This window comes from Lacerta agilis, chromosome 2 (assembly GCF_009819535.1).
Source record: "Lacerta agilis isolate rLacAgi1 chromosome 2, rLacAgi1.pri, whole genome shotgun sequence".
Lineage (NCBI taxonomy): Eukaryota > Metazoa > Chordata > Lepidosauria > Squamata > Lacertidae > Lacerta > Lacerta agilis.
Genome location: NC_046313.1, coordinates 588,411 through 659,466, shown reverse-complemented (window position 1 = coordinate 659,466; position 71,056 = coordinate 588,411). Strand labels below are relative to the sequence as shown.

Genomic DNA, 71,056 nt, shown 5'->3' with positions numbered 1-71,056 from the left:
TCCCGTACATTAGATACCCGTGCCACCCATAGATCTTGTCCCAACCTTCTAATTCTAGATCTCATTATTTTTAGATTTATCCATTCTTTTAACCAACTCCAGCCTGCTGCTTCATATAAGTTTTCAGATCTGGGACCCCCCCGCGAACCCTCCTCTCTCTTTAGGCTTATCATCATTTCAAATTTAATTCGAGCTTTTTTCCCTTGCCAGATGAATTTGCAAGGTCTTTTGGATTCCGTCAAGTATTTTGTTCCAATTATGATTGGTGCTGTTTGAAAGAGAAATAAAATTTTGGGAAGAACCATCATTTAATCATTGGATTCTACCTAATAGAGATAATTTTAGTTTATCCCACTTCCTAAATTGTTTGATTTCTCTCCATTCTTGATATAATTGTCTTTAAATAAATTCGTATTTTTGTTCGTTATCCATAGACCTAAATACTTTACCTTATTCTCTATTCTTATTCCCGTGACCTTTGCCAATTCATCTTTCTCTTCCCTCCCATATTTTTATCAATAATTTCGATTTTTTTCTTTATTTAATTTGAAGCCTGAACATTTACCAATTCTTTCATTCTTTCAATGCCTTTGGGGATCTCTTTAATGGGATTCTGGTTGTTATTATCACGTCATCAGCATATGCCCTGACTTATAAGCAATGCCTTCCCACTTTATTCCGTTGATTTCTTTGTCTCCCCTTAATGATGTAAGTAGGGTTTCCAATGCAGTGATGACAATAGTGGTGACATGGGGCAGCCTTGCCTCACCCCTCTCCTCGATGTCAAACTCGTCTGATATTTCATTATTTATATTATTTTCGCCTTTTGTTTTTTATATATTGCTTTTACTCCCTTCAGTATTCTCTCTCCTACTTTCAGATATTCCAGAGTCTTTATCATAAATCTCCATGAGATGCTGTCGAATGCCTTTTCGGCATCGACCGCATCATTGCAATTTTTCTTGCTGGGATTCATTTCAACATGTTCTAATAAATCAATAATTATCCTGGTATTGTCTTTTATTTGCCTTTCTGGCAAGAAACCAGCTTGATCTTTCTCAATGATTCTTTTAAGATGATTTTTTATCCTATTTGCAATACCCCAGTAAAAATTTTGTAATCTATGTTTAGTAAGGAGATTGGTCTATAATTTTTTTTTTAGCTTTAAATCTGACCCTTGTTTCGGGAGGAGCGTTATCAAGGCCTCTCCCCACGAGTCAGGGATTCCCCTTTCGCTAAAATGTCATTCATAATTGATTTAATTTGGGGGCTACTATCTCTTCTTCTCTTATAATAAGAGGACTGAGATACCATCTGGTCCGGGAGATTTTCCGACTTTTTAGATTACTTATACCTGCTCAATTTCTTCTATTTCTATATTGAATTTAACATGCTATATTCCATTTCGTTAATCTCTGGTAATCTGTTCTCCGATAAATAATTCTGTATTTCTCCTCATTTTTCTTTTCTTTCTGTATATAATTTCTTATAGTATTCCACAAATCTCTCTTAATTTGTTCCGGATCTGTAATCTCCTCTTCTCCTTCCACTATTTTATTATCACTCTTTCATTTGTCTTTCTTTAGTCAGCCAAGCCAGCATTCTGCCTGGTTTATTTGCCTGATCAAAGTACTTTGATTAGTCATATAATTTTCTTCTCCACTTCTCTATTTATCATATCCGCTAGATGTAATTGCAAGATCTTTAAACTTTGCAGCGTGTCTTTACATTTGGTATTTTTTACCAGGCTCTTTTTCTTTATCTCTTATTTGTTTATTTATTTCATTATATTATTATCTTTATTTCTCTTAATCTTCCCCATCTGTTGGATTGCAAATCCTCTCATGAATGCTTTGCTTGCATCCCAGACTTATTTTTTTTATCCATATCTGATTTTCATTTAATTCAAAAAATTCTTTCAGAGTTTCTTTTGCTCTATTCACTCTTTGTTCATCTCTCCAGATTTCTTCGTTCATCCTCCACCTGCCTTTTGTATGTCTTTTAAATTTCCAGTGACTTACCACCGGATTATGGTCTGATATAGATCTGTTTAATATTTCAGCTTTAACCAGGTTTAACATCAATTTTTTAGTTGCCCAAATTGAATCAATTCTTCCCCCTGAATTATGAACTTCTGAATAATGAGTTATATCTTTACGTTCGGGTTTTTAGTTCTCCAGGTGTCGTAAAGATTCAAATTTGTAATTAAATTAAAGAAGGAGAGTGGGAGTTTCCCAGAGTTAGATGCTTTATCTCTCTCCGTTCTGTCTAACTCATTAGATATCACCCCATTCATATCTCCCATAAGTAACATGTTTTCACCAACATAGTCCCAGAGTAATTCCTCCAAATTCTTGTAAAATTCATCCTTCTTGTTGTTAGGGGCATAGATTGCCCACTACTATATCTTACCTTCATTCATCTGTATTTCAACCCCCAAAACTCTACCCTCCTCATCATTAAAATCTAATTGTGGATTCAATGAATGGGTTTATATACATCACCACTCCCCTTTTTTTCTCATTACCAGCCGATATAAATTCTTCCCTAGTCTCGCATTTTTCAATATCCTATATGGTTTTTTGATATATGGGTTTCCTGTAAGCACATAATATCCCATTTCTCTTTCTTTAGTAACATTCTATTCGATTCCTCTTTATCTTACTGTTCATCCCATTCACATTCCAAGTAATACATTTTAATGACATTTTACTTTATTAAAAAATAAAAACAAACAAAAAAACTTTTTTTTAAAAAAAGTCTGGAATACGTAATTGCGTGTTATCTTTCAGTCTGGGGATTTTTCTCCTCCTACACTCCTCCCAATATTTTCTCCAGAACAGTTTTGTATCTTCGACTGATCTGAAGAATCTCCTCCTTTCTTTGTATCGTGAAAGATAGTCCTTCGGGGAACTCCCATTTGTACCTGATCTTATTTTTTGTCAACGCTGAAGTCATAAATCTATAATTTTTCTCTCTTTTTGAGTAGCCGTGTTGGTATCTCTTTCATTATTTCTACATGATTCCCTTCTATGTGGAGTGGGTCTGATCTTCCTTAATCAGAAGTTTCTCCCTGAGCAGTCTTGAGTTCAGGAAGATAAGACAGTCCCCCGGGCCTTTTTAGTCTTTGATTTGTTTGTTCTTATCCTAAATACTTTTTTCAATATCTAGCATCAGTTCTTCTTCTTGTACCCCTAGCCATTCAGTTAGGGCTTTGTAACCTTCGTGGTTATATCTTCATCCTGACACTCTCTGATGCCTCTCAAACGAAGAACCATTTCCTTTTGCCTCATCTCAAGAACAGCAAGAGAATCCCAAATCTCCTCTTGTAGTTTTTTCAGCTCATCAATTTCATTTCTGTCTTTTTCTTGGTATCTCCTCATCTCTCTCTGTTCTGCTTGTATCTTTTACCATTTTCCTCTTGCTTCAGGACTTTCCCTTTAATTTCTGAACTGTTATGTCTAGTTCTTTTTGTTAGTTGCCATTGATTACTTGATTGGAAAGTTCTATTATCAGACTTGAGTTTTTTTCAATTTTGTTCCCCATATTCTCCATCTTTCCATCTAGTATTTAATATTTCCATCCAATGTTGTTATTTTTCCACCTATATTCTTCTCCATTCTTTCCATTGCTGCCATCAATTCTTTCAAGTCCATGTTGGTATCACTTTCAATAACAGAAACTCTTCGTTGTTGGTTTGAGGCAGTCGCGTAGCTACTCGTTGCTTGTGTTTTCTTAGATCCCATCGGGCTTTGTTTCTTCCTATTTCTTTCTTCTTCTTCCTCTGTTTCTCTATAGTTTGTAATTTTTGGGAGTTCCCCCTGAAAATATTGATCTTTCACAGGTCCATTCCTATCTCAGGTTTTCTGTCTTTCACTGTTTCTAATTTTCTTTTATTTCTCCTGTAGTTATTATTTTTTATCCTCCAGGTGGTGCTGTTTGGAGGGAAAAAAAAAATCTAAAACCGTTGCGTTTCTCCGCTTGGCCACACGGGGGTCACTGTGTATTCCTAGTCCTCTTCTCTCAGCCGCGTTTCTCTTCCTTTCCAACTCCAAACCACTCCTCGGCTTCTTTTCCTGTTCTTCCCTTACTTTTTTCTCTGGTTAATGGTGGATCCTCGCCTCTGACTCAGCACCTAGCCCACACCAGCACCGCATGCATCCTCCAGTTCCTGGAAAAGCCTTTTCTTTGTTTTTTCTTACTCTGCCGTCCCAGAATACAAGTAAGATGCTTTTATATGTCCTCGTCTCCTTGTATTATCTGCTTCCCCCCCTTTAGCAGATCACTCTATATATCTTTGTATGGCGGTCTTGTACTTCCCCCCGCTGTTTTTCTACTATTGTCTTTGGGGTTTTTTGCTCTTTTTTTGGGGGGGGGGCTTTGATTTCTAAAAGGAAAACTCTTCTTATTGTCTTATGGCAAGTGCTTTCTGTGTTATGCAGCAATCCCCTCTTATTTCGTACTACTCTCTGTTTCAGTACACGTTTTCTTATATGCTGATGCCTCACTCCCTTCCCTCACCACCTCCGCAAGTGGTTAGTTTTCAGTTTAAATTGTCTATTTTGGTTTTATTTCGGGAGTGAGGACTCCTTCTTTTAACCGTTTTAACTATCGGAGAGTTCGGCACTGCCTCGCCAGGAAGCTGGGGCGTTTGCACTGGAGAGAGTTAATCGCCCATTTGCACGGAGGTCCTCCCAGTTTCTTGGTTATTTTAGCTGTTAACTTAACAGTTAACCCAGCTGTTGTTTATTTTCCCGATGTGGGAGACCCCATTTCGTGCCGCCGTGGGCTTTGCCCTCAGAATCCCCCCCTGAGGTCGGGTGACTCACGCCTCGTCGCCCGTTCCACCGCTCTCCAATGCTGGGTCTGCTTGAGAAGTCAGGAACGCAGATCCCCACCCGGCTCTAGGCGTGCCGCTCAGGAAGTCCCTCTGTTTGCCTTCCTGAAGCTTCTGATAACCCTTGATTGAAGCTCTCCTAAGTAAACTGGGGCTTGTGTTGAGCTGAGGACTGGTCATCTTAGGAGAGCTAATCTTGGAAGCAAGCCCTGGGAACGCTTTGCTTCTGTCCTAAGAGCAGAGTTCACACCTTTTCAGGAGAGTGGGATGGAGCTTTCAGTCTTGCTACAACTGTTTTACATCAGTCTGATTTTCAGGGAGTAAACTGTTTAGCCAGCAGGGTCCTTCTTGCTGAACTGCAGTGGGCAGGTGAATCTCAATAGGAAGTGCTTAAAAGTCTTGTTTTATTGCCATCTCATTGCCCCAAGTCTCAAGTTAACTAAAAAACGTTTCCTTCCACTTCTCCTGAGGGAGGTTATTGCTGCCTCCCCCTGACAACTCTTCCTCCCTCCCAGGGGAAGCTTCTGCGTACCATCCTGTTTGGTGTGAAGCGGGTGACAGCCAACAACTTAGAGACCTTCATCTTCATCCTCTTCCTGCTCGTCTTTGCCATTGCAGCTGCAGCGTATGTGTGGGTTGAAGGTGATTTTTTATTTCTGTAACCTAGGTTTCTTACAGATCAGGAAATAGTATCAGTGAGGGCACAGGTTGGAGTTTCATAGAAGGAGCATATATTTGATATGGCTACCCTAGTGTTGAAGGGGATGGAGCCTCGCCTAGATGGTTCTTTCCTTGATGGTGGGCTGCCCTATATACATTGCTCCCTAGAACAGTAAATCCTGTACAGGTGATTTGGCAGCCTTTTCTGTGGGTGGAGATGCTGAGATCACAATAAACGGAACTCTTCTTTAAAAAAATCATTTCTCCTGGCACACTAGCAGTTCTCTTGTGGCCCATAAGCATTCCGCAGCATGTGGTTTGGGAAACATTGTTCTGATTATATTGGTGGACTTGGCAGTAGTAAAATGGCATAAGTAGGTGTCTGCTCCCTTTCCCAAGGCACCAAGGACCCCAGCAGGAACCGTTACAAGCTCTTTCTCGAATGCACTTTAATCCTCACCTCAGTTGTCCCACCTGAACTCCCCATCGAGCTCTCTCTTGCCGTCAACACCTCACTCATTGCTCTCGCCAAATTGTGTAAGTACCAAGCCTCACCAAGAAATGAAGCTGCATGCTTTGAAATTGCAGGGGGTTAAACTGCTGACCTTATTGTATTTCTAGGAAGTGTCCCTGTTTTATTTATTTTACAACTTGTTCTACCCTCAGGGTCCGAGCAGTTTGCTAACTTGATTTTTATTGCAGGATACTGTGTTCTACAATATTTGACTATTGTGGCCTTATAAATAAAGCACAACATAAGAAGTTGCTTATATAATGGTCCTGCACTTATCCCCTCTCAGATTCCCATAGACTTCAGGTCACATGAATAAGGGGCTTAATCTCTCCCCTCCCCACGTCTTGATTTAGAATGCCTACCATCCTGTCTCATGGACTTGAGTGTCCTCCTATGAGATGTCTGGGACCATTGGCCCAAGAGCGGAATCCCTGTTGCCATGGTGAAGCAGCCCAACTCCTCCTAGAAGTATGCATTTGTGAAAACTCATTACTAAAATAAACTCTTTCTCTTCTGTGGCCACTCAATCCATGCCCAAACAGAACTGTTTCATGTTTACCATATGAGAGGTGGATATACCCTTGTATCTTGTAATTGCATATCAAATGAGCACAAGCAAGTTTGTCCTTTTATTAAACCTCCTGGGTAGTAGCCACAAAGACTTGTGCTTGCGCAACAGAATTGCCCATCCCTCTCCCCCCCATATGCCCCCCCCAGAACTGTTCTTGGGGGTTTCCCAAGACTCCAGAACAGATTTGGCAGTGGGCATGCAAGGAGAGAGGAAGTTCTGTTGCACAAGCAGAATGACTTCACTGGGTACAGACCCCCGTGTCGTTTTCCTCACTTGATTGTGTGTGCGTGTGCGTGTGTGCGTGCACACACACACACACACACACACACACATGCCTCCTCCTCTCTTTGGAGAGGGGGCAGTGATGGAGGAGGCCTTTACACAAAAGGGAAGGTATATTTTAAATTTTTGACCACCATGAGTGGGGTCCAGTAGAAAAAAAGGGGGGGGAATAGTGATCACTGACCTCTCCCTCTTTGTTTTCTTGAAGATGTTTACTGCACCGAGCCATTCCGCATCCCCTTTGCAGGGAAGGTCCAGATTTGCTGCTTTGATAAAACGGGCACCCTGACCAGTGACAGCCTAGTGGTGAGAGGTGTGGCTGGGCTCAGGTAGGTCCTTGGTGGGGTGAGCCAAAGGCGTCTGTTCAGAGCTATCATGGGCTCGCTCTCTTCACTTTTTAAATTATTATTATTATTATTATTTATTTAATTCGTGAGTCACTTCATCTTGCCCAGGTTCACCCAAAGAGACTTACAAACAAACAAAAGCCTCACCTGTGTTCTCAGGCAATAATAGAGATATCCAGCCAGGATATCTACCTTCGGCTTAGCTTCCAAGCCCCCTGAGCATCGGTCATTCAGGCTTTGCCTTCCCCATCCCTGGCAGAGAAGATTGTAATGTATGTAGCCGCAAATTCTCATTTCCACATTGGTTATTGGAACTGCTATATGTTCACTGTAATAATAATCTGCATCCTTCTCAAGCCCTTTGTCACACTAATGTCAGTAGTTAAAGAAAATGAAGGTGTCCTTCAGCTGGAGTAATTGATCTCTGTGTAATCTCTGCTGTTGCAGAGATGGGAAAGAGGTGACCCCTGTGTCTGACATTCCTATTGAAACACATCGAGTAATCGCCACATGCCACTCCCTTATGCAGCTGGATGATGGGACTCTGGTGGGTGACCCTCTGGAGAAAGCCATGCTAACGGCTGTGGAATGGACTCTGACCAAAGGTAGGCTTGCTTCGTTTTGAGCTGCATGCCTTTTTCCATAGCTCCCTTACATTTCAGTTCTACTAGAGTGAGCAAAGCTTGCCTGCAACTTTCTTTCACAATATTTGGAGCTAGGTGTGAGTCAGCATCTGACTAGCCAGCCGGTCTGACTCGGAGGCTGCATCAGTGTTTCCAGAAACTCCTTTTATGTTCCATGACTGTGCGCTGGGGGAGCCAGGGCTTCCTTGTTCTGCGAAGGAATGTATCCTGTGGGCTCAGGGCCCCTTTGTCACTCCCAGGAGACCAAGGGGAGGGTTGCTGCTTGTGGTGCTGTTGAACCCTTTCAGGATTTCCCGATCTCTTTGTTTCCAGATGAGAAAGTTTTCTCCCGAAGTATTAAAACTCAGGGACTGAAAATTCACCAGCGCTTTCATTTTGCCAGTGCACTGAAAAGAATGTCGGTCTTGGCTTCCTATGAGAAGGTCGGCTCCACTGATCTGTGTTACATTGCAACTGTGAAGGGGGCCCCGGAGACGCTGCACAAAATGGTGAGCAGAGGGAAATGGGTGTGACTTTATCACTTGGTGTATTGTTACAGCCATGAAATGGGCTGGGCCCGAGGCAGGGAATGCTTAGGAACCTGAGCAGGATTGGACATGGAGAAGAGAGTGCCTTGCAACTCACAGACTGGAAGACCTTCCCAATAGAAGTCCGTGAATCTTCCACGCATTGGCCTAGAGGCAGATGAGCATTTTATGCCCTGGATTGTGGGGAGGCCAAATAACATGCCGAAGATAGGAGGGCGCGACAGCTAAACGGGGTTGGGTTGGGGAATGCCAAATGGCCAAAGCTGAAAACGTGATACCATCACATGATACCATCATTGGATACCCAGAGTGCCTTTGATTTCGTGAAGCACTCTATTGTCAAAACAATGTTTGGCAGCTTGACAATGCTGCTGTTAAACTTTAGACGGGTTTTTTGCTAGAACATAAGAACCCTTCTGGATCAGACAAAAAGCCCATCTAGTCCAGCATTCTGTGTTCACCTTGGCAAACCAGATGCCTCTGGGAGGATGGCAAGCAGGGCAGGATGAGTGCAGCTGTGCTCTTCCCACTTAGGCTGAGCCACCATAACTAGTAGCCTTGCCTACATGTAGCCAAGCCCCTGTTGAAGCTGTCCAAGTTGGCAGCCTCTACTACAACTTGTGGGAATGAATGCAGTGTACTTCCATTTGCCTCTCCTGAACCTGGTAACCTTCAGCTTCACCCTCCAAGGCTGCCAGAGCATCTGCTGTTCTGGTGCTTTGTGGCTCACAAGGAGACATGCTGGGGGGGGGGGGGAGCTTCTTTCCCCTGCCTTCAAATTCTTTTGTGACTGTCCCTCTTTGCCCCTCTTTTTCTCGTGCAGTTCTCTCAGTGCCCCAATAGCTACAACAGTATCCACACAGAGATCTCACGTGAGGGAGCCAGGGTCCTGGCACTCGGCTACAAGGAATTGGGACACCTCACGCATCAGCAGGTAGGCTTTGGCCTGCACAGGCGACACCTTCCACATGCTCTGTTGGGAGCCAGTTGCTGGGGGGGGGGTGCCTCTGTATGTGCCAGATTGTGGCCCCTCTGATGGGTAAAGTTAATTTCGCTAGATATAAAATGAAGGATAAAACCAGCCCACACTGGCCCCTTGCTCGTGTTTGGCCTTGAATGCCTCTTCCTTTCTTTTGCGGAGTAGAGCGGAGCGTTCAGAGTTCTGACAAAGCACAAGAGGGTTGCTTTTCACATGGCAAGGTCAATCTGCAGCCCGGCTAGAAGTCTGCTTCTGAAGTGTGGCAGTGCTGTGCTGAGTGCACAAGTGACCTGGCCAAAGGGTTTACTGTCTAAATTAAATGCACAAGGCAACCTAGAGGGAGAAGTTAGAAAGTGACAGATAAGGATGAGTGGAAGGCAATGTCAACGTGGTTCTTTTTTAGCAAAGACTTTGCCCCCCCCCTTCCAGCCCAGTAACTTCAATATGGAAGGGAAAAGCCTTTATGACTTTAGAGGAAGAGGCATAGCTAGCACCAGGGCAGAAGGCAAGAGAGATGAGAGGGAACTCAGGGAGTTGGTAGACAATGAATGAGTTTCTGGGTGGTGGAGAGAGTTGATGTGAGAGAAGATGGCGATTGGACTAGAGAGTTTGTGGTGAATGCAGAGTGAGAGGGTGGTGAGCAAAAAAGATTTGGGCAGAATAAACTGATCAAAGCCCAATGGAAAAAGAAGTCTGCTGACTGGTTGGCAAGTTGGTTGGAATGGGCTGCCCAGGGCAGGGGGGACTGGATTTTCCACAACGCTCATCTGTGCCAGAGCAGGTGCTATTGAAGTGGGGGAGGATTACTGACTTGGCACAAGCATGGAGAGAACTTAGTCAATGGTCTCCAGCACACCTTCTTCCCAAAGCAGGATTCCAGGTGAGACCTGGATGCTCTTTGACATGTCGGATTGCTGTGTGAGGTATGGACTAGGAAGATTTCCAAGCAATCCCAATGTTGTCCGCAGTCTGAGGGTTGCCACTAGAATCAGGGTGTGAATTTTTATGGGGGATTCTTCATGTGGGGCATCTAAATGTTCAGTTGGACAAAGCACTGACCTTCGTTCTCCCTCTCATCTGAAGGCACGAGAGATGAAACGAGAGTTGCTTGAGTGTGACCTGCGATTCATGGGCTTCATCGTGGTCTCGTGCCCCCTTAAAGTGGACTCCAAGCCCGTCATCCGTGAAATCCTCAATGCCTCGCATCATGTGAGTGAAAAAGCGATGCGTTCTGGCTGAGATGTAGTGGAAGACGGAGACATGGGAGTCCTAGGCAAGCTGAGGAACTGGCCTGCACAGTCCCACCTGCTTTCCTATTTCTGTCCCTGCTGCTGCTGCTCCACTTGTCCAGAGTCTTTGTTTCCCATTTGCTGCAGTTTTGAACAAAAGTCCTCTTGTCTCATTGTGATCAGCCCTTCCCCTCCCTTGCACAGCAAATCCCAAAGCAAAGATTTGAGCATAATCCCAAGGTGTTCAAGAATGGTGTTTCCCTCCTGCACACTCTTTAACAACCCTCTGCTTTGGAGATTGGAGATGTCCTATGCTTGCAGGAAAAAAACTCTTCACACTCATGTTCACATAAGTTGATTAGCTAGGATGGTGCTCCAGAGAGGCACTGCTGCAGAAAAGATAAGAATCTGAAACATCATAAGAGCCCGGGTGGGTTAGATCAAAAGCATGACTAGTCCAGCATCCTGTTTCATCTGGGCCACTTAGATGCCTCTGTCACGCCTGCAGGCTGGCTGGGATGGCAGTAGACACCCCTGCCAGTTGCTCCCCAGCATCTAGTACTGTATTCCGAGACAACCTGGAAGGTTTCATTTAGTGCTTTAGCTAAAGGACCATTCCAGGATGAGAGAGCTCCCCACTGTGTTTCCCGGGGGTGGGGTGGGGTAGGGAGGAGGAGAAGCAGACTGTCCTTCATGCAAAAGAAATATTCCCAACCCCACCCCCATCAGGTGGGAAGGTATACTGCACTTCTGGGAATGGAATAGAGATCATTATTGGGGGTGTGGGGGACAGTGGAGAGGTTTGAAAGATGGAGGGGTGTGTCAAACGGCTCTTATTGTAACGGTTGTTGACCTGGTGGTGGCAAGTTGGCCAAGACAAGGGAATGTGCTCTGATCTTCCCTATGGTACAGAAAGGGAGGTTTGTTTCCTCCAGCGAAAGATGTTTCAGAAACCACACATGCACAAACATACATTTCAGAAGAGAAGCTGCTTTGAGGTACAATGTAACACTAATTTTGTGATATACAAAACACAGGTTTTTTAAAAGCTTTTTCCAGCCCCTCCAATCCAAGTCTGTGTGGCACATGTGCATTGCATCTCCAGTCCCTGCTTAGGAAAATGTCCCCTGATTTACTTCTTCTCAGGTAGTGATGATAACAGGCGACAACCCCTTGACTGCCTGCCACGTGGCCCAGGAGCTGCACTTCACCCAGAAGGAGCAGACGCTCATCCTGCAGCCGCCCTGTGACAAAGGTAGGGAGGCTGAGGGAGGCGGGTGGATGTGGTCTGGATGGAGCAGTTAACCAACCAGAACCCCACAAGGCAGCAGCACATAGTCAGGATTCTGTGACGCTGCAAAAGCATAGGAATAGTACAGAACATAGTACACAGTGCATAATTCAGCTTTCTGAAGATACTGGTGAAGTCTTGCCTGGTTAGCACGAGGTGTGGGTGTGTGTTTCAGTTTACTACTATGAGCTACTGCAGTACGTATGGTGTAGAAATGCAGTGTAAGAAATGTGATGGAGACTCTGGAAGCAGTTGCAAATAATTGATAGCTAATGGAAGGGACATGTGCAGGAGAGGGAGGGCGGGCAAAGGCTTGTTGAGTGTACAGTGAGGAGGGGAAGTTGGGCTGGTGGAGCCCAGGATAGCTCTCTTTCCTGGGCTAGATTTGCAAAGCTCTTGCCTCCCCCTTAATCAAACCCTCTATTCCAGATTGCAGCTGGCAGTGGCAGTCCATCAGCGGCACCGTCACTCTCCCCATCGTCCCAGATTCCCTACAGGAGCTGACCAGGGACCACAACCTGTGTGTCACAGGAGAGGGGCTCTCTCAGCTGCAGGCCACAGATGCCCAGCTGCTGCTTCGGCTCATTCCACATGTGCAGGTCTTTGCACGAGTTGCACCCAAGCAGAAGGTGAGAGGTGCTTCCTCACTGCAACGTTCTTAAGGCCCTTGCAGCCAGCGATCCAGGGGGTGCATGTTTCTCTCATCCACTGTAGTAATAAAAGAGCAGCAGGCTCAGTGGAACAAATTGACAGCCTACAACCTGGCATAGGGCACCATCTTTGAAGAGAGAGTGTTGGGCAGGGAAGTCCAGAGTTTGCATCCTGATTCTGCCATTGTGCTCTTGGAGTGGCCTGGAGCCCAGTCACTGTCTCTTAGTCAAATCTACCTCAGAGGTAGAATGTTGCTGGAGGAGCAGGTGCCTTGGAGTCAAAATCCTGGGCACAGCTGTACAAATAAAAAAATAAAATGGAAATAATAGTATCTTTTTATCAGAGCAACTTCTGCTAGTATAAGAACATGCAGACTTTCACTTGCCTCTTGGGTCTAACTAGAAGTGTGCTGCCTCTTTTACGAAAAGCACCAGGTGTCCCTGTACTTGTTTTTTTATCACTTGACTCTTGCCATCAAATTCATAAGCTTAGTGGAGTCATGGCCTCCATGGAAAGGATTTTGTCTGGCACCAAGTGGGCTCCCTTACCTTCCCCTGTATCCATGCGGTATCCTTTCCATTGTTCTGCATGTCTTGCAAGACAAAGGAGCCCATCTTCCCATTGAATGATGATGCTGACATGTAGCCAACTTACAAGAGTGAGTCTATGTGTTTGGGTGAAGAGAAGCGATCTCTTTGATGGCGTGGATTTGAGCAGAGGGTGGCAGGCCCTCTTCCTCACTCTGTTTTCTCATTGCAGGAGTTTGTTATCACAACACTGAAGGGGCTTGGCTATGTGACGCTGATGTGTGGGGACGGGACCAATGATGTGGGAGCTCTGAAGCACGCTGATGTGGGTGAGTGTTTATTCTGTTCAAAAAGTTCCACTGATTAATTGAATTTCGGATTTTTAAGAATGAGTATTTAATGGACAAGCTTACATAAGCCAGGCATGGATAGCAAACTTCAGTTTATGACAAAATAAATCAATAATTCCTTCCAGTAGCACCTTAGAGACCAACTAAGTTTGTTCTTGGTATGAGCTTTCGTGTGCATGCACACTTCCCACATCTTTTACAAGTTTTTTCTGTACTCTGGCTACCTCTTCATTTTACAGCTTCTGTGTGCTTTGAGCAACATATACTCAGCCTACTGATCAATTCTCTTATTGCAGGTGTCACTAGTAAAACCTTCCTTGCTACCCTCTCCTCTAAAAAGCCTCCTTCCTATCCAGTTGGGATGCGGAACAAGGGAACTGCCTAAGCTTTTCTGTTCCTGAAAGCAGCTCGCCAGACACCTCCCAATATCTTCTGTATCGCCAGTGATCTGACTTGTTCTTGCAGGAGTGGCTCTACTCGCCAATGCACCTGAACGAATTCCTGAGCGCAGAAAGAGGCCACCCCGCGATGGCCCTGCTGATGGGAGACCTGCTTTACCCCCCTCCCTGGTTGGGAGTAACATGAGGCCCACCTCCCGGGCTGCCAAGCACAGGGTTATGTTGCACAGGGAAGAGCAGCTTGCCATGCAGCGGGTAAGTTGTTAGGTTCTCCTTCCTCCCCCCAATATTGGACTCACTTGTGCTTCAGGACTTTTTCCTTTGTGAAATCCCAAGAAGTTACAGGGAGAGACACCCTTTGCTCTACCCCTGTACCCATTGTATGCTGGAAAGAAAAGTCATTAGGTTGAATGGAAGCTGGCCTTGTCGTTAGTCTGACCTAGATTTTAAATTCCAGTGACCATGAACCAAGCAACTCTGTCCTTTTTCCTTTTCCTAGTGATTGGCTTTGTAATGTTGGCATTCATCTGGAATGTATCTCTGAGGATAGCTTTGCTGTGGATTAAATCACATGTCTTCCACCCCACCCCACCCCTTCTTCCTGACAGGAGAGAATTAGCCAGGTGCTGAAGGATCTGGAGGAGGAGCAAGTCCCCATTGTGAAGTTGGGTGATGCCAGCATTGCAGCTCCTTTCACCTCCAAGCTGTCCTCAATTCAGTGCAGTAAGTAGGGAGGGGAGAGAGCTTGTTTTGGGCAAGGCTGGCGCTGTGAGTACTGAAGGATGGAGACACCTCCGGGCATGTTTTGCATGTAAATGCAACCATTGAGCCTCTTTTTTTTGCACTGTTTGTGTGCATGTGACTAACTTGGAATCTTTAAACTATGCAGGTTTTATGTTTGCACTGTAAGAGGTGAAGTGGAATATTAGTCTGGCACTGTGTATGGGAAGGGGCTGGGAAAACATGAAACAACTCTTCTGAGTCCTTCCCCACCCAGTTTTTTAAATTTGATTTCCAGTTTGTGGCCTCCAGAGCAACCCAGGCCAATCCACTAGAGAAGGTTTCATTGAATGAGTGGCCAGAGCAGGGCTGGAACTGGCCTTCTGCCAGCCTTTCTAGGCTTTTCCTTCACAGATACTCCAGCCGTGTAGATCTAAAGAGGGAAGAGCAACTAGTACATCTCATGCAAGCAAAGTGTTATTTCCTTCTCCAGTCTGCCATGTGATCAAGCAGGGCCGCTGCACACTGGTCACCACGCTCCAGATGTTCAAGATCTTGGCTCTGAACGCACTAATCTTGGCCTACAGCCAGAGTGTCCTTTACTTGGAAGGGGTCAAGTTCAGTGATTTCCAGGCTACATTGCAGGGGCTGCTGCTGGCTGGCTGCTTCCTTTTCATCTCCCGGTCAAAGGTAAGAAAGGTGGTGAGAAGGGAGGTGAATTTGGTCTGCCTTGCCATATTGACACTTTTTTCTTCCTCTGAGACCACTTTCCAAAGCAGTTGGTGTGTGCAGGGTACAACTTGGACTGCTTCCCAAATATTTGCAAGGGAATGCAGCTGGCCCACAAACCCAGGACAGCTGCTGCTGCTGCTGCTAATAACACAATATTATTTGTACCCCGCCCATCTGATTGGGTTGCCCCAGCCATTCTGGGCGGCTTGTGGCTGCCTGGTCCTGACACCTTTTCTTATTATTTCCAGCCTCTGAAGACCCTCTCCCGGGAGCGTCCACTCCCTAATATCTTCAACCTCTACACAGTTCTTACAGTGCTGCTGCAGTTCATGGTTCACTTTGTCAGCTTGGTTTATCTGTATCGAGGTGCACAGGCCCGCAGTGACCCCAAGTGAGTGCTGCTTGGATTTAAGCTTGAAACTATGAAAATGTGAAAGGATATTGCTCAGTGGAATTGGTAGCGGCAGGCTGGAATATATGGGCCAGAAGGAATGTTGCTCCCTTAACATGAACACTCTTCCCAGGGCAGGTGTGAATACAAGAGATATCCATGAAACTGTGGGTTAACACGATCACTGTCCTAGGACAGGCAGAGCTGTCTCCCTGCATCCATCCATGCTCCTTCCTCCTCAGAGAAGCCCTGGAAAGGGGTCCTGTAAAGGAGAGATGGCCTCAGTCCTTCCACCTTGCCCAACTGGCCCCTGGGAGTACACGAGGGTTAGGGGAGTCCTCCTGAGGAGTGGCCAGTTAGCTCTGGGACTTGTGGCATTCTTGTAGGTGTCTTACTACATAAAGCAGGTTTTTGTTTTCCTTGTGTTTTTTTTAGGGGGGTGGGGGGTGAGATGCCAACTCATGAGCTTATTTACCCCTCTGGTCTGAGTGGACAGACGCAGGGCTGAAGTCAGGTGTCAGGGAACTGCCTTCCGCTGCCGGTGGGTACCGGCAGCCCAAGCCCCTTCTCTCCAGTGAGTCTTCCTTCGCCTAGCGAGTCTTCCAGCAGCTCCTCTGGGGAGGAGGAGTTACGCTCGGGCAGCCAGGTGGAGGGAGGGCTCCAGGAGGCAGCTCAAAGACCCAGCACCGCCCGGCAAAGCAGATCTGAGGGGGAGATGCCACTTCCGTCGCCTGAGCTGCACGGAGGGGTGGGAAGGCGGCATCTCAGGATGCCGCGATTCCTATGTTGCGGTCGCAGCCGGAAAAAGGCACTTCCGGATTCTTCAAGCGACTAGGCAGTCATGTTTTTGGATAGCTCCGCTTGTACATAGCTTTGGCACAATAAATTAGTTTGTAGACAAGACAGACTTTGTCATTACTCGTGAGCAACTGCTACACGGATCTGACATCAACCAAAACTCCTTGATGAAGATAAAATGGGCACCTAACTGTGTGCCAGTAAGGACGACGGATGGGAGCAGTGGGGCTGCATTGTTGTGTGAACAGCTGTCAGGCTTAGGAACAGCCTTCAAGGTCTTGGCCCAGCTGTTGCCCAACTCTTGAGCACTCTTGGAGGTGGGCCGCAGCTGCACCCTCTGGTGGCAGGGGGTGCCAGTAAATAGTTCATCCACGATGGAGGCGTGTATTGTTGGCACACAAAAAATGGTTACAGAATAGCTGCTCCCTCTCCTGACTTGCCACAAACCTTCTCTCTGAGGGGTACCAAGTGGTGACCGGAGTGGCGCTCCCCTTCCCCAACAGAGTCAGTGCCATAGCCACTGTCAGACAGGACATGTTTTAAAAATGGGGATATGCTGCATGCCCATGAGTGCTCAGGGGGCAAAGGGCAAAGTCACCTGTTCTGCTGGGGAATTGGTGATGGAGACTGCTGAGAAAGGCCTGGGAGCTGGTCTCTGTTTTATTTCTAACAATGCTGGTCCTCTTCTCCCACAAGTCTTTCCCATGAACAGCATCCAACACACCAGAGGGAGAAAGGACAGAATAGTTCTGTTTGGAGACTAAAACGGAATAGCAAGAAACCAAGAGCTGACAAAATAAGAATGAAAAGCCGAGGAAATGAGAAGCAGGAACATAGAAATACTGTGTCCTAAGTCAAGGCAGGGGAGGTGGAGGCTCAGGAGCCAGCTGGTGCTGCTGTTTGGTTACCATGTGACCCCACACTTCCTAGGGCAATAACTTGAATTTTAAGGAGTCAAATTGTCAAGGGCCTTTCTCTGTTTCTTTTAAGGAAAGATGATTTTGTAGATCTCTATAAAGAGTTTGAACCCAGTTTGGTGAACAGCACGGTTTACATCATGTCCATGGCCATGCAGATGGCAACATTTGCCATCAATTATAAGGTGAGGTGTGCTCCGTTTTTTAAGCTCTCTAGGGTGTGCTGTAATTTATTTCCTGCTTCACTTGGGTACCTGTCATGCTGGAGCCTGATGCTGCATTTGCAAGATGCTGGTGGCCAGGGGTCTCAAAGGGAGTGTGAAGCCATGTGGAACAAGGAGTGCTAGAAAGTTTTGCCAGGCCAGGAATCCAAGTAATGAAACTCTTTGTCTGTGCAGAATGGTTGAATAGTCTGCATGTTGCAAGTGGATTAGATGATCTGATGCTCTACTTTGAGTTCTTCAGGGTGCCCTACTATGAGAAGTACTAAATATTTTCATTTTATTGGTGGGGGCAGAAGAGAGGTTCAAAGAGAGCCAGGCCTTTTTTTTTTGCAGTTGCTCATGGCTGGGATAAGCTTGAGTACAAAGGAAACTACTTAAGCCACAAATTTGCATTTAAGGCTTGTGAAATCCATTACTTACCAGGACTGCTTTCTGACATACACACATTTCCTGTAACCCTCTTGTCCCTGGAAATAAAAGTAGATGTACCAGGGGGATGCAATGAATCCAAAGGATCTAGTGCCTTCCCAGTTTTCCAACATGCCCCTGGACCAAGGAATAAACTCAGCCCAGGAGCTGGCATTATTACCATTCATTTTCCTCCCTAATGGGAGGGAAATAGTTGAAGAACAGGGTGTGCAAGTGCTCTTCTACCCGCCATCAGCAAGAGTGTGGCAGGGCACTGGATTGAGCAGACCATGTCTTTGGTTTCAATCCCACCACCACCCAGCCTAAAAGAGATTAAAATCAATTTCAACCTCACAAAAATCTTGCTAATGAAATAAATGCCTAGCCAATAGACTGATATTTTGGCCTGCATCATGCAACCAGTCTCCAGGTACATGTCTGTTGAAGACATAAAATGACCATTTGGGGTGGTAGTATTTGGGTTTGGTGATAACTGCAATCTGGTTCTTGACTGCCCTTTCCATCCTTGTCTGTTGCTCAAGGGCCATCCATTCATGGAAAGCCTGCGGGAAAACAAACCTCTGCTGTGGAGCATCATTCTCTCTGGGCTGGCCATTGTAGCCCTTTTGACAGGTTCCTCTCCTGAGTTTAATGAACAGTTTGGACTGGTAGACATCCCAACAGAGGTGAGTAGGCAGGATCCTTCCAAGTCTTTACTTGGGGAATGTGTTTGTGTTTAGGGGGGGTTTCCACTTGGAGAGCTTCAGAAATGTGTGTTCAACTGGCAGGTAGCTAGCAGTGTGCATCTTAACCAGGGAGAGCCTAGATCAGCCTTCTCTGACCTGGTGCCCTCCAGATGTTTTGGGCTGCAACTCCCATCATCCCTGAGTGACTCAAGGAAATGCATGTAACTGTACTCAAAAGGAATAACTAGAACTGAACATGTACCTTTTTGTGTCCCCCATCCCCCCCCCAAAATAGTGATGTTGGCTGTGTTGTAGTTCAGCAAAAGCTGAAGAACCAGTGTCCCTAGTGTGAGCTATCAAGTGGCAAGCATGTACTTTGTTTCAATGCAATATATTTTCAACCAGTCATGAAAATGTTCACAAATCCAGCTTATTTTTGGCAAGCCACCAAAAAGTGTTGTGGAATAAATGTTGCTATTGGGGAACATTCATGTTTTTTTATCCTTCTATTGCAGTTCAAGATGGTGATCACTCAAGTTCTTCTGGCAAACTTTGTCACTGCCCTACTTGTAGACAGAATCCTACAGTTTCTTCTTGGCAGCACAAAGCTCAGAGTGCCTTCTTGAGATGAACGAATCCCTGGCCAAAAAAGGAACAGCCACTGTACAGTTTTGCAAGAAGAATATTTATTCTTTGGACAGCCCTCTCTTACTCCAGTTTGGTACTGGCAGGCGACTTCCCCATTGTGCTGTTTTGGAAACCACAACAAAGGCAATGCCCCGGGGGCTACACCAAGCTCCACCTGTTTCCCAGACATGACAGCACCTGCTGACTTTTATACTGCCCCTACACTCCTCAAAAGGTGGTCATGGGATTTGGTAATTAAATGGCAATCAATGCATTTTGAAATATGGCTGGAGTTTTCTTTGTGGTAAAATCCTTTCCTATTGTGCCCAATTCAACAGTTTTTAGAGGGATAGCACAAAAATCTTATCCTGGAGTTTGGGGCTGGAAGTCTTCTCATTTCACTTTCGGTTAAAATTAGTGTTGCATTTCTATGGAAGTCATACTTTCATTGTATACGAGGCAGCCTATTCAGAAAAGCCATTAACATTTTTAAAGTAAAGCTAAAATCTGCTAAAGTAATGCACCTGATAGTTACTTATTTTTGAAGAACACCTATGTGGTGAATGGACTGTCCCCTTGAGATATGAGTCCCAATAGCAAAAAGGCACACTGTCAAACAAATTACTGATGCTAGGAGATGCTGGGGGGGAGTCTAGCAGCAGCAGTTCTTTCGACGACAAAGCCATAGTTGTACTGAAAGCAAAACAAAACAGCCTTTATAAATCACACCACACAACTCTTATCTAGAGTAGACAACACAGGACTGATAGTCCCAAAAATTCTCTACGGACAGATGAATAAGTACATTGAAAAGCCTTAACTGCTGCTTACCTCTTTCTCAATATCGGCAAGAGATTTGATATGCAAGCTTTTAAACAGAGAATAGGCCTAGAAAATAAAGAGCAAACAAAGCAATTATTTTTGCCTCGCCATACCTTAATTTCCCAAGACCTCACCTCAAAACCAGTATTGCCACAACTAAAAACTTTCTTACCACCGTTCCCTCTAGAAAACAAGTTCTGATTAGCAACACCTCCACCCAATTGAACTAGACAACCCCCCCCCATCTTCCCTTAAAGGCAGATCTACAGTACTGACAACACACTTGGAATTGAGACTAATTCTTACATTCGTGCCCTTGGAGATGCTGCTCTCAAACTTGGGGTGCAGGGTGAAGGGCACCCCATCCATGGCTAAGAGGGAGAAAAAGAGTTAGGTTATTCAGGTGACAGTGTAAAGGACAAGGAGACATTTGCCACCCCTCATCCACAGGGCGAAATGCTCCACTCAATCTCAACGCTGTTTTGCCATTTTCCTATGAAAGCAAGAGCAGCCCAAGAGTCTGTGCAAAACAGGTTCTGAAAAAGTAGCAATCTGCTCCTAAACAAAGTAGTGAGATTGCTCTCAAGGAAAAAGCAACTCACACAAAGCCTCAGCCCCTAGAATTCTGGATACCTACCTGAGATGCCATAGACGTTTGAAGTGTCATATATAGACTCATGCCGCTTCAGGGTAGGTTGCCTTTTGGGACCGGGTGGAACCACGGGCTTTTCTGATGGAGGGACTACACTGCAGGGTTAGATTGGAAAGTTGTTCACAGCAATCTTATAAAGAATCCTGATCAATTACAAGCCAGACTCTCAAGAGTGCTCCACAGTGGATTTCTCATCTTCTGTGCTAGCTTTCTCTGTAGTATTTTTCCAATTTGGGCTTGCATGTTCTGAACAAATGCAGACAGCAAATAATTTACTTTATTTTGGCAAGATTCACTCACACTGAGCCTTGCAGTGACTCAGTACGATAGGATGTGCCCCCATCCACAGCTAATGAGACCATGGGTTTGTTCTTAGTTGTGCTGATCCTTGCAGACGCCTGCAGCTTCTTCAAAGCACATGTCATAATCCAGACTCTGCCCCTCACTATCCGGAAAAAGGGGTGGTGTCATCAGCTCTGACAGGCTAATACAACAAAAGGCTAAGGGTTGTAGCAAACTAACTTAAAAACTCAGCGTAAACCCAGTGAAATTAATGGACCTGATTTTTTGAGCTGAAGTAGCAATGGATGTAACCATATACCTACAGAGGGCTCCAGGGAATGAGAAACAACTTCTTTGCCTTAACTTGGGGGTGCCAATGCAGTCAGCTTCCACCTAATCATTAAAATTTTCTGATTGGCACTACCATTGTTCCTTTATATATATAAAAAACCCATCAATATATTGAAATATTCAAATACAGTTAAAATGCATTATGGCAATCAGAGGAAATTATTACACAGTAATAATGCAAACCTGCAAAAATTCAATTTGGAAATGAAACAGAGGGAATTGGTTCTTGGGCTGAGAGGTGTCCCAGAAGAAGTCAAACAGGATTTAAGAGAATATTTAACTGAGGTGTTAGCCAAATGGCTACAAATTGAACAAGAATTCTTGGGTGGTTCAATTGACAGGTGAATTCCAATTTTGTAGATTAAAAAATTGCCATGAGATTGTCTGGTGACCTTTAACTCAAGATCTATTAAGGATAGAATAATACAAACCAATTATATGAACAGATTGCAAATTGGAGGTAAAAATATTATGCTCAAGGAAATTCCTGCACACCTTTAAAAAACACATTAATTATAAATTTCTGACAGATGCCCTGAGAAACCACAAAAAGATAGGAATTTCCAAAAGGGATTTCCTTCACATACAAAAACAACATAGATTCACTGACATAGAGGCGGCCCAGAAATTTTCGAGGACATAGGAGTTAGGAGAGACTAAACTGTTGACAGAACCAGAGGGAGTGGTAGGAGGTGAGGAAGAAAAGGATAGTATAGATAAGCAAGAAGAAAGAAAAGAAAAAAACAAGGCGTTAATAAGTGACAATTAAAATGGCTGATAGGAAGATATATGATAGGGAGACAGGAAGTAAAAAGGAATAAAATTGAACACATAATACTGAAACAAAATCTAGATATAGTTTGTTTACAAGAAACTCATGTGGCCAAGAGACATAGAAGGGTCCTGTCAGGGAACTGTCCCCGGCGCAGTGCAAGGTGGTGGAAGGGCTCTTGGGATGCTACAGAGAGCCCCGGCCCCACCTGACCAGCAGCACCTCCTCTGGCAGCAGAGGGAGCAGTGAGGCTTCCAGCGGGGAGGGGCATGGGACTCAGGGGATGGAGGGCAAAGGCTCTGAGGATGCTGGAGAGACCCAGCACTCCCCTCGCTCAAGGGGCGATGAAGGAGACACGCAACTTCCGTCGCCCCAAAGGCGTCGCGTGAAACAAAAGGATTGGGGGGGGGGGTTCTGTATACCGAAACTCTTGTTGGGGTCAGAACCGGAAGGGGCAGAAGCTAAGTGCACCCAACTATTTTTAGTCAATGAGCTAAAGTGGGATGAAAAGCCAATGTTGAGAAACCCAGCCAGATGCAACTTTCCTCCAAAGAAAACCCCCAACAACTAGGGACTCTTACAAGTTACTAAAAATGTTAAAAAAGGGGTCTCTACAATATTTGGGGTGAGCAAAACCTGGGAGACAGCAGCCATACATTCTACAGGTGAAACTCGAAAAATTAGAATATCGTGGAAATGTTCATTTCTTTCAGTAATTCAACTTAAAAGGTGAAACTAATATATGAGATATACTCATGACATGCAAAGCGAGATATGTCAAGCCTTTATTTGTTATAATTGTGATGATTATGGCGTACAGCTGGTGAGAACCCCAAATTAACAATTTCAGCTTTGGGATTTTCATTAGCTGTACAAGCCCCTGTGGCGACAAATAAACAAAGACCTAAAGAGATGGAACAACACAAATTTCACTCTCTCATACAAAATAGCCATGATCAAAATGATCACCCTCCCAAAACTAACCTACCTGTCAGGTAACTGTCCCCAGCCCAGCACAGGGTGGTGGAAGGGCTCTCAGGATGCTACAGAGAGCCTCAGCCCCACCTGACCAGTAGCACCTCCTCGTCCAGCGGAGGGAGCAGCGAGGTCTCCAGTGGGGAGGGGCAGGCAGCTCAGGAGCTGGAGAGCTGAGGCTCTGGGGATGTTGGAGAGACCCTGCACTCCTCTCGCTCAGCGGGCGAGGAGGGAGACACGCTATTTCCGTCACCCCAAGTACGCAGAGGAGTGAAACAAAAAGAGGGGAGGCACAGATTTCGTATACCGAAACTCTTATGTTGGGGTCAGAACCGGAAGGGGCCACTCCCAGATTCTGCAGACGGTTGATACAGACATGAACTTTTAAGCTCTGCACTGTACACAGTATGCACAATAAAACTACTAAATAAATGGCTGGAGTTTTGCCTGGTTACTCATGAGCAACCATCCAACAATCTTACACTACCTATTCCAAACCCTCCCAATCTGGATTCCCCAAGCCCAACTCTGCAGATGGCAGAGAAAACTACATTCCTTTATCTTCTCTCACACAAAACCAAGAATAAGCCCCAAATACCTGCATCTCCCCATCTCAGAAGGATGGGGAATCCCCAACATAGAAACATATTACATTGCCAACCAAATACACCATATAATCCCATATATACTAGAAGATGAGACAAAAAAGTGGATGCACCTAGAGAAGGACACAATTGAAAATACCTGCACCACAGCATACCCTCTCCTCCCAAACAAACTAAGGAAAATTCCCACAACACTTAACAGGTACACACAGACCATGCTCAAAGCATGGAAAACAGTAATAGGCAAACTATCCCCAACCCCATCCCCACTAATTCCCCTGGCATACCACCCATTATTCCACCACGCAGCACAAAACCTCCAGATTAAAACCTGGCAAACCAAAGGCTTATATCGCCTAATAGACTTCTATTAAAATAACAAACCTTTGTCAACACAAGAAATACAAGACAAACTAGAAGACACCCAAATGCCCTGGTTAACACATCACCAATTACATGCCCTCTTAAACAATCCAGCAGTAAAATCAGCAGCAACTAGGCCCCTGACAACCTTCCAAAACCTCATCCTAACAACAAAGGGACAAGGCAGAGGAACAAACTTAGTTGGTCTCTAAGGTGCTACTGGAAGGAATTTTTTTATTTTTTATTTTGTTTTGGCAGAGGGATGGTATCTGCAATATACAAAATACTACTCAAGAATCCCATGAACTCCCTAGACGCAATCAAAAAACAATGGGAGGATGACATAGGCTATGAGATTAACCCCACTCAATGGACCAGAATGTGGTTTAAACCCCCCCCCCTTTAAATCCATGTCAACGAAAAGAAAAGAACGCACTCTGAAACTCACCTACAGGTGGTACCTAACACCAAGAAAATTAGCGCTAATATGCCCAGGAACCTCACCAAAATGCTGGAGAGGGTGCACCTCCACAGGCACATACCTCCACATGTGGTGGAAGTGCTCCTAAATCCAATTATTCTGGACAACAACCACACGAGAAATATGTAAAATAACCAAGCAAGTATTAGAAATCACCCCAAAATTGGCCTTACTAAACATCTTCCAAGACAATAATGCCCACTTACATCACAAAGAACTCATAACCCAGCAGCCAGAAACATCATAACCAGACACTGGAAAGAACTGTCAGGAGTAAGCATGGACCAATGGAACCAAATAGTATGGGAAATAGCCTTACTAGAAATATTAACCAATAAACTGAAACTGACATGGGGACAAATAGAAGAAAACGCCTTCACCCCGGGTATGGCTCCCCTTTAAACAAGACAATGACAAAAATCCATCAACAGCATACAAATCAATATGGCTAACCTGATCCAAAACACCCACCCACCCCACTCACACATGAAAACAAATACCACCACAGCCAACTACAAATGAACAGTAACACCCTAGGCCAACCCCAACCTCTTTCACTACCAAAGGAACACAAGTGAACAGCAGAGAACCTGCAAAAGCAATGCTGACACCAAACCCTATATATATATATATATATATAATCAAGTAAAATAGAAACATTGTCACCCGACCCCACCCCCACCCATCTTCCCTCCCCCTCCACCTCTTTCCCCCTTTTCTTCCTAATGTCTCAACAAATGAAACTGGTTTGTAAAAATGTTACATGGAAAAAAGTATGAGAGAGAGACATTGCACATACTTTTGTAAATCAATAAAATCTTTAATAAATACATTAAAAATATAAACTAAATAGCACTGGTCACTGGTCTGCCTCACTAATTCAGAGGTACAATGTACTCATTGGCAAAGATTCAGGACAGCTGTAATGGTAAGATGTGTAAATGAGAGGTTTCACAGTGCAGTTTCAATTCAGTTAACACATAAAACTACATTAACAGCTACACCTCTCCTTCCAGAGATTATTTTTTGAAAAGCAGCCATACATACAGTTTTAGAAACATTAAGACAGTTGTTATGGAGCTGGTGAAGTTTCAATCTGCTGCCCACCCTATGCAAATAAGAGGGACAGAGGTAACAGGCTCTCTGCCCCACAGTTCATGCTTATCCTCACCAGCAATTTGCCTCCCACAAAAGCCTGGAAGCTGGAACTGGAATGCATGTGCAGAAAGCTCAAGCACCCTGAACCAACAGGTGGCAATCTGGTCTAGCAATTTAGCTGATCTCTTTTTGTGAATGAACGTTTATAAACTGAGAAAAGCAGGTGAGAACAATTGGCATTTGGATGGTTCAAGAATCTGGCCTAGCATTTTACTTTCTACAGGATAGAGCCTATGCCAGTGAAGATGGAAAATCATGGTGGGTCAAGAATGATGTGCTTGTGACAAAAGTTGGACAGAATCTACAACAAGTCCAAAACCTACCCATCTGGTTCTAATGAAAGTCGCTTCATTTCTAGGCTCACTTTCCGTGGCTTGGGAAGGGGCTTGGGCTTGAGAATGTGCTCCTTTTTACACCAAAGTGCAAATCCACTCATTTCCCTAGATGAGAGGAATATGGTTAGAACAAAAGCATGTCTCCCAGGAGCTACAACATGAGAACAATGAATATAGATTGAGTGCCTCACCCTATCCGCATGTAGTTTGGGATCACTTTATTTTTGCTACTCAGCAAAATGTCAAACACAGCTGTTTCAGCTGCAGTCAATGGAATCAGCTTGACACACAGTCTCTTCTTCTTGGAGAGGGAGGTTTCTGCAGCAGGGATGCAGGAAGAGATTACACCCAAATGACATCAGAATAACACCAACATCTTGCCTTCCTTAGATGGGCTTATGCATCCAAAGGTGGAGGGGAAGGTAAAAGAATATGCTCAGCCTCGTATTTGGGCTTCCCTGACCTGCACACAGTTCCATGCACTATCAGAATAGAGTGAACATGGTCACCAGCTTCATAGAGAAAACCCAGAACAGCCAGGTTAGTCCACCTAATCTACACCCATGTCAGCTCCAACTAAATACATCTATGTGGACCTGAAACTCTTGAAAGAGACAAGCTACATTGAAGGAGTTTGTTTACACCTGGGAGGCTCTTACTAAAATCCTGGGGATCCTAGCATTCATTTTTAATGTACATTTCTAAACATCACAAGTTGGAAGGTGTGAACAGACTTCTTGACACTGCTGCCTTAGTGTCAAATAATTTCCTGCTCCAAGCTATTTTACATAACTAGTCAAATTTGTACATGGTGTAAAAAAGACCATAGATCCAGCCAACATGTGATGTTTACAGCACAAGTAATTTCATAAGGCAACACAGGTTCTAGCCTATTTAAGAGAACAGCTATTGAAAGTGTAGCCCTTTATAAACAAACGCAAATGGCATATAGAAGTCCTTCCCCACAGAGAGAGATTCAATTACGACTCGATTTTATTTGAACACTGTTCTTATTTGGAGCAGGTGTTTTTCCATATTTTCTCTCACGGTTAAGACAAGAACCAAAGATTCCAGCATCAGAAAATCAGGCTCCATTTGCTTTCTCGCAGAACAGTGCTTGGCTAGTTTTATGCCGCCTGAAATACCTGCTCATGGGTAAACATGCTGTAGTAATTTAATCTGCTGGAAATCGGTTATTTTCAATAATTGCAAAATAAACTTAGAACAGTTTCAGTCCTCAGACCTAACTTTTGTTATATCTCAATTATGAGTTCAACATTCTTCCTTCCTTTTCCTGTGTGTCTTCTTTTAGATTCTTTAAAATAAATACATTTTTATTAGGGTTTATAAAGAAATATACAAATATTAGGATCAAATATATTTATAGCGTCTTCTGCCTCAGCAGAAAGGGATACTTCAGGTATAGGAGCCACTTAGCCTAAGTAAACAGTATTGAAATGAGCCCCCACCACCACTTTCTGGACATGGCCCAGGAGGAAGGAGCGGAACCACTGTATAACAGTGCCCCCAGCTCCTCCACACGGTCCAGAAGGATGTCATGGTTGATGGTATCAAAGGCCACTGAGAGAACCAGAAGAACTAGGAAACAGCTTTCACCTTTGTCCCTAGCCTGCCAGAGATCATCAACCAGTGTGACAAAGGCAGTTTCAGTCCCATGATGAGGCCTGAATCCTGACTGGAAGGGATCCAAATGGTCCACATCCTGCAGGAATGCCTGGAGTTTTTCAGCAACCACCTTGCCCAAGAATGGAAGATTTGAGACTGGGCAATAGTTGGCCATATTGGCCGGGTCCAAATATGTTTTTTTAAGTTTAAATAACCGCCTTTCAGCAGGTCTGGGAAGGCTTCTTCAGAGGGAAGCAACAAAGGTTGTGTTCTACACTGTTATAACAGCAACACACGCTTATGTAATAGGTCAACGGGATACAAGCTAACCCTACAGGATAGCTGTTGTAGTCCAAGACCACTAAGTATCCTAGGTACATACATGGAAATAGAAGCTATTCTTGGTTAGTTTCTGCTGAAGAAACAAGTATCCAATGAATAGGCAGACTTACTGGGATCCAAAAATTCCTTAGCGTAAGTGTATCCGTAAGGCAGTGGGGTTTTCTCACTCAGGATTATGACATCATAAAGTACATCTCCTGTGGGGTTCTGAAAAGCAGAATTCATAAAGTCCAGCATCACTGAGTTACTGGCACCCAGGTTCTCTCAGCAACCCTGGCATCCTCCTTACCTCACTGTTTATGGCTGATGTAGAGCATAGGAAGTAACCAGATTTCTGTGCAAATCCCTTTCCAAAGTTTGCAGATGCTCCTTCTACAGTGGATGTGATCTAGAGACAGCAGAAGAGATCAGAATATCTATGAAGCGACAGGGAAAAGCACTGTCTTGATTTGCTTGATAAGGGGTCACAGAAAGAAAATAGATTTTGCATGTTAATATTCAAGATCCACAGAGCCTTAAAAAGCCACGTTTTAAAGAAATTGTGCCACAGGAACTCTCCTGCAGAACAGGTGCTGCTTATTAAATAGCACAATGACACAAGCAGGAGTGAAGTGTGGAAACAGTGGGGTGGGTGGGGCAGAAAGCAAACCAGTCTATGGTTTTGTAACCTTTGGACTACAGCTGAGTACACCAGGAAGCAAGAAGTTACTGAATGAAACAAGTCAGGCCACACTGTAGCCAAACCAGTTTAAAGTGTGTGGAGTGAAACGTCAACAGTGCAACAATGCTGAAAGGCACATACATGTTGCTGACTAACTGAAACCAAGTCAGGAATCTGTTGCCAAACTGTCAGATGACATTTAATTATCATCTGCTTAGCTTGGTTGACAGCTGAGCTATGTTCACCTGGTCTTTGTATTCAGGGCTGCAAGATAGCCAGCAGAGATGCAGAAGAGAACTATACTCAAGAAATATGCTAGAAAGAGGGGCTATATTGTCCGATACTGGAGCCCCAGGTTCTTATTCAGTCTAAAAATACCAGAGGACCTAGTACTGTACTTCATTGGTATAAAATACTATAGCAGCACTGTCATGTCTAAGTACGGCCTCTAGCCGCTGCCCACTCCAAAGCTCCATTCAGCCCTGGGCTCCTCAAGATCCTCCCAGCAGAACAATAATATTTTGAATTCCTGTTCAAAAGCACTTTGTATAGAATTATATTATAAATGGTCCTCACAACAGCCCTGCAAAGCAGGCCACTATTATCTCTCACAAGCAAATCACTAAAGATGCAGAGCTTAATCTAAAAAACAAAGAGGGGTTTGGGGTCTCCAGCTCTTCCCCGCCCCTCAACGCCCAAGCAGACGGACGGCTCTCAATCTTATGCAAGCTCCTTCTGCATATGCTCGGAGGCGCTTTCCCTTGTAGCTCACCTGGTACTGAACATTTGGGCAGGTCTCTATTTAGAATTAACTAACCTCAAGCCAGTTAGGATCGTTGTCTATCCCCCCCCCCCCAGCTCCCGACTTCTGCTCAGACGTCCTTTAAACACACGCAGGGAAGGTGAAGGGCGGCGAGCGAAGGGGATCTTTCTCTCGGGGCGGCCTTTCTGAGGAACCAGCGGAGACGAGCCCCGAGGAACCCAAACCCTCGGAGAAAGAGCGAGAGAGAGAGAGAGATGTGACGGGGTCTCGTCCCTCACCGGAGTCCATCCCGCGGGGGCTCCGTGGGCGGCGGCGGCGGAGCTCCACCCCAGGCCGGTGAGCGGAAGGCTCATGGCGCCCGCGGCCTCGGGACACTCTTCCGCTCCGGAGAGCGAGGCGGCGGCGGCAAGAAAGAGTAAACTGCAACGCGTGCGTCCGCGAGAGAGAGCGCGAAGGGGCGTCTGTCTGTCTGTCCGTCCCGGGAGGCGCCTCTCGCTCTGCCCCCCCCCCTCTCCTCAGGATTCAAAAGAAAAAGCCGTTGGCTCGTCCGCCTGTTCGCTCACAGCGGGCCTCTTCCGATTGGCCGCCTTAGCGCAGCCAATGAAAAGTTCGCTCTCCTCCGGACATTTCGGGAAAGGCGGAAGAAGCGCGCAGGCGCCCTACCTCGTCTTCCTCGAGGGCAGGGTGGGGCTTCGCGTCGCTTTTCAACTCCTTTCCTCCGTTCCGGGAAGGCGGGGCAAGGAGAGAGGCGGAGTCCACGGTTAGCCAATGAAAGGCGACTCCGTCGATCCCTCGCGGAGATCTTTCGCTTGTTTTCAAAGAACGGCGTGGAACTTTTTTGCAGTTCCTCCCTTTATCGTTTTGTTAACCGCTTGGAAGTAAGTTTGTCAGCTACAATCAATCCTGGGAAGTTACTGAATGAAACAAGCCAGGCCACACTGTAGCCAAACCAGTTCAAGGTTTGGCTGGGATTCAAGGCAGACTACCGGGTACAACATTTTAAAACAAAACAAAATAAAAAATTCTTTCTAGTAGTGTTGCATTGGGCAAAAGGCCCTTCTTCTGAGCTACGCCAATAAGGAATCATCAGTTTCCTTAAAGCAACAGGTTACCATAGCATTTCTATTATAGCATATTCAATGATTTATTGGGGTTCATATTATATTCATTGTGGCCCCTTTGGGCCACTGCTACAGTAGCACCTTAGAGACCAACTAAGGTAACAAACTTAGTTGGTCTCTAAGGTGCTACTGGAAAGAATTTTTTATTTTATTTTGTTTTGACTATGGCAGACCAACACGGCTACCCACCTGTAACATTTTAAAAGTTTGTCAGTTACAATCAATCATAGATCGATAGATAGGTTTATTGCGGCTATAAGCCCATATAAACATATAAATGTTTTATGAAATAACTAAATGAGCAAACTCCAAAAGCCAGAACTGGGCAGTGCCTTCACTGAGGACCAGCTGTGGAGTTGGGGAATTTGATATTTTCACATGCACGTGACTCGTTTTCATTTTTCAATCTATTGAATAGTCATTTTTCAAACTATTTAAGAGAGTGGGTTACCTTTTTAAACAGCTGTACTTTAAAATACAGTGTTGTCGTTTCAACTTAGTTTAACCCAGATAAAGTTACGCCATTCAAACTGTTAAGAATTCTTTTTAAAAGTCCAGGGTACTCAATTGCAGCCTGGCTCATATACATATAGTTGTAGGGTGGCCACTTGCACATGAACAATAAAAAGAAAAAACTGCATATGCTAACTGATATGTATAAATGCATTTAGAAATTATGGCTGTAATCAGTGCTTTTTTTCAGGGGGTACTCGAGCGCATGCAGCACCAACAAACCACCACCACCCCCTGCAAAAGAAAAGCACACACCTCTTTTTCTAGAAAAGCACTGGCTGGGGGGGGGGTTGACCCGTGTGCTTGCTCATTCTTCAAGTGCCAACTATGCTCAAGCCAATCAAGCTGGGATTCAAGGCAGACTACAACATTTTAAAAGCATCATTCTAAAATACAAAGCAATAAAAACAAACTAGTTAAGAACAGTTAAAACACATTTAGAACCAGCAGTAAAATACTGATTGTTCCACATTGATTGCACATAGTTTTCAAAGGCCTATCTGAATAGGAAGGTCTTGGCCTCCTAGAGGAAAGACAGAAAGGAGGGAATTCCACAATATGGGAGCAGCCACCAAGAAAGCTCTCTTCTGTCACCACCAACCATGCCTCTGATGTTAAGACTAGGTCTGGACAACCCTTTAAACATAGGACATGGCCATCCTAGATTACTGGTGCATACCCAAGTCAGGCTGTGCAAGTCTATCAATTAAGCCACAGGTTAGCAAACTAAGGCCCAGGGGCTAGATCAGGCCCAATTGCCTTCTGGATCTGGCCCACAGACAGTCCAGGAATCGCCACGTGGATCACCCGCACGCGTGTTCTTTCCCTCTCCCTCATACAGTGGCAGCGGCAGTGCCTCCTCCCTCCCTCCTGGCTTCTCCCTGCCCTGCCTAGAGGAGGAAGGGGGCTGGACTTTGTTGGTGCCAGAAGCAGCAGCAGCAGCAGCGCTCGAGCGGCCACCATTTTAAGCAGCCCCTCTCCGGAGCCCTGTGTTTTCCAATTTAGCAAACAAGGCTGTTTCTCTAGCACTTTAACAAAGGCCAGGATGCAACCCAGCTGAAAGCTTAACATCATCTGCAAGTAAAAAAAAAAAAGTTAAATCTTCTTTCTTCTTTGACGATCACTTGTAGCCAAGTAAGATTTGTCTTCGATGAACATGGTCTCAACAGTGAGTCCATGAGTGACTGGAGGCTAATTCTGGATCCACACATCCTTCCACAGTGGGGAAATAGGTTTCCGGGCGGGAGTTGATCCTGCTGAGAGTTCGCCAAGTGTGCCTTCCTCTTAACACGTTTCTCTTTTTCGTCCTGTGTTTGAGCGTCTTCAATGTTCATGACACCTTTGGTAAAGGCTATTCTCCAATTGGAGCACCCACAGGCCAGTGTTTCCCAGTTGGTATTTATACTGCATTTTTAAAGATTTGCCTTGAGTCTTTAAACCTCTTTTGTTGACCACCAGTTCAGAATAGAGTAGTTGCTTTGGAAGGCAATAATCAGGCACCCACACATGACCTGGGGACTCCTGCACCTCCCCCCACCCCAAGTGCCAGTGAGAGCTAGCATTCATTCCTGTAAAGCACAGATCCCCCTGGGGTCCAGGAATGGCAGATCTCATTACTATAGGGTCCTGTCCTGTTAAGCATTCTGTGTCAACAAGAGCCCAATAACATGCCAAAAGCTGCCTCTCAAATGGAGAGCTCTGTTATGCAGACGCACTCTTTTCCCTGTAGGTCCCTTTTGCCACAAAAGCAACACCTTCCTCATCTGCAGACACTTGTAACTCAAATGGCTGTTCTTTGATGTAAGGTCCAAAAGACATAGCTGCAGCTACAACAGATTTAACCTCAGATAACGCTTTTGGTTGCTGCTCCCCCCACACAAACTGTGTTTTCTTTCGGATAACCTGATAGATTGGTCCTGGGATCTGGGCTAGATGGGTTATGTGCTGCTTCCAAAAGCCCATTGGCACCACTAACCACTGAGCTCCTCCTTAGAGGAGGGGGCTTGCAGCGTCACAATTACATTCAACACTCCATGAATTAGACACTTCAGGTTCCTTATCTAGAAAATTCAAAACCCTCTGAACATTTCCATGCAAAATAGTGACAGATGCAGGCACTGGTCTACAGGGATAGCTGTCTTCAGTAGCCTCACCTCTGGAGCTATGCCTCCCCCTCCCATCTGTTTGCTGGGGAATTTTCCAATCACTCACCTACCCACCTCCCCGAGTCGCAATACAGTGATGTGATGGGGGGCTGCCCCCCTCCTCCTTTTTGCTGTTAGCACACTTCTTTTTCCAAAGCTTAAACACCTCTTCAGTGGAAATGCCTTCTATCTCTGCTTTCGGTACCCCCACCCCTAGCAATTCATTCATCTGCCTCCTGTTCACCTTCTGCTCTAAATCCCAAGAGCTTGCTTGCTCTCTTTCCCCCTTCGCAGCACCAAGTTAGTTCTTGGTATGAGCTTTCGTGTGCATACACACTTCTTCAGATACACTGAAACAGAAGTCACCAGACCTTAATACAGGTGAAACTCAAAAAATTAGAATATCGTGGAAAAGCCCATGGAGAAGTCAACGGAGACATGTACCACATGTGGTGGACCTGTAAAAAGATCAAGGAGTTCTGGAACCTAATATATGAAGAACTTAAAATTTTTTTAGGAGTATCTTTCCTTAAAAAACCAGAGGCATTCCTCCTAAGTATCATTGAGAATGACATCCCAGAGAGCTCAAAAGAAATTTTTCTGTATGGAGCGGCAGCTGCAAGAACGCTGATAGCATTAAACTGGAAAGGGGAGTGCGTACCAAAAGTAAAAGAGTGGCAATATAAATTTCAAGAGTATGTCGAGATGGCCCAGCTAACCAGTAGCTTGAGAGGAAATAATAGACAGGCATTTGTGAAAAAATGGGAGAGATATACAAAATACCTGCAAGGCATCCAAAATGGTATAAAGTCTGTGGTGGCCTTTGAATGATCCTGGAGGAAAATACACTAAGTCAGAAAAAGAAGCTGTGTTTGGTTTTGTAGAAGGTTTTGGAATTAAATAAAGGACAAATGAAAATGTTATGTACTTTCAAGAGCAGAAAAGGAATGCTTATCAGGAAAGACAGGAAGTCTGTATGTGTACATATGTGTGTTTTTTTATGTATGAAATTAAAGTTTAGTTAAGGTTAATAACTTATGTTTAAGTTAAGAATTAAAGAAGAATTGTAATGTTGGTGGGTGTGGGTGTGGTGGTGGGGGTGGGTGTGTGTATAAAATAATAGAATAGTCGTTTTATATAATTCTTTATATGTTGTTATGCGTTAACGCTGTTATTGGTGCTATTCATGGCTGGTATCTTATGTTATATCATTATTGTTGTGTTGTTTGTGTTTTTGTTTTTTCTGCTTTTTGATTTTGTATCTATATTTTTTATACCCAGTATGATGAGTGTATGATCAGGTATTGTAAAAATAAATAAATAACAACAAAAAAAGAAAAAAAGAAAAGCCCATTTATGTAAGCAATTGTTTTCATTCACTACTGGAGTTTAATATATGAGATGCAAAGCGAGATATGTCAAGCCTTCATTTGTTATAATTGTGATGATTATGGCATATAGCTGATGAAAATCCCAAAGCTGAAATTGTTAATTTGGGGTTCTCATCAGCTGTATACCATAATCATCACAATTATAACAAATAAAGGCTTGACATATCTCGCTTTGCATGTCATGAGTCTATCTCATATATTAGTTTCACCTTTTAAGTTGAATTACTGAAAGAAACGAACCTTTCCATGATATTCTAATTTTTCGAGTTTCACCTGAAAGGGTGGGGAGGGTGGTGGGAATGAGGTGTGGTAAACCTGTTGACAACTGTTAACAACTGCAATTGGTCTTACAGGAAAAAAGCAAGGGATGAGATAGCCAAAAATAGCTTTATCATGTATAATGAGATAAGAATCCAAGTCTCTCCATGGTTTTAAGTTTGGTAATAAGTTGTAATTCAGCAACTTCTCTTTCCAGTCTATTTCTGAAATTCTTTTGTAATATGGCAGCTACTTTGAGATCTTTTATAAAATGTCCTGGGAGACTGAAGTGTTCTCCTACTGGTTTCTCTGTCTTGTGATTCCTGATGTCAGATTTATGTCCATTTATCCTTGATGTAGGGTTTGGCCTGTTTGTCCAATATAGAGAGCTGAAGGGCACTGTTGGTATTTGATAGCATACACAATGTTAGAAGATGAGCAATTAAATAGTTCTGAGATGATATGTTTGATGTTGTTGGGTCCAACGGTGGTGTTTTTACAATGGACAGAGAAAGTAATAAAACATAGATAAGCAGAGCAAGCCCACTCACCATGACAAGGTGATGATCCAGTGAGTGAGGATTTTTAAATAGCAACTGGAACACAAAACAAAACGCTTGAGACAAAAGAGCAACATTATAAAAGCATAGCTTCTAAGAGCTATGGCTAGATCTGCAAAATATTTAATATTATCTTTGCACCAAAGGATTTTGCTCCATTTTTAATTGCTATTGAGAAAACTGTTTGTTTGTTTGTTTGTCAGTCAGTTTCATTCCTTTAAAAATAAACAAATAAAAGGAAATCATACTCTGCATGACAAGCCACTGGCAATGCTAGCAATTCAAGGATATACAGTTGGCTGTTTACTTAAGTTCTCGAATAACTGGACACGGCTGTAAAAGACCAGCTACCAGGCAACAGTAAAACAATACCTTAAGAGAGTGGAATTAGACAAAGGTGCAAAAATGTTTACAAAGCATGGGAGCCAACTTGAGCCCCAAATGCAGAGAAAATAAAGGTTCTGTTGCTGCTGTTTGTTCTTCTCTTCTTTCCTTTCACCAGTATACATGGGAGGAGAAATTTTCCTGCAGTCCTCAGCAACTTATGATTTAGGACAAATTTTTAAGTGCAAAGCTCCCTCTGGCGCGCGCCGACCTGGTTTCCCTGGAGGAGGCTGGCAGCGGCTGGAGGGTGGCTCCTCTGGCAGGTAAGAGGCAGAGGCTGGCCACAGCAGCTCCTGGCTCAGCTAGCCACTTCGTGCTGCGGTGGCCACGGCAGACGGAGGCTCTGGGCGCAGCGCTGCTTTGGCATGGCGGAGGTGGGCAAGGGCAGTGAGCTGATGCCGGGTAGTGCCGCATCCAGCCTCCGCCTCTTCCCTGGCACCCTCCAGAACTTGGCACCCCGTACCACTAGCCTCTATGGGTAAGATGCCCCTACTGGTTATGGACTACATACATACTTTCACCTGTGGGTATAAAAAGTTGAATGAAAAGCATTGGACAGTTTTATCTGATTTTAGCTCTGTGGATAAAACCTTGGCATCATATTTTACACACACACACACACACACACACACACACACAGCTGTGATCTGCAGCCATTACCAAGTGTTTCAAGTTGGACTCCTATTACCTATCAGGTCAAACCTGTGAGTTAGAAAAGAGAAAATAAAAGCCAGTACCATTTTACAGCTGCAGTCAGGATTGTGACTGGAAAATCCATTGTCATCTTCTTTTAAGTTCCACAAAGGATGAGTGTACTGTGCTTCACTCAAATTGGGGGAGGGTAAGCATTTTCTTATTTGGTTGGAAGAATGGAAGTACTCCTGTCCAGCAAGGATCTGTCCAATAGGATAGAACATTATTTTCATCTGCCCCATCCTTTCGCGCTGCAGGGCAAGAATGCCACCGTCCCTGAAGTGCAGATCAAATAAGATAGAACAGAAAACCCAAAACAGGCCATAGTGCTGAGAAGTGGACAGCTGCCGAGTTGCATCCCAAGCTTGCAAATGGAAGAACAATGCAACTCTACCCCTCTGGGGGCTGGATCACAGATGGGGTTGTCAGGGGGAGTCTGAGCAGTTTCCGGGCTGGTGAATTTTCTAAGTTCTGGAAAGTCCCTGATGCTGAAATTGAAACAAGAATCCTTAGTTGCCTCCAGAAGTTTCTTATGGTTAGAATACAGCAAAAACAAAGACCACCAGATTGCACATTTATGGCAAATTATTTATTTGCAAGGCTTCATGTTTGTAAGAGGAATAGCTAGCTTTTTGATTAGATTAAGTTGTGGAATTGCCACATCGTCTCTGTGGACTAAGCCAAAGTCCTCTCTCTCCATGTATTTTTTTTATTAAAGATTTTCAAAAGTGTGTGCAATGTCTCTCTCGTATTTTTTTCATGTAGCATTTTTACAAATCAGTTTTGGTTGTTGAGACATTAGGGAGAGAAGAGGGAAAGAAAGTGAGTGGGATGGGTGAGGTGGGGTGACGATGTTTCTATTATCCTTAATATATGTAGGGTTTGGTGTCAGCGTTGATTGTGTAGGTTCTCTGTTGTGTTTCTTTGGCGGTGAGAGAGGTTGGGATTGGTGTAGGGTGTGATTGTTCATTTGTGGTTGGCTGTAGTGAGCTTTTGCTTCCTGTGTGAGTGGGGTTGGTGGGTGTTTTGGATCAGGTTAGCCATATTGATTTGTATGCTGTCGATAGATTTTTTGTCATTGTCTTGTTGGGCTGTGTGTGTGATGAAGGGGAAGCATACCGGGGTGAAGGTGTCTTCCCTCTGTTTGTCCCCGTGTCAGTTTCAGGTTACTGGTTAGTTTTTCCAGTAGGGCTGTTTCCCGTACTACTTGGTACCATTGGTCCATGTTTACTCCTGAAACGTCTTTCCAGTGTCTGGTTATGATGTTTCTGGCTGCTGAGAGTAAATGGATTGTGAGTTCTTTGTGTTGTAAGTAGGCATTACTGTCTTGGAAGATGTTTAGTAAGACCAATTCAGGGGTGGTTTCTAACACTTGTTTGGTTATCTTACCTATTTCTCGTGTGGTTGTTGTCCAGAATGTTTGGATTTTGGGGCACTCCCACCACATGTGGAAGTATGTGCCTGTGGAGGTGCACCCTCTCCAATATTTTGGTGAGGTTCCTGGGTGTATTAGCACTAATTTTCTTGGCGTTAGATACCATCTGTAGGTTAGTTTTAGGGTGAGTTCTCTTCTTTTTGTTGATATGGATTTAAAGGGGTTTAGACCACATTCTGGTCCATTGGGTGGGGTTGATTTCGTATTCTATGTCATCCTCCCATTGTTTATTGATTGTGTCTAGGGAGCTCGTGGGATTTTTGAGTAGAATTTTGTATATTGCGGATACCAGCCCTCTGCCGCGTCCCTTTGTCATTAGAATGAGGTTTTCGAAGGTTGTCAGGGGTCTAGTTGCTGCTGATTTTACTGCTGGATTAAGAGGGCATGTAACTGGTGTTGTGTTAACCAGGGCACTTGGGTGTCTTCTAATTTGTCCTGTATTTCTTGTGTTGACAGAGGTTTGTTATTTTTCTAAAAGTCTATTAGGTGATATAGGCCTTTGGATTGCCAGGTTTTGGTTTGGAGGTTTTGTGCTGCATGGTGAAATAGAGCAGTGTTTTTCAACCACTGTTCCGCGGCACACTAGTGTGCCGCGAGATGTTGCCTGGTGTGCCGTGGGAAAAATGGAAAAATTACTTTATATATAGTCAATATAGGCACAGAGTTATTTTTTTTTTAACATTTTCTAATGGTGGTGTGCCTCGTGATTTTTTTCATGAAACAAGTGTGCCTTTGCCCAAAAAAGGTTGAAAAACACTGGAATAGAGGATGGTAGGCCAGGGGAATTAGTGGGGAAGGGGTTGGGGATATTTTGCCTGTTTCTGCCTTCCAAACTTTGAACATGGTTTGTGTGTACCTGTTAAGTGTTGTGGGGATTTTTCTTAGTTTGTTTGGGAGGAGTGGGTATGCTGTGGTGCAGATATTTTCAATTGTGTCCCTTTCCAGTTGTATCCATTGTTTTGTCTCGTCTTCTAGTATATATGGGATTATATGACGTATTTGGTTGGCACTGTAGTATGCTTCTATATTGGGGATTCCCCATCCTCCTTCTGAGGTGGGGAGGTGTAGGTATTTGGTGCTTATTCTTGGTTTTTTGTGTGAGAGGATTTTTATGTAGTTTTCCCTGCCATTTGCGGAGTTGGGTTGGGGGAATCTGGAGAGTGAGGTGACCAAATTATAGTTTTTGTGTTTTTGCAAATATTTAGCTGAAGCCTGCTTTGGTATAAGTTTATATCTTTTGTATAATTCTTATTGTGAGCTGGTCAGTGCTGCTAAAAAGGCTCCCTTTTATAAGAGGGATTTTAGCATCCCAAAAACTAAATGCAGTTAAGTGAGAGGCTTGCCATTCCACCTTCACCTAAAGACCTGAAAACCCATTAGTGCTCTGCTAAGCATTTCAGATAATAAGGAAGGTCTAAAGTCACCAAAACACAGGAAGGTAAAGCAGGATAGATAGCCTGCTAGAAAGAAAGACGACCCTGAAAGAGAATCCTTTATCACAAAATGATGTATTAAAGCATAGACAAAATATAGGGGTTGGAGAGGCCTCTCAAAGATTCTAAAACATTGTATTAGGGTAGGAGGTTACCCGTGTCAGTGAGGTATAGACAATGCATGTAATGATGGGCTGCAGACCAAGGTCTCTAAACAGCGTAACTCTGATGAACATCAGATCAAGGTCCCCCTCTATTCCTGTATACAATAACCCCTGACCCCACTTGCGTGCACCCACTTTTAGGTGGAGATTCCGAAGGTGGGGAGAATGAGTTGGAAAACTGTATAAGAACTGCTGGTAAACTGACTAACTTTTGTACTTGCTTGGATGTCTGAACACCGCAAGTGCCTTCTGCATGCAGAATAAATCTTTCTCCCTTTGAAGCCAGAAGCCTCGTGTCTTTTGACTGCTCCCATGTTTTCTCACCGGGCGCAACCATGGGAACCCGTAGGGGTAAATAAGGCTACAAATCCAGAGTGGGAGGGTTTGGAACAGGTAGGTTAGTTTTGGGAGGGTGATCATTTTGATCATGGTTATTTTGTCTGAGAGAGTGAAATTCATGTTGTTCCAGCTCTTTAAGTATTTGTTTATTTGTTGCCATTGGGGTTTATAGTTCTGGAGGTATAATTTGTTGAGGTTTTTTTTGTTATTTGTACCCCTAGGTATCTGAACTTGGTGTGAGAGAATTTTATCTTGGTGATGTTAGTGAGTTCTCTTTGGATGTGAGGGGGGGGGTGTTGTAGACCCGACACAGTTGCAAATGTGTTGAGTTCTCTGATTAGGGAGGATGCTGTGTTTGAGGGATCTGGTGTTGTGACCATTAGGTCGTCTGCAAAAAGTCCTAATTTATAGGTTCTGCTTTTTCTTTCCACCCCTTGGTGTCTGTGGTTGCTCGGATTCGGATTGCTACGGGTTCCAGCACCAGGATAAATATGAGGGGAGATAGTGGGCATCCTTGTTTTGTGCCTCTTTCGATTGTTATGGTATTTGAGTCCATATTATTAATTCTGCATTTTGCTGAGGCTTGGGAGTATATTTGTTTGATGGTTTGTAGGAAGTTGGGGCCAAATTTCATGCTAGTTAGTACTGCTGATAGGTATTTCTATTCTAGGCAATCAAAAGCTTTGAGGATGTCTAGGGACCTAATCTCCTTCATGGATCACTGCCTTGTTGTGGCAAAGGGGCTTGAATAACTCAGAGAAGCTATGAGCTATGCCATGTAGGGCCACCCAGGATGGACAGGTCATAGCGGAGAATTTAGACTAAATGTGATCCACCTGGAGAAGGAACTGGCAAGCCACTCCAGTATCCCTGCCAAGAAAACTCCATGGACAAAGACAACAGGCATAGAAAAGTTATGACGCTGGAAGATGAGCCCCTCATGTTGGAAGGCATCCAACATGCTACTGAGGAAGAGCGGAGGACAAGTACAAGTAGATCCAGAGCTGATGAAGCGGCTGGGCCAAAGCCGAAAGGTCGCTCAGTTGCGGATATGCCTGGAAGCGAAAGGAAAGTCCGATGCTGTAAAGAAAAATATAGCATAGGAACCTGGAATGTAAGAACCATGTACCTTGGTAAGCTGGATATGGTCAAAAATGAGATGGCGCGAATAAACATTGACATCCTAGGCATCAGTGAACTAAAATGGACGGGCATGGGCGAATTCAGTTCGGATGACTATCATATCTACTACTGTGGGTAAGAATCCTGTAAAAGAAATGGAGTGGCCCTCATAGTCAACAAAAGAGTGGCGAAAGCTATACTTGGATGCAATCTCAAAAATGATAGAATGATCTCAATACGAATCCAAGGCAGACCTTTTAACATCACAGTAATCCAAGTTTATGCACCAACTACCGGTGCTGAAGAAACTGAAATTGACCAATTCTATGAAGACTTACAACACCTTCTAGAAATGACACCAAAGAAGGATGTTCTTCTCATTATAGGGGATTGGAATGCTAAAGTAGGGAGTCAAGAGCTAAAAGGAACAACTGGTAAGTTTGGCCTTGGAGATCAAAACGAAGCAGGGCAAAGACTAATAGAGTTCCGTCAAGAGAACAAGCTGCTCATCACAAACACTCTTTTCCAACAACACAAGAGACGACTCTACACATGGACATCACCAGATGGGCAGCATCGATATCAGATTGATTATATTCTCTGCAGCCAAAGATGGAGAAGCTCTATACAGTCAGCAAAGACAAGACCTGGAGCTGACTGTGGCTCATACCATCAGCTTCTTATAGCAAAATTCCAGCTTAAACTGAAGAAAGTAGGAAAAACCACTGAGCCAATAAGATACAATCTAAATCAAATCCCTTATGAATACACAGTGGAAGTGAGGAACAGGTTTAAGGATTTAGATTTGGTGGATAGAGTGCCTGAAGAATTATGGATGGAGGCTCGTAACATTATACAGGAGGCAGCAACGAAAACCATCCCAATGAAAAGGAAATGCAAGAAAGCAAAGTGGCTGTCCAATGAGGCCTTACAAATAGCGGGGGAGAGAAGGCAAGCAAAATGCGAGGGAGATAGTGAAAGATACAGGAAACTGAATGCAGATTTCCAAAAAATAGCAAGGAGAGACAAGAGGGCCTTCTTAAACGAGCAATGCAAAGAAATAGAGGAAAACAACAGAATGGGAAAAACCAGAGATCTGTTCAAGAAAATTGGAGATATGAAAGGAACATTTTGTCCAAAGATTACCATAATAAAGGACAAAAGTGGGAAGGACCTAACAGAAGCAGAAGACATCAAGAAGAGGTGGCAAGAATACACAGAGGAATTATAACAGAAAGATATGGAGGTCTTATACACCCCGGGTAATGTGGTTGCTGACCTGGAGCCAAACATCCTGGAGAGTGAAGTCAAACAGGCCTTAGAAAGCACTGCTAATAACAAGGCCAGTGGAAGTGATGATATTCCAGCTGAATTAATTAAAATTTTAAAGGATGATGCTGTTAAGGTGCTACATTCAATATGCCAGCAAGTTTGGACTGGAGAAGATCAGTCTACATCCCAATCCCAAAAAAGGGCAGTGCCAAAGAATGCTCCAACTACCACACAATTGCGCTCATTTCACACACTAGCAAGGTTATGCTTAAAATTCTACAAGGTAGGCTTAAGCAGTATGTGGACTGAGAACTCCCAGAAGTGCAAGCTGGATTTCGAAGGGGCAGAGGAACCAGAGACCAAATTGCAAACATGCGCTGGATTATGGAGAAAGCTAGCGAGTTCCAGAAAAAACATCTACTTCTGCTTCATTGACTACGCAAAAGCATTTAACTATGTCGACCACAGCAAACTATGGCAAGTTCTTAAAGAAATGGGAGTGCCGGATCACCTCATTTGTCTCCTGAGAAATCTCTATGTGGGACAAGAAGCTACAGTTAGAACTGGATATGGAACAACTGATTGGTTCAAAATTGGGAAAGGAGTACGACAAGGCTGTATACTGTCTCCCTGCTTATTTAACTTATATGCAGAATTCATCATGCGAAAGGCTGGACTGGATGAATCCCAAACCGGAATTAAGATTGCCGGAAGAAACATCAACAACCTCAGATATGCTGATGACACAACCTTGATGGCAGAAAGTGAGGAGGAATTAAAGAACCTTTTAATGAGCGTGAAAGAGGAGAGCACAAAATATGGTCTGAAGTTCAACATCAAAAAAACTAAGATCATGGCCACTGGTCCCATCACCTCCTGGCAAATAGAAGGGGAAGAAATGGAGGTAGTGAGCTCCATTATCTTTCTTGGGCTCCATTATCACTGCAGATGGCGACAGCAGTCACAAAATTAAAACATACCTGCTTCTTGGGAGGAAAGCAATGACAAACCTAGACAGCATCTTAAAAAGCAGAGACATCACCTTGCCGATAAAGGTCCGTATAGTTAAAGCTATGGTTTTCCCAGTAGTAATGTATGGAAGTGAGAGCTGGACCATAAAGCAGACTGATTGCCGAAGAATTGATGCTTTTGAATTATTGTGCTGGAGGAGACTCTTGAGAGTCACATGGACTGCAAAAAGATCCTTAAAGAAATCAGCCCCGAGTGCTCACTGGAAGGGCAGATCCTGAAGTTGAGGCTCCAGTACTTTGGCCACCTCATGAGAAGAGAAGACTCCCTGGAAAAGACCCTGATGTTGGGAAAGATGGAGGGCACAAGGAGAAGGGGACGACAGAGGATGAGATGGTTGGACAGTGTTCTCGAAGCGACTGGCATAAGTTTGGCCAAACTGCAGGAGGCAGTGGAGGATAGGGGTGCCTGGCGTGCTCTGGTCCATGGGCTCACAAAGAGTCGGACACGACTGAACGACTGAACAACAACAAGGGACATAATTCTCAATGGGAGTTGCCTTGTTGTGTTCAATTAGGTTCAGTAGTTTCCTGATGGGGTCTGTAATATTGCGACCAGGGACAAAGCCAGTCTGGTCTGGGGCTATTAACTTGGATAAGAATTTTTTCAGGCGGTTGGCCAAGATTGATGTGAATATTTTGTAGTCTTGGTTTATCAATGAGGTTGGGCGGTATGATTCTACTTTGAGGCTGTCCTTCAATGGTTTTGGATGGAGACTATTTTGGAAAGGGTCCAGGTTTTGGGGATGGGCCCTCCTTTCATGATATCATTAAACAGGCGTGTCATGTAGGGCATCGGGGGTTCTTTGAGTTTCTTATAGAATTCTGCTGTGAAGCCATCTGGGCCTGGGGCTTTGTGTGGTTTTATGTTTTTGAGGATTGTGTCTATTTCCTCTGGGGTGATGGAACTGTCCATGAATTCTTGTTCCTCGTTAGTTAGAGTGGGTATGTTCATCTCTGTTAGGAATTCTCTGGTTTCCTTCTCAGGTGGGTTATGGGAGGTGTATAGGTTGGAGTAGAATTTTGCAAATTCTGCAGTTATTTCTTTGGGGGGAAATGTCGTGTTGCCATCTTTTTTGGTAATGCAGTATATTCTTGCCTTGAGTGTTTTTTTCCTACATATATTTGCTAACAGTCTGGAGTTTTTCCCTCCATATTCGTAGAAACACTGTTTTGAGTATAAAATATTGATCATTGTTTTGTTAATTTCTAGGGAGTCTATTTCTCTTCTTTTTTGTTCTATAAGTTGAAGGAGTTTTTTAGATCCTGTTTGTTTGTAGTGTGCTGAAAGAGTGGTGATGTGTTGTTCTAAATGGTTGATTTTAGAGGAGGTTTGTTTTTTAAGGAGTGCTTTCTCTTTTATGCAAGCTCCTCTGGTAACCGCTTTCATTGCGTCCCATAAGAGGGGTTTTTTATATTGTCTACATCGTTTTACTTGAAGTAGTTTTGGAGTTTTCTCTCTCCATGTATTCTGTCTCTCCCAAATATAATTTGCCTTCTAGACTTCTATTTAACAGAGTCTGTAAACCACCTAATCATAAAAACTGCTAAACAGGTTATATAAAATATACTTTAAAATATCAATAAAAGTCAGAAGTTAAAATCCAGCTTACCTAAAAATTAAAAATAAAATAGCAATTAAAATATACATTAAAAAATAATGGTCAAGGAGCATTACATCATTCCATGTATAAGACAAATAGCTATGAGCATTGAAAATTAGGGGATGTAAGCACATGGAAATTCGCAGTATAGGAAAGATCAGCCCAGGACTCTGCATGAGAGACCTTTATTACATAGATCCAACAATCCTGGCAACTTCAAAAATATTAATTAGAGCAGACCTACAAGCCAGGGATATTTTTTTTAAAAAACCCAATATAAACAACTACAGGTAGGGCTGAAAAGATCAAATCTGAATTGAATTTGTAAGATCTGAGAACAAATGATCACTTTCAGTTTTCTACTCATCAAGGAATTGAGATGAAGTTCACGCAGGATATGCAGCGTATTCCAAATGCTGCAGATGTAGCAAAATACACCCTTGCAGAACTCTCTAATGCAGGGGGCACCCCCAGGCATCAGAAAAATGTCAAGTGAACATGCTTTTAATGTGGAGAAGAGGGGGTATTAAAGGCACTATTTTACATTTGCTGGTTAAGCAGCCATAATCACTGCATGGCTAAAAAGAAATGCTTACCAAGTTGCACCGATAGCTTCTGAAGATACCGTGTAACGTCTTCCATATAACTTTGACAAACCTTCACCATCTGATGGACTTCATCCAGCTGAGGAAACAAACATTTTAAAGGTCAGAACCCAACAATGGGATCCCAAGAAAGGACAGACTTCCCCTCCAGTTTAATCTGGATATTCCTAGGATTTGCCTTTCAGAAGAGCATTCAGATCTATTAAGCAATAGAAATAAGAAGCCACCTTTCCATGGCAAGTGGACCCTGTCACCTTCTGCTCCATTTAAACCTTAATTCTATCGGACTATGTTTTTAGCAGTTTTTACCTTTAAGGGAAAAAGGTGGGGTATAAATAAATAAATGAATGAAATATATACATATATAACTACTACAACAACACAGCAATTGTGGCTAGGAGCCACGGATAGCCTCATCCTCTGTGAATTCTGCTAATCCTCTTTGTGGCCATCACTACAGCTTGTGGTGATATTTTCATGATTTAACTGTGAATAAGGTCTTCCTTTTGTTTGCCCTGGATCTTCAAACATTCAGCTTTATTGCTTGACTCACCACTAGCTCCATGTAGTCAAAGATCTCTCCTTGAGAATCCAGTATTTTCTGGTAGTCTGGCTTGGCTTGAAGTACATGGGCCTGGGATGCCCCAGTATAGCTATAAGGCTCCTCTGGAACTTGCTTCAACTTGTACTCCTGTAGCTGCCTAAAAGTCAAGTTTCAGTGCTTAATAGCTGATGCCATCCAGCATACTAACATCAGGAAGCAAGTTTCTCATAGCATACTAACATCAGGAAGCAAGGCTCATTTCTGGGGGCAAGGCCACAATACAGCTCAAAGACTGATCTAGCATACACATTTGTATTAGCACTGTGAGCATGCATACGTAAGTGTGTAACTGCCAAGCATGATGAGTCTGCTATCATCGTGGTAAGAATAGTCCATGCAGTTGCATGATAATCCCTGCCCCTTTCCCGGCTTCACAGCTGAATTGCTTGGTCAGCGTGTTGCTGAGGCACTATAATTGTCCTGTCCCTCCCCTGCCTCCCCACCACCTTTTTCTAGCTACAAACTTGGAACTAGGAAATGAAGCAAGGAAATGCCCGACCTTCAGGGAGGCATAAGGTCAGGAACGACTAGACAGCCAGGGCCCTGGCAACGACAAATTTTGTCTTGGGTACCAAAGTCAGGCAAATATTGTGGACTTCTGTCTGTATTTAGTTCTTTTGCACACACACACCCCTTAAGCTTCTCAAGTTTCTTTTCACTGAGTTAATTTTACAACCTCTGGGTTACTGGTGCTCTGCTCAAAGTTCAGTTTTGTGACCACCTCCAGTTGCCTTGTCAAAGGAAAGATGGTCGCTCTAACCTGGATATATCCTCTGCATTTTTCTGGTAAGACAAAAGCAGTTCCTCCCAGGCTTGATCCTCTGCAGAGAACCTGGAGAATGAAGAGAAAGGACAACAGGCTGTTTCCTTTAGTGCCAAGGCCTGAGCACAAGAGCCCTCCCCTTCTGTGGTTTCCAGCAACTAATATTCAGAAGCACACTTCTTCCGACCGTGGAGGAAGAACATTGCCTCCAGTCTGTGAAGGCAGAACACAACCTCTTTCACAGATCTAATCCTCTTTCAAAGCCCTCTGAATGAGTGGCCATCACTGCCTCCAGGGGAAGAGAGTTGCATATTTTAACTATGTGTCCCGTGAAGGACTTTCTTTTATTCAGCTTCTAGTACGCCCTACAAGCAGGGCAGGACTGAGTAGCTTTCTTCTGATGGGACAAGATTGCACATAATTTATACTCCTCTGCAAGTTATCGAGAAGTTCCAAGATATATGAATAAAATGTTCAAAATAAAATCATAGATGCCAGCCTAGATAGGTCTTACCTGACTGTAGTCTCCTTTAAGGCAGCCACCATGGAATTCAGCGCTGGATCTGCTAAGCCCCTAAAATAGAAAGACTTAAATGGTTATGAAGTATGACAAAGAGACTCCTTGTAACTTCAGTGTAATTCTGCGATGTTGTACTGTGGGCCCGCAACTAACATGAGGGTTATGTTCCGGGGATCGCACCTAAAGTCAAAATCATGTTTAGTCAAACCCACTGGGTTCAACGAAGGGTGGGATTGCCAAAGTCATTTTTCCCGGAAGCCTGCTCTCTTTCTATTTGTTGTTGTTTTTAATTACCATGTGCATATTTTATTCACATTTTTATCTTATGCTGGTCTGCGACCTTCATAAAGTTTGATGATTACCATGTGTGTAAAGCTGAATGCGCACAAATTAAATGTGTGCAAATTGTGGGTTTACTGTATCTTGCTCTCCTGTTTAAAAAGGCAGTTTCTGGTGCTGCTCCCAGGCCATTGCCTGAAGCTTAGCTGAGATTTTACTAGCCTGAGTGACAGCTTCATGTGAAGAAGTGAAAACCAAGAAGGCAATCAACCCAGGATTGTGTTAAGTACAAAGTAGGATCGCTCAACACGATTGGGACAAAGGGCTAGTAGCCATTACCCCTGGGAGTCCTCAAGGCATTTTTGCAGAGTTCCATCTAGTTTGAGTTTCTTTGTACAGTGGTTCAGATCTTCCGAAAGCAGGTTCACTGAAGGTAGAGATAAAGAGAAATCATAGCAAACAAAAATTCCATGTGATGTGCCAACTTAATATGGGCTGAAACAGTTGTTTTCCATCTCTGTTCCAGGGAGCAAGTCAGCTTGCCAAACATTTCTAACCTTGCTTTGCAATGCAACTACCAGAATGTGTTATGTGTGCTCTTGGGTGTATTCTATGTTCACATAATGTGACAGCAGGGTCAATAGCTCAATTCTGCACGCAGTTAAGGTTAAGCGTTAGAGTGCAGCCTTGGACAGCAGACCAGGAGTAGGGAATCTCTGGCTCTCTCTCCTTGTAGGACTACAATTCCTATCGGCTTATATGGCCCTGCTGGGTGAGGCTGACAGGTGTTGTAGTTCAGCAACATACAGAGTGCTGAAGGCTCCCCACCCCTGGAGTAGACAGTACCAGGCAAACGGAACCATGGTCACCTAGAGTAAGTTCATTTCATATTCCTAGCTAAAGCACTGCACGAACCAGATATGCACCCCACAATACACCTCAGAATTCTCTGCAATGAACAGAGGTTCCAAGGCACACAGGAATACAGAAGGTTTCTGACATCTTTCCCAGTTGGGGATTGAGCCTCAGACCTTCTGCATGCCAAGCAGGGCCTCTCCATCAGGGTCAAGGCCTTTCTTTTGAGGCTTTTCTCCACAAAGAAGTCAACATGGAAAAGTGTTCACAGAAGACCAAGAGTAAGATAGCCAGTGCATTCTAAAGACAGACATGGGAGTACAGTAAGCCTGCAACTTACATGGGGCTAGGTTCCAGGGATCGCACCTGAAGTCAAAATCGTGTATAGTCAAAACTCAGTGGGTTCAATGGCAGGTGGGGTTGCCAAAAGTCATTCTTCCCAGAACCCTGCCCCCTTTCTTCTTTTTTTTGCCACAGAACTAAAGCTGAATGCACACAAGCTAAACACACAAGTTGTGGACTTGCTGTATTGCACAGGATTTCCTATGCACCTATGGTAGATCATTAACAGATGTCCTAGCTTTCTCAATTACTTCACCAGAATTGAAGCTCAACAATTTAAAGCAATGGGGTTATAGGGAAAGCAAAGGTGTATAACAGCAGCAATGTACTACTGGCCTGCGTCTTTTGCAAAGCTACTTCAGTTCCGAGGCAGTCATGAATAACTTTTAGGCCCCCAATAAAACTGACTTCCATGCATCCTTCAGCTATGCCACACTTCTTCTTTGTTTAAGTCAACTGATGTTAAGACCCACCTTTCTGTTCAAAAGTTTCAGGATCAAAACCATCAGTCTGCTTTAATGAGCACTCAAGTTTCCGGGCAGAGTACTAGGAGGGAGGGGAAAGAAAAATATTTGTAAGTGGGGGCATTTGCTTCCATAGTGTTCATAGCATTCAGATAGAGAACAGTGTATTACCAGAACTACTAAAAGGGAACAAGGCAGATATCAAACAACACAAGAAAAGAAGAGCCACAAGCAAAAAACCAATGCAGGCTTTTCAGTATTGTGGCCGAGGCAGCGTCTGTGCTCACAAATGCCCTTTTATTCTCTATACCAGGAATGAGCAACCTGTGATCCTCCAGGTGTTGTTGCATGCTTATACTGTTGCAAACTGCTTAGAGTGTTTTTTTTTGTTAAAGATAAAAAGTCAGTTGGGGCCATGAGGGGCCACATAAAATAGATTTGGAGGCCCTCAAGCAAGTTAGCCAACTTAGTCAATGCTAGGTAACAGCTTCTGTGTCTGGCACATCTCTCTCTCTGGGGCTCTGGCCCTGCCTATACCTGCCACTGGATTTCCACCAAGCCTCAGATGAAGACTGCTAGCTGAAGCACCACACTCAGCACATTACTGGGCAATTTTTAAAAAAAATATGAGACAGCAGACAAAAAGCTTTCAGATGAAAGGAATGCCAAGCTGTAAAGAGTTGGCAGTGCCCAAGTTTGGGTGGAGAAACTAAGAAATAGTCAAGTGAAGTTGGGATCTGAGCCAGAGCTCCATAGGCATATGAAGTGATAGGGCAAAGAACTAGAAGAGGGCAGTTGGAGCCTCCACCAACTGCTGAGACAGAGGTTCTAAAGCTAATTTGAATACACTTCACCAGCAAGTTGGAAGAGGAAATGCACTCCAATGATGTGGGGAAAGCATGACAGAAATGGATACCGTATTTTTCGCTCCATGTGACACACTTTTTCCCTCCTAAAAGGTAAAATGTCTGTGCGTCCTGTGAAGCGAAGGCTCCCTGTGGAGCGAAGCAGAGCGCGTGCATTTACAGGGAGCCGGGAAGGAGGGGCGGGTGGGAGCCGCTCCCTGTCAAGCATCTCCTCCGCTGCCCCAGGCTGCTCTTCCTCCTCCGAAGCCACCGCCCACGCGCTCCACTTTTCGAGCGGCGGGCGGTCAGGGGCGAGAGGAAAGAGCATCCCACCCGTGTTAGCAGCCGGGAGCTCCGTCGCTGCCAGGCAGGAGCCGTGCCTGATGTGAGGGGAGCCTTTGTCTCAGAGGGGAAAGGCGGGAAGAAAGTCGCTTCCCTCAGCTGCTCTTTGTTGAATGCAGTGTCGGCAAGGGGCAGAGGGCTGCCCCAACCCCAACACACACACACACACGCAGAGCCCTTCAGCTTCTCTTCAACACCCCTTTACTGGCCCACACACAAAAACACACACCCTCTGGCTTGATTCAACACACACACAGAGCCCTTGAATTTATTCAACACCCCCACCCCTTTATTTGATTCAACACCCCCCTACAAACATACACACAACCCTGACTTGATTCAACACACACACACACAGCCCTTTAGTTTTTTCAACATCCCCCACCCCTTTATTTGATTCAACACCCCCCTACACACACACACCTTGACTTGATTCAACACACATACACAGCCCTTGAGTTTATTCAACACCCCCTTTATTTTATTCAAAACAAACACACACATGCAACCTTGACTTGATTCAACACCCAGGAGAGCAAGCCCAACCTTGCTCTGAATGTGAGAGGGTTTTGTATGAGGGGCATCAAAAACAGCAAAGGATACATGCATTTGGGACCATATGGGGTGCATCTCTTCCCCCCCCCCGCCCCATTAGAGAATAATAACTGGGACTAGCTGTCAAAAGTCACAGATCAGAGATGCTCAAATTTTTCATTGGTATAGCAGCTAAAGGTCAGAGATGTTACTGATGTTAAAGGTGATCTGTAAAACCCAGTGACACAGCATCCTCACAGAAAGTAAGAAGCTGGAAGTAGGTTCTTCACTGTGGCTTTTCTGAGGCACGTAGCGCTAGTCACCATGATGTCAGTGACAGAGCTTCCTAAATCCTGACTCTAGCACTGATGAGTTCTTGGGGTTCACAGAAGACTAGAAGACGACTCGAGCCTTAAAGTCTCTCTTCATTTTTTAATGACAGTGAGGATGGTTCTTAATGCCACTATTGACTGCTGTTCACTTTACAGTGGTGCCTCGCAAGACGAAATTAATTCGTTCCGCAAGACTCTTCGTCTTGCGGAAATTTCGTCTTGCGAGGCACCTTTTCCCATAGGAACGCATTAAAATGTAATTAATGCGTTCCTATGGGGAAAAAGTCCGGGGGGGCCTCCATCCCTCCCGGAGCCTCGCGGTGCCGCGTTTTAAGCTGCTGTTCGCTCGCTGCAGTATTAAAACGCGGCGCCGCGAGGCTCCGGGAGGGAGGGAGGGGGCCGTAGGATCGTGCCCGCCATCGGGCGCGATCCCATGGCCCCCTCCCGACCGGCAACGAAGCTCCGCGGCGCCGCGTTTTAAGACTGCAGCGATCATTGCAGTCTTAAAACGCGGCGCCGCAGCTCCGGGAGGGAGGGAGGGGGCCGTGGGATCGTGCCTGCCATCTTCCGGTGCCGGCTTACAGTGGTACCTCGCCAGACGAATTCGTCTAGCGAAAAATAGGCATAGACGAATTCGTCTCGCGAGTCAACTAAAAACTCGCAAAACCCTTTCGTTTTGCGAGTTTTTCGTTGTGCGAGGCATTCGTCTTGCAGGGTACCACTGTACATGGTTGAAATATTATGCTGATATTAAATTAAATAACAGTTTAGTACAACATTTGATTCAGAATATCATCATCATCATCAATTCTGTTGGGTGCCACCCAGAGTGGCTGGAGAAGCCCAGCGAGATGGACGGGGTACAAATAATAAATTATTATTATTACTTCCAACAAATATAAAGGCATAATACACATTACACGTTAAAAGGCTTCCCTATACAGGGCTGCCTTCAGGGTGGGTGCCACTACCGAGAAGGCCCTCTGCCTGGTTCTCTGTAACTTCGCTTCTCGCAGTGAGGGAACCACCAGAAGGCCCTCAGGAGATGTACCCGGGTGTCCGGGATGGAGACACTCCTTCAGGTACACAAGGCTGAGGCTGTTTAGGGCTTTAAAGGTCAGCAGCAACCACTATTAAAGAGTAGAAAGGAGAGGCTAGAATGGAGAGCCTTCTTGTGAGACAGACAGTCTTACCCGGAAGCTGGAGTGGAGAAGTTCCACCATTCTGTCTGTCTCTGGCAAATCCAGGCTGATTGCTTTACTCAGTTCTGAAAGTTAAGCACAATACCACTTAAAGTCCAATAACACTAGCCAGATAATTCAATTGTGGATTTTTAACATCTTTTCATTACTGTACAGTACATTAAATAGTTGTGTAATCAAAGCATACCTGATTGCTAAGCTGTAACCATTTGCCATCCACCACAATTTTATCAGACGTGGAGACAGATTGTTTCTTCACATCAATAACACTATGGATATCCCATCTGGTTCCCCATTATGCCCAGCATTTGTGACTGACCTGGCTTGCAATCCTACACACACTTGCCTGGGAGTAAAACACACTAATCACACTGATACTTACTTCCAGACATGTATAATAGCATTGCACCATTAAGAGTAACACATATGCCTTTCCTTAACACAAATTAGAGAAATTGAATCATCTTCTGGACCCATGAGGAGGAGGCCTGAAAGACGTTTCCCACAATGGATTTCATCCTGCCATTAACACAAGTCTCTACTAGTCCATGCAGGAAGTGCACTTTTTGGATATCAAAGTACAGTCATAACCACCACCTTATTGAGAAACAAGCCACTTCCAGCTACCATCCAGAACACACTACAAGTGATGACCGGTTAATGCCTGTCCAAAAGACTCACAATCAAGTGCAGCACTGAACCCGGAAGCGACCGTAAACATCACCAAAAATGTCACTAAAAGGGCGTAATGGGGCAGGGTAGGATGTACTTATGTGCGTTCTGCCAACGTGTGAGGTGACAGGGAACAGAACCCTCACGTGAAATGTTCATTGACTGCACACAATCCACTATCTTCAGTCAAAACCTACAAAATATAATTATTTTTTCTCCTGATTTTCAGGGGGGGCACACCTCCACAATATCATGGATTTTTAAGGAAAAACTACAATACCCATCTAGGAAATAAATAAAGATCAACAATGGGCAGTGTGTCCCTATGAGTCACCTACAACAGAAGCCCAAGTGCACCACTGCAAGCCAGTTTTTCCTGAGATCGAATGAAACCATCATTTGAAGTGGTTGTGCCTTTTGGGGACCTGATTTGTTAGGTATTGTTTGCAACAGCACACATGTAACATAAAAGCATTATAAACACCAAGGAAGAGGAAGGGAAATCATTCCACAGAGGTCTGTGCTTCTGAGGTTGATTCCCAAATTGAAAATCATGGTTTACAGAGAACAAGTGTTACATCTGTAGCAGACCTGTGAGGGGTCTATATGTAGCTGAGCACATTAATTTTATCCAGAGAACAGAAAGGCCCTTTTTATGGAGGTACCGAGTCCAGTAATGCAGGGCCGCATCTGTTCTGGGATAATACATTTAGCTGCTGCTGTAAGTAATGAATATTTCTTCTATAGTTCCAACTGCCTTGGTCTCGCTGGTTGATAATCTCCGGCGGGCTAGGGACAAAGGTGAAAGCTGTTTCCTAGTTCTGCTGGATCTCTCAGTGGCTTTTGATACAATTGATCATAACATCATTCTGGACCATCCAGGGGAGCTGGGAGCACTATTATACAGTGGTTCCGCTCCTTCCTCCTGGGCCGTGTCCAGAAAATGGTGGGCGGGGGATGAGTGTTCAGACCCCTGGGCTCTCACTTGTGGGGTGTCTCAGGGGTCCGTCCTCTCCCCCATGCATTTCAACATCTACATGAAGCCGCTAGGAAATATCATCAGGGGTTTTGGGCTGGGTGTCCATCAATATGCAGATGATACCCAGCTCCACCTTTCTTTTAAATTGGAACCAGTGAAGGCAGTGAAGGTCCTGTGTGAGTGCCTGGAGGCGGTTGGAGGATGGATGGCAGCTAATGGATTGAGGTTGAATCCTGACAAGACAGAAGTACTGTTCTTGGGGGACAGAAGGCGGGCAGGTATGGAGACTCCCTGGTCCGGAATGGGGTAACTGTGCCCCTGAAGGACCAGTTGCGCAGCCTGGGAGTCATTTTGGATTCACATCTGTCCATGCAGGGGCAGGTCAATTCTATATGCAGGGCAGCTGTCCACCAGCTCCATCTGGTACGCAGGCTGAGACCCTACCTGCCTGCGGACTGTCTCGCCAGAGTGGTGCATGCTCTGGTTATCTCCCGCTTGGACTACTGCAATGCACTCTATGTGGGGCTACCTTTGAAGGGGACCCAGAAACTACAACTAATCCAGAATGCGGCAGCTAGACTCATGACTGGGAGCGGCTGCTGAGACCATATAACACCGGTCCTGAAAGACCTACATTGGCTCCCAGTACGTTTCTGAGCACAATTCAAAGACGGCCTTCTGGCAGTTCCCTCACTGCGAGAAGCAAAGCTACAGGGAACCAGGCAGGGGGCCTTCTCGGTTAGTGGCGCCCACCCTGTGGAACGCCCTCCCATCAGGGGTCAGAGAGATAAACAACTAGACATTTAGAAGACATCTGAAGACAGCCCTGTTTAGGGAAGTTTTTAATGTGTGACATTTTAATGTATTTTTAATCTTTGTTGGAAGCCACCCAGAGTGGCTGGGGAAGCCCAGCCAGATGGGCGGGGTACAAATAATAAATTATTATTATTATTATTAACCTAGCCCCAGCTTAGTTGTGACATTATGCTGAAAGCATACCAGAAACATCCATGTGAAGAGGAGGCAGAGACTTCCGAGTGCCCAGCTTCAAACTGTAGCGATTCAAGGAACGACGCACGACTCGTGGGTTAGGGAGATGGCCAAAGGATTGGTTAAATGAAGTAGAAGCCTGTCCCGATCCAGGACCAAGATTCTGCAGAGATGCTTTCTTAGGGCTGGGGCTATGAGCACCCCCTTTGTTTGGACTGGGGCTTAGATTGCCTTTTCTCTTGCCAGTTTCTGCTAACACCTTAGTGTCACTGGCTCCTGGGTCACTCTGGATACCACAGCTGAATCTAATGTCATCTGGCTCAGAAGCACATCCAGCCTCCATTTTCTCCTGACTGCACACGTTTTCTAAAAAAAAAGGGAAAAGAGGAAACACTAAACAAAAAACTTGAAATACTATGAAGTGCAGATCAAAGTATACACAATGGCAACAAAGATTAGTACCATGCAGTTGACATTTAAATTAGTGCATGAATTTAATAAATGGGTGAATTTATTTTGCATAACAAAGGGCTTGAAGGTGCCATAGGAATACACTGTGGATCCACCAGTTTGAATGATCAAGAGGGTGAAGAGGAGAACTTCAGCTACCTGAGAACAGCTTCTAAGCCAATCAGTGCCAAAGTTCATGCTGAAACACCATGGCATGAAATGTGTAGGCACACTAGTTCTAGTTCCTTTTTCCACAGGCACATCAAATTTATTACTGCAAATATAACATGCCTTTCAACCTACCAGGGGCAGTGAAGGCAGCTCACAAGATAATACAATGCAAAGGCAACCCAATCAAAACTATGTATCAGATTTTAAAAGCCAAAACAACTTTTTCTAAAAACAGAATTACAGGATCAGCAGCAGCAATGGCCATGTAAAATGAACCTCCAGTTGTAAGTGTCAGGGAGTACAAAAAAGGGTTTGCAAAAGGACTCTATGGAATGGCCAGGTGGGCCTCCCCAGGAAGATGGGAGGTTGGAAAATAAAAATTGCTAAATGGTAGTATCCCTGCTTGCTTAGTCCACACCTATCAGCTGATCACCCATTCCCACCACCCTTCTGAGTAATACCCCTCCCCACTCCCTCACTATTTTTAAGGGTCTGGTGACTTCTGTTTCAGTGTATCTGAAGAAGTGTGCATGCACACGAAAGCTCATACCAAGAACAAACTCAGTTGGTCTCTAAGGTGCTACTGGAAAGAATTTTCTATTTTGTTTGGAAATGAACTGTTCAGTTTCTCCTGCCTCAGCAACAGAGTATCCATGCATACAGTAACCATGTGAAACAATTCAAAATCTATCAATTCCTTTACCTAATGCTGCAACATTTTTTCTATCTTCAAAGCCAGGCTGATTTTCTTTAGAAGAGTTCTAAACAAAAAATAAATATTTCTCATTACACAATTATTATCAGACATTTTTTTCCTCCTCACAGGATTCTACGGGTTTTGCAATGATGTAATCTTGCAAGGTTTATTATTTTCTTCCTAAGTTTCAGCCCAACCTTCAATGCTCAATGTAATAACTTTTTACATGGAAGCAGTCCCATCAAATTCAGCGTGTTGTATCCAATGACGTTGTCCCATTAGTGCAAGGACCTCCATCCCTCTAAGCCAGTGTTTTTCAACCATTGTTCCACGGCACACTAGTGTGCCGCGCGATGTTGCCTGGTGTGCCGTGGGGAAAATTGAAAAATTACTTTATATATAGTCAATATAGGCACAGAGTTAATTTTTTTAACATTTTCTAATGGTGGTGTGCCTCATGATTTTTTTTATGAAACAAGTGTCCCTTTGCCCAAAAAAGGTTGAAAAACACTGCTCTAAGCAACATGACTTCCTTTCCTTGCATGCCCACAGCTCCCAAATCTCCTCCAGACAGTTGGACGGGGCAGGGGCAAAACAGAATGGGAGGGTGGGGAGAGGAGAGGAGGACAAGTCCCATTGCATAAAATGAAGTCCTTATGGGACAAATTCACTGGATGCAACCCAGTAAAATTTGCACAGGATTAAAACCTCAGTGGCTTACAAACCCAAAAGCAACAATGATCCATCCATTGAGACACAAGCAAAAACCAGTAACACAAAGAGCAGCTGTAATAATCCGTACATATGGGGGGGGGGGATAACCGATGCCTGGAGATTTAGGCAGACATTGTGACAAGAAACTAGAAAAGAAACACTGTTTATATTCCAGTATTGTTATAAATGCATCACATTCCCATTAAACTACATTCCGTATGTGATCCACATCTGGAGCAAAAAGTGAGCATTTTAAAATTACCTCAAATAATAGGAATTACCCACTATAAGTTAAAAAAGAAAAGTAAGGCTACCCTTGAAGAAGATTAGAAATGCCTTCCTGCAACACTGTCCAAAATCAGGCATGACCTCAAACATGATTAGTGCCCCAATTTCACATAATACACACATGTACCCAACTGCTCTAGAAGGTATTCGGACATGCTTTTTTTTTTCCAAAAAAAGGGAAATGCAAAGCCAGACCTGTCACTTTGTTACAGATACACTTCACACTAAACACCCCACTTTTCTGCTACAAAGAAAGGGCCCGGTATTGCCTTTTTGTCATGTACAGATACTTATTTTATTAACTGGCTCACACACATTGGCCTATTACTACAGTAGAAATTGGATTGCCACCATGTATGTTTTTAGCATAGCTTAATGTCTTTTAACAGCTGCAGCAATTGAACAGATGCAGCATTCTCAAAAATGCTGTGCCTGTTGGGTTTCCAATTTTCTTGCAACTATTTAAATGAAGAATTCATCAGGAAAGCAAGGTAGCAACCCTAAGTATTGATTGCTTGGAATTTGTTACTGCGGCATTAAGTTTTATGCACTTTATAGATGGTAAAGAACACTTGTATTACCTGTTGGGTGATGCCCTTTGGAAGACTGTCTTCTGTACTGAAAAGTTCAACAACAACAAAAATTAAGCCTTGGGCTTCTACCCCATTGCTCCAATACCCCATGCACTGCATCTTGCATTTCTCCCACACCGCATTCTGCTCCCACAACTAGGACCAATTCACCTTCCACTTAACTTTTGCAAAACACCTACATGTTACACATCTGTGTTATCATTAGCATTTTCTGTAGTGAAATTTATTTATTTTTAAATATTCAACCCCATTCTTCCCCTCCAAAAGGTTAGTCAAAACACCTTCTGAAGCCAAGGAAACAAAAAACAGCAACAATGCAACCCCTGATGTTGGTTGGTCTCCAGGAGAGTGACCCTTTCCTGCGGCAATCCCTGTTTTTTTTAATCCAATCAGTATTTATTGATGCTTTTAAGGCTATTGCCGTTGTCTTTATTATTTATGTTGTAGCCCATCTTGCTATACAGTATATCTATGAAATGTAAGTTTTTGTTGTTGTTGTTCAGTCGTTTAGTCGTGTCTGACTCTTCGTGACCCCAAGGTCCAGAGCACGCCAGGCACGCCTATCCTCTACTGCCTCCCACAATTTGGTCAGACTCATGTTGGTAGCTTCGAGAACAATTTCCAACCATGTCATCCTCTGTCGTCCCCTTCTCCTTGTGCCCTCCATCTTTCCCAACATCAAGGTCTTTTCCAGGGTGTCTTCTCTTCTCATGAGGTGGCCAAAGTATTGGAGCCTCAACTTCAGGATCAGTCCTTCCAGTCAGCACTCAGGGCTGATTTCCTTCAGAATGGATAAATCTGATCTTTGAAATCCAGCTTGGACTTCTGGGAGTTCTTGGTCCACAAAGTGCTTAAGCCTGCCTTGTAGAATTTTAACCTTGCTAGCGTGTGAAATGAGCACAATTGTGCGGTAGTTGGAGCATTCTTTAGCACTGCCCTTCTTTGGGATTGGGATGTACACTGATCTTCTCCAATCCTCTGGCCACTACCAAGTTTTCCAATCTTGCTGGCATATTGAGTGTAGCACCTTAACACCATAATCCTTTAAAATTTTAAATTGTTCAGCTGGAATATCATCACTTCCACTGGCCTTGTTATTAGCAGTGCTTTCTAAGGCCCATTTGACTTCACTCTCCAGGATGTCTGGCTGAAGGTCAGCAACCACACTACCAAGGGTGCAGGAGACCTCCATATCTTTCTGGTATAATTCCTCTGTGTATTCTTGTCACCTCTTCTTAATGTCTTCTGCTTCTGTTACTACATGAAAGTGTACTTTACACATTTGTAAATAAAATAACACAGACTTAAAAACAGCATCCAGAAAGGCAAGCACACCAAGAGCAGCGCTCGCAATCGAGACACCAGGCAGCAACAGAAACAAACCCTTGCTTAAAATGGAACGTTTTCCAAATAAAGAGGGTCATAACCAGCTTCAGACAGAACAGCAGCGGCAAGTACACAACAGCAACGGGAACACAGAATAGCGCGCCGCCCGTTTCTCTGCTTTGCCTGCCTATTTCTGCGCCTCCCTCTGCATCACTCGGGGTTGGGCTGGATGACCTCCTGGGATCCCTCCCTCAAAGGCGCGGAGGGGTTTTCCCTGAGAGGCCACAGACACGGCCTTCGCCGCACGGGGAGTGACTCCCTCAAATAGCGCCCCGCCCCCGCCGCCCGAAAGACCGAGCCGCGGAAGCAGCCCCCGGCCGGGCTCCCTCTCGCTTCCCTCCGTCACCTGCCGGGGCGAGACTCCACCGCCGCCGCCATTCCGACGTCGCCACCGCCAGAATCAAACTAGCCCGCCGTCACGCATGCGCGCCGGCGTCCCACCCGCCCTTGGCCCAAGAGCCTTCTGGGAAGCCGGCTCGTCCGTTTCTTTTCGGGGAGGGGCTTGTGCTCTTGGTTTACCCCGACGCATGCGCGTCTTCCTCTTCCACGCCTCCTCTGACGCGGTTGGTAAGCCGTAGAGCTAGAAAGGTTTGAGAAGCGGCGAGGCGACTTCAGGGCTCGATGCGCCGAATTGAGAGGGAGGCGGGGCCGGAAAAGGAGCCCCGGAACAGGCGCCGTCGCTTCTCCCGCTGCTGCAGCCCCAGAGCGAGAGGGGCAGCGTGGTGCAGGAGTTAGAGCGTCAGGTAATCGCACCTCGGCCTCGCATGGTTCTCACTGGGTGAACCTCGAGCCGGTCACTCGCTCACTCACCTCCGCCTGGCGTACCTCGCAGGGTTGTTGTGGGTGATTTAGAAAAGGGAGGAGAGGGCACTGTGCGCCGCCTTGAGCTCCTTGGAGGGCAGGCAGTGTGCAACTGTAATAAATCTTAAGAACCACAGAATTGCAGACCCGGCCGGGGACATTTAGATCACCCCCCCCCCCCCGGCATGCAGGAATTTTTTTGGCCGACGTGGGACCAGAACCCGCTACCGACTGAGGGGGAGGAATCTCCTGGCTCCAAGATATTCTTAGGCGCCCAACGGCCACCAGTGGACCCACTCCGCGCCAGGAGGACAAGGTTGTGCAGCCCCACGAGGCACAGGTTTCCACGCCGCCTCTGGAAGTGTAGCAAAACACACAGATTCACACAGTGCAAAGGAACTTCCCCTTGACTTTAATCCTGCACCCGGGAGCCAGGTTGTTTTCTTTCCATCTGCTGCACCCGAAGTTTGACAGATGGGCAAAGCAGCAGCATGACTTTAGGCAGGGGTCCCCAAATTAAGGCCCGGGGGCCGGATGCGGCCCGATCGCCATCTAAATCCGGCCCACGGACAGTCCGGGAATCAGCTTGTTTTGACATGAGTAGAATGTGTCCTTTTATTTAAAACTAGCTATTAAATATTCAGGAAAAGTCAGAAGTCCAGAAGAATAACTTCATTTATTCAACAGCTCACTCCCATATTAAAACAAGAACACACTCTGAAAGCCCCAACAAGAAGTGCCAGTTGGCAGTTGGCAGTTGGCAGAGCTTGCCATTAGAACGTTCGTCCACCTACGCTTCTGCGATTGGTTAGAATCATAACACGCGTTAAACCCAATACATAACACTAGCTGACCTGGCCACGCGTCGCTGTGGCTAATAATGTGGATTGGAAAAGGAAGTATAGTGGAAAAGAGGAAATGTGTGGTTTTTATACCTTATAGGATGTCTGCAGTGTGTTTTGATGTGTAGTTGTTGTCTTTGTGCAGTTTGGAGGTGTTTGTGGTGGGACGGGATATGTTTTGGGAAAACTATAAATGAATTCCTATGTCCTTGGGAAGGGGTATGTTTTCTGAAAAATATAAATGAATTCCTATGTCCTATAAAGAACTTACAAGATCCATTTTAAATAAAAGTACACCTTCTACTCATGTAAAAACAGCAGGGAGGCCTCATAAATAACCCAGAGATGCATTTTATTTAAAAGGGCACATTCTAGTCATTTAAAAACGTGGTGATTTCCAGACCGTCCGTTGGCCGGACTTAGAAGGCGAGTGGGCCATATCTGGCCACGGGCCCTAGGTTGTCTACCCCTGGTGTAGCCGGGTAAGGTATTGCCATGGCATGCGTTTTTGGGCGGGCTTGTTTCTATGCACGCGGTGGAGGCTTCGTCGGGAGGCGGCGTCGGGTAAAATTTGTCTTTTTGGCCATGCCGGTTGTGGATGTGTGCAAGGTGAGTGCGCCAATTGGGGAGGCTTGTTTTTGTGGTGGAGTCGCTCTGTGCAGGCGGCGGAGGAAGCGGCCAAAATCGGGACTTGGGTAAGTTTTGTTTTTCAGCATCCTGGTTGTGGAAGTGGGCAAGGTGAGGGAGGAAATGTCGGTTGCGGTTTTTTCTCCGCCTTTGCTCTTTACAGGTGTTTCCGTTGTTGTAAAGTCACGGCCTGTGGAGGTGGGCGAGGGGAGGCAGCAACTTGAGGTGGGGGGCTTTGTGCGTCTCAGCTCCGCGACTATGGATATGTGCGGAGGCGTGATTTTCTGGGGGACTGGCTGTGTGGAGGCGATGGAGGAAGCGGCACAAAGTGGGAATGGGGTAAAGTTTTGTTTTCGGCCCTCAGTTCTGTACAGGGGATGGTGGGGACGCAATAAGCTCGCTCTGTGTAAAAGTCGCTGCCTGTGTAGGTGGGCGAGGGTAGGGAGCAACTTGTAGATGGGCGCGTGCTGTGCATGGGCGACTATTTCAAAATAATATTCCGGGCCCCCCACAAGGTCTGAGGGACAGTGGACCGGCCCCCTGCTGAAAATGTTTGCTGACCACTGACTTTAGGTGACTTTTTTCCCCTTCTGCCAGCAGAGTGTCTTGCAAAGTGCCCCACAAGACAACACTTTGCAAGGTGCTCAGCTAGACCCAACAGAGGAAATAAACAGAAAACAAGAAATTGAGGGTCTGTGTAGTTGTCATGCATGTTCCCCTTCCTCCCCTGCCCCCACCCCCAGAAACAAAACATAGCAACAAACACAGATGTGGCCAGAGTTTAAGGGAAGGACTTACAACAGCCTTGCAATGCATTCCAATATTAACAGTACATACAGGTTAGAGGCATGGGTGAGGCTCTCATATAACACACACCTCAGGTTGATCTACTTACATCCACGCTTCCCTCTCAGCCTAAATTTGAACCATTGCAGTCTTCTCCTTTTATCAACTCCTTCACACCCGAGCTCAACCAGAACAGAGCAGAAGGGCCAGGCCAGGGACAGGGTGTCCCATTTTGCCGCCAGAGGTGAAAGGGTACCACCCCCCTCACTTACCTGGGTTGTGCAGCTTCCAGGTTCAGGGGAGATCTTGAGAGAGCCCTGAGAAATCTCTCCAGAAGCCGTTTCTTCCAGCTCTGGTAGCAGGACCTCCTTGGATTCCGCCACCAAGGCAGCTGCCTCAGTTTGCCCCCTGGGTCTAGCCTCTTTCAGTGCTATCCAAACCAGCCAAGTTCACCAGCCACACATCACTGGCCAGGACAGATGCAGTGAACCACAAAACGTCCACAAAAACCAAATTCCAATACCCGTTCTGGGCCTAAAGGTTTTTCCGGGGGAATTGCCTGGAATGGCAACATCCAAGAAACCCAAACCAGGTGCTATTCAACTAGTGAATTATAACAGTGCAACTTTTCGCTGCACAATGTAACTTCCCTGCCCTTTCCTCTCCCTCTGCGCCTGGAGGGGGGATCCCCCCCAACCCTCAGGGGGGACGCAGGGAGAGGGTGCGTAAATTACATTACACAGGTAATCATTCAGTATAGGATCATAGAATCCTAGAGTTGGAAGAGACCACAAGGGCCATCTAGTCCAACCCCGTCAAGCAGGAAACACCATCAAAGCATTCCTGACAGATGGCTGTCAAGCCTCTGCTTAAAGACCTCCAAAGAAGGAGACTCCACCACACTCCTTGGCAGCAAATTCCACTGTCAAACAGCTCTTACTGTCAGGAAGTTCTTCCTAATGTTTAGGTGGAATCTTCTTTCTTGTAGTTTGAATCCATTGCCCCGTGTCCGCTTCTCTGGAGCAGCAGAAAACAACCTTTCTCTCTCCTCTATATGACATCCTTTTATATTTTGAACAAGCATAACTTGTTAGCAGAATACCGCCCCATAATCAAGTCGCATTGCTGTTTTGGCCAATTTTTCTGGATTCATCTTTTAACTTTTAACTGTGAGTGCCTGGAGGCAGTTGGAGGATGGATGGCGGTTAACAGATTGAGTTTGAATCCTGACAAGACAGAAGTACTGTTTTTGGGGGACAGGAGGCGGGCAGGTGTGGAGGACTCCCTGGTCCTGAATGGGGTAACTGTGCCCCTGAAGGACCAGGTGTGCAGCCTGGGAGTCATTTTGGACTCGCGCTGTCCATGGAGGCACAGGTTAATTCTGTGTCCAGGGCAGCTGTCTACCAGCTCCATCTGGTATGCAGGCTGAGACCCTACCTGCCCGCAGACTGTCTCGCCAGAGTGGTGCATGCTCTGGTTATCTCCCGCTTGGACTACTGCAATGCGCTCCACGTGGGGCTACCTTTGAAGGTGACCCGGAAACTGCAATTGATACAGAATGCGGCAGCTAGACTGGTGACTGGGAGAGGCCGCTGGGACCACATAACACCAGTCCTGAGAGATCTACATTGGCTCCCAGTACGTTTCTGAGCACAATTCAAAGTGTTGGTGCTGACCTTTAAAGCCCTAAACGGCCTCAGTCCAGTATACCTGAAGCAGCGTCTCCACCCCCATCGTTCAGCCCGGACACTGAGATCCAGCGCCGAGGGCCTTCTGGCGGTTCCCTCACTGCGAGAAGCAAAGCTACAGGGAACCAGGCAGAGGGCCTTCTCAGTAGTGGCACCCGTCCTGTGGAACGCCCTCCTATCAGAGGTCAAAGAGATAAGCAACTACTTGACATTCAGAAAATACCTGAAGGCAGACCTGTTTAGGGAAGTTTTTAATCTGTGACATTTTAATGTATCTTAATATTTGTTGGAAGACGCCCAGAGTGGCTTGGGGGACCTAGCCAGATGGGCGGGGTACAAATAATAATAACAACTACTACTACTACAATGGATAGCAAGCCTGAATTCTGTGAAAGTTTGGGATCTTACTGCACCAATCCCATCAACTACAGTGGTTACCTTGGTTCTCAAACTTAATCCGTTCCAAAACCAAAGTGTTCCAAAACCAAGGTGTGCCTTCCCATAGAAAGTAATGCCAAATGGATTAATCCATTCCAGACCTTTAAAAACAACCCCTAAAACAGCAATTTAACATGAATTTTACTATCTAACGAGACCACTGATCTATGAAATGAAAGCAATAATACATTGATTGTGTAATACAATCAATCAATCAATCAATCAGTAGCTGAACTGGGCTCCAGTGTCACAAAAACAAAAAAAAGAGCCGCAAAAACAAAAACGCAAAATAAATAGCAAAGACAGACAGACCTCAGTGTAACACTCGAATTGGAAGTGTAACACTCAAAACAGAAGTGTGGCACTCAAAACGGAGCACGTGAAAATAAAGTTCGTAAACGGGAACACTTAGTTTGCGTTTGGGTTCCAAGTTGTCTGAGAACCAAGGTACCACTGTATTATTGTTTGTCTTTGTATCCACCTTTCCTCCGAGGAGCTCAAGATGGCTTACGGAGTCTCCTCTCCATTGTATCCTTGCAACAACTCTGTGAGGTAGGCTAGGCTAAGAGTAAGTGACCAGCCCAAGGTCACCCAGGGAGCTTCATGGCTGTGATGTCTCAAATGGGTTGGCAGGGCTAGCTCAGAAGTTGGGGTCACAGCCATAATCAAAAAGTTTATTGCCTGGAATAGGTGCTTGAACGTGGATTCTGTTGAAGTTTTGCGGGATCTGCATCATTCCCATTTGCTCCAACATAAGAATGAGTTATTTGAATGGCTTGTAAAATTGCATTCCAGGTCCCTTTTCTGAAATACACATTTTGCCTGGAAACAGAACAAGGTTTCTGTAGATTTTGTGGCTTACTACATCACTCCCATCTGGTCGAAGGTGATTTCAATTGGGTTTATTTGGATAGCTTGGAAGTTGGCTTTCTTGGCCATTTTTCTGTGAATAATATAAATTTCCTGGAACATGGTTCATGTGAGAGTTATATCATTTAGTGCTTCAATCCAATCTAGTTTTGCATGGCTAGTGAATTTGGTTGGACTGGAAATCTCAGAAGTTGGTACTCCAGGCCATTTTTCTGAAAGTGGTATCGGAACATAGACTCTGGACTTTCTACATCAATTTCATCTAGAAACATGTGACCAATATATTTTGTTGATTTGGATAGCTTTGAAGTTGTCCTGTTGTGTCGGGTGGTTTCTGGGTATAAAGGCATTAATGCAATTATAATACTGGAATACTTTCAGTTCTAAAATATTGCTCGTCTGTCTCTATAAACAATGCTAAACACAGTGTTAAATAGTGCATTCTGGCTTTTACACAATTGAAAATCCACTTTCAGCTAGCTAAGAACCCCTCCTTGAAATTAAGGTGGCAGTTTCCAAGTATATCACATCAAACAGCTTACACTGATGCTTGATTTTAAAATAATTTCACAACTGCAATATGAGCTGTATTCACAGCTGTTCTTGGGCATCTTTTTAATCAATCATCAGTGCATTCTGTTTTATTTTGAAGGATGTTTTAAAAGAGCTCTTTATATTAAGAAACTAAATATGACTCAAAGAAAGAAACAGCTACCCTAGGAGTTTAAACTTATAGGACTCAGGTTCAGAAAACAATTAAGATTTCCTTCATCCAATTTTCATTTTTCTCATCAGCTTCTCATTGGAAGCTTATGCAGCAAAGAAACATTTTCATATATCCATGTCCCAGTGGCTATAGATTGGCATCAGTGACTAGATGCATCTGGTCCATGGGGCCAGTTGGAGGCTGTGTAGTTGCAACACATTCTATGGATGAAGGAATCTCTGCTGGTCTTAGCCTTAAAAGATGTAAGTCCGTGTAATCCTAAAACATAACCATGGCCCTGTATGACAACTATCACATGCAAAGAAGAGGAGATCAAGATGCACATCATCAGAGAGTTCTGTAGAACAAATATGTTTTAACAAGATAAAAACACAGGCTTTCTGCCACTCCCAGTTTTCAAGAAAAGTTTTAAGAGACCAAGATTCTAATTAAGCACGCAAACAAAAATCCAAAAATCCAATCCCTGAAAGAAAACATTTTGTTGCAATTGAAATACAATCCCAATCAAACTTGTATCTTTTTTGTGCCTCTTAGAGGAAAGCACTTTCAAACCTTTACTGCATTAAAAAAAACTTTGGTGTGTATAGCAAGAAGAGGAAATTGTTCAAGATTTTTAAAATGAAGTTATTTGTTGTTTACTGTTGTAATAATTTTCTTCTCAAAATTTATCTTCTGTACCATGAAAATAAATTAAAACATTAAAAAAATGAAGTAACACAGCACACCAGCACAGGGGCTTTATCTTGCTGGGATGACACAGGCCCCACTAAGCCCCTGAAGACACCAGCCAGGCAGACTATGAGCAGAGCACAGGAAGTTGGACTAGATTACCTTTGGGTCCCTTGCAACTCTACAATTCTATGATTCTGTGACCTGAATTCCAACTTAACCACCTCTGTGGTTGACAACTGGTCCACATAGTTAACTTCTGAGGCTGAGGGACTACACATTTGCTGGGACTCAGCACCCTCCCACTTGCAGGCAGCTACTTCAGGGGTGAGGCAAGAGACATGCTTTAACATCAGCCACTTCCTGGTGGGGTTGCACTACCTTGAAAGAAAGATGTTCATAGCTTGGGGATGCTCCTAAATCCACTGTTGTCAACAAAGATACAGGCAGCCTCACAATGTAGAATGCATCCCACACACTTCAGCTGGTGGTCCAGATAGTCTCCTATCTGTATAAGGATAACTGGATTTCAGTGATTATTCTCTAGTAACCTCTACAATGCACCATGTCTGGAGCTGCCTCTGAAGAGTTCAGAAACCACAGCTAGTGCAGAACGCAGGTGCCAGACATCAGTTACCACAGGGGACAAATAGTATGACCATGTTACCCTGGCTCTGGTCCGGCTGCACTAGCTCTGCACATGTTTCCAAGCCTAATTCAATGTGCTGATTTTAACTTGGGAGAAACTTTAATGGCTCAGGCCCTCCAGATATGAGCCTACTTGTAGCCTTGCAGTGGTCAGCCAAGAAAGAGCCTCTGAGTGTCCTAAGAGATGCTCAGAGGGAGGTGACAAGGTGGTGCACTCTATGGAATGCTTGCCATGGTGAGGCTGTCTGGCACCAGCATTAACAACTTTTGGGTGCCGGTACAAGACCTTTCTCTGGTCCCAGGCATTTGACAGAACATGACAATATCTGTTGGCTTTTTTGTGTTATCTTTCTGTTTGGCACTGTTGGCTGGCTGCTGTGCCAAGATAGAGGCATTTATGGGATGGATGCTTTTTTACTATTACGTTGTTCCTGGTTTCTGCATTTTAAATTTTGAATTATTTTCTGCAAGCTGCCTACCATAAGGTGTTTTAAGAAATGCAATGAATAGTAACAATAAAACAACATGTGAAGACATAACAATTTAGTCTCTCCCTGGTCAAAGGCATATGCTTCTTTTAAGGCGGACTGGTCATAGGGTAAAAATGGATGTCATATATAGTCTGTGGTCTGGACAATCATATATCAGTTTAGTAAGTAGAGATATGAACAAGCCTTTGACCTGCAAACTGAGCGAGTGCCTTTGCATGACTCATGATTAAACCAGGAAGTTACCTAATTAACCAAGTTTTCCCATTTTGGTCTAACTAGAAAGCCATGATTACTAGTTTTAGGCAGACTGACTCTTAATTTTTTCAATCATCACAGAGATGTTTATCTAGGCTTTCATCACATTCATAAAACATCTCTTTAAAAAGTTATGTGCAGGATTCTGCTACAGATATAGGAGAGGCTTCTGGGTGCCAGCTAAGCAGCACCATCCACAGTGAGTTTTTGCTACAAGAGTTCAGGGAGGAGGGGAGGGAGGGGGGGTTTTTACTTTGCAGGTGGACTATCGTCTTTTTAAGGACAATCTCCTTAAACCGACTGTTACTGGGAAAAACTGTTTGGGTGGCTTGCAGACTTCTTAGCGTTTACAAAGTGGCGAAGAAAGGGACAGGTCTGAAACAAAGAAACTGAAAGTAACTTTGGGAAGCTTCGGGAAGCTGGTGAACAAAGAAATCGAAAGTAAAGTGAAGGGACTGCTGGACTGAACGTTTGCTAGACGCTCTCCATAGGTTATTTGGCGCCACCTATAGGCTCAGATTAAGTTGCAAGGTGAAAATAATAGAGAAGTGAGATTAGAGCCCCCTGGTGGTTGGAAAAATAATAGCAGAAGTTTAAATTAGGAATTAAAATGAAGGGAGTTAAAGGGAGTGCAACACCAGGTGATAGAAGACCTTCAAAACAAGAGGAAGGAAAGGAATGGGAAAATCTATTATCAGAAATTAAAAAAGAGATAAGACAAAGTGAACAGAATATTGAAAAAAAAATTGTAGACTTGCAAGAGTCAATGGATCAGAAATTTGAGAAAGTAGTAGGAGAGTTGTCAGAACAATTAAAAGATTTATCCATTAAATCTAAGACAATAGAAAGTTCAGTAAAGAGAGTCCAGAAAGAAGTTAAACAATCAAAGAAAGAAACAGAAAAAGTAAAAGAAGACATAGGAGACCTGAACAGGGTCCAGGAAGAAATGCTGGACAATATTGCTATGTTAGAACTTAGGCAAAAACAGCTTAATCTTAAATTTCGCGGGATTCCGGTGGAAGCCAATGAAAATATAAGGAGAAAAATAGTGATTGAACTAGCCAGATGGTTAAATACCAAAGAAGAAATTGTGGAATATTCTATTTCAAATGCTTTCAGGATTGGGGTAAAGTCAGCGAAAGCAAGAGCGAGAAAACTACCAGGGGATTGCTTGGTAATGTTTAACTCGATGGATATTAAGAATGAAATTCTGAAACTAAGCTATTCTCAGAAGCTAATAATAGGAGGAAGGGAAATAATCATACATAAAGAAATCCCCACAAGATTTTTGAAAAGGAGAGAGCCGTATCAAACATTGGTAGGAATTCTGAGGAAAAAAGGGATAAGTTTCCGATGGGAATTCCCTGAGGGACTTACCTTCTACTTTAAAAACAAGAGATTTAAGATTAAGAGTCTGCAAGAACTAAAGAAGTTTACAAGACGGTATCCGAAAGAGCTGGGACTGGAGGAGGAGAAGAAGGAAAAGAAGGCGAGAGAAGCAGTAGAAGGAACGACGGAGGAAGGAGCAACAGGAGGAGTAGAAGAAGAGGAGGAGGAAGAAGAAGGAGAAGGAGAAGGAAGTGGTCAAGAAAGTGAAGAGGGAGAAGAGGAAGAAATACAGGAGAAAGAGGATCCGGAGAACACCAACACCTAAGAAGTATAAACAAAAAGACCTAAAGGACAAGAAACTCGGAAAGGAGATATGATTTTAAAGCTTCAGTCATGGAATATAAATGGTTTAAATAATAAATGCAAAAGAAATAAAGTTGAGCATGTTTTGAATAAACAAAAGTTGGATGTTATATGTCTGCAAGAAACCCATATTTCTAGAAAACACAGAAGAATTTTGATAAATAAAAAATTAGGCTTAGATTTCGTGACAGCAGACAAAAAGAAAAAACGAGGGGTGGTTTTTTATGTAAAACAAAAGCTGGAACCCAAACTGGTTTATAAAGATGAAGAAGGAAGAGTAATAATTGTGCAAATAATATGGCAGGGAGAAAAAATACAGTTAATAGGAGTATACGCCCCAAATAATAAGAAAGCTAAATTTTATAAAAAACTTGAAGAAATATTGTTGGAATATGCTGATCAAAAACAAATCTTAATGGGAGATCTGAATGGGGTAGTGACTCCAACGATTGATAGAACATCAAGAAGTTTGGGTGCAGAAGGCAAACTACCAAAGACCTTCTTCACATTGGTAAATAATCTAAGCCTAATAGATGCATGGAGAGTAAAACATCCAATAACAAAACAATATACACACTTTTCACAGCCCAATCAAAGTTCAGGAAGGATAGATTACATCTGGGTTACCAAAGGAGTGATGTCAAGAGTTAACAAAATAGAGATCCAACCGAGAACCTTATCAGATCATAATGCCATATACATGGAGTTGAAGGGAGAAGGTGCCAAGAGTAAATGGAGAATGAATGAGAGCTTATTTAATGATGAAAAAGTGGTAGAAAAAGCAAAGAATGTAATAAATGATTACTTTGAATTAAACGCAAATAAAGGAACAGATTTGAATATAGTTTGGGATGCTAGTAAGGCGGTGATAAGGGGCTTTATGATTGCGCAGGAAATTAGAAGAAGGAAAGAAAGAGAAAAGAAGAAGGAAGAGAT

General features: G+C 44.3%; 2 protein-coding genes across 4 annotated transcripts; both read right to left on the bottom strand.

Moving 5' to 3' along the window:
• Positions 1–19,842: 19,842 nt before the first annotated feature.
• On the bottom strand, positions 19,843–29,916 carry MVB12A (multivesicular body subunit 12A). Its single transcript, XM_033136517.1, has 9 exons — positions 29,777–29,916; positions 28,364–28,462; positions 28,185–28,281; positions 26,298–26,424; positions 26,095–26,211; positions 20,770–20,879; positions 20,439–20,503; positions 20,142–20,198; positions 19,843–20,003 (listed from the first exon to the last, which is right to left on the bottom strand). The coding sequence occupies exons 1-9, from the start codon at positions 29,849–29,851 to the stop codon at positions 19,941–19,943; spliced, it is 810 nt and encodes a 269-aa protein (XP_032992408.1). The 5' UTR covers positions 29,852–29,916; the 3' UTR covers positions 19,843–19,940.
• A 6,500-nt stretch (positions 29,917–36,416) lies between these two features.
• On the bottom strand, positions 36,417–59,980 carry DSN1 (DSN1 component of MIS12 kinetochore complex). 3 transcript variants are annotated; one of them, XM_033136498.1, is made up of 12 exons: positions 59,933–59,980; positions 58,189–58,225; positions 56,612–56,669; positions 55,297–55,653; positions 52,638–52,711; positions 49,401–49,473; positions 48,070–48,157; positions 47,446–47,505; positions 46,929–47,000; positions 46,118–46,265; positions 45,556–45,643; positions 36,417–37,050 (listed from the first exon to the last, which is right to left on the bottom strand). In XM_033136498.1, exons 1-12 carry the CDS (start codon positions 59,962–59,964, stop codon positions 36,953–36,955), a joined length of 1,185 nt encoding a protein of 394 aa, XP_032992389.1. In that variant the 5' UTR covers positions 59,965–59,980; the 3' UTR covers positions 36,417–36,952. The 3 variants fall into 3 exon arrangements, with proteins under 3 accessions (XP_032992389.1, XP_032992382.1, XP_032992397.1); XM_033136491.1 differs by lacking the exon at positions 59,933–59,980 and having other exon boundaries at positions 58,189–58,425; XM_033136506.1 differs by lacking the exons at positions 47,446–47,505; positions 59,933–59,980 and having other exon boundaries at positions 58,189–58,425.
• Positions 59,981–71,056: the final 11,076 nt, after the last annotated feature.

What these genes read in the sequence shown, in the direction of transcription:
- MVB12A (XM_033136517.1), bottom strand. Translation starts at nt 29,851, where the DNA reads ATGAGCCTTCCGCTCACCGGCCTGGGGTGGAGCTCCGCCGCCGCCGCC. An exon ending in CCCCCGCGGGATGGACTCCG is followed by an intron (nt 28,463 to 29,776) that starts GTGAGGGACGAG and finishes TGCTGTCTCTAG; the next exon opens with ATCACATCCACTGTAGAAGG. An exon ending in TTGCCGATATTGAGAAAGAG is followed by an intron (nt 20,004 to 20,141) that starts GTAAGCAGCAGT and finishes TTTTGCTTTCAG; the next exon opens with TACAACTATGGCTTTGTCGT.
- DSN1 (XM_033136491.1), bottom strand. Translation starts at nt 58,299, where the DNA reads ATGCAGTGCATGGGGTATTGGAGCAATGGGGTAGAAGCCCAAGGCTTA. An exon ending in TGAAACTTTTGAACAGAAAG is followed by an intron (nt 48,158 to 49,400) that starts GTGGGTCTTAAC and finishes CTCTACCTTCAG; the next exon opens with TGAACCTGCTTTCGGAAGAT. An exon ending in AATGCAGAGGATATATCCAG is followed by an intron (nt 46,266 to 46,928) that starts GTTAGAGCGACC and finishes CTTGACTTTTAG; the next exon opens with GCAGCTACAGGAGTACAAGT.